This window comes from Meriones unguiculatus, chromosome 18, assembly GCF_030254825.1.
Source record: "Meriones unguiculatus strain TT.TT164.6M chromosome 18, Bangor_MerUng_6.1, whole genome shotgun sequence".
Classification (NCBI taxonomy): Eukaryota; Metazoa; Chordata; class Mammalia; order Rodentia; family Muridae; genus Meriones; species Meriones unguiculatus.
The window spans coordinates 10927016-10987963 of NC_083365.1; the positions used below are offsets into that span (position 1 = coordinate 10927016).

Here is a 60948-nt window from a genome sequence, read left to right on the forward strand (position 1 = left end):
GTAATGAAAAAGAGCAAGTAGGGCAAAAAGAAGTGTGCCAGATGGGGGTACCCATCTTTAATCCCAGCGCTTAGAAGGTAGAAGCAGGTGGATCTCTGAGGGACCTGGTCTACAAAGTAAGTTCCAGGACATCCAAGGCTACACAGAGAAACCCTGCTCAAAGAAAAAAAAGAAAAAGGAGACGGGCTGGAAAGATGGCTCAGAGGTTAAGAGCATTGGCTATTCTTTCAAAGGTCCTGAGTTCAATTGCCAACAACCACATGGTGGCTCACAACCATCTAAAATGAGATCTGGTGCCCTCTTCTAGTGTGCAGGTGTTCATGCGGGCAGAGCACTGTATACATGATAGATAGATAGATAGATAGATAGATCTTTAAAAAAAGAGAAAGAGAAAGAAAAGAGAAAAAGAAAGAGAGAGAGAAAAAAGAGATAAATAAAGAAAATGTACAGTTTGAAGTAGAAAAGGGCACTGACATACTAAAGCCAAGGTTTGTGCTGGAAGAGAGTCTACAACCATTCAAGATTTTAGTGCCATCAAGGAAGGTCTGAATCTGTACTGGAATACAGGGAGGGGTAACCCAAGTGAAAGAAAAAGGACTAAGGATTTCTCTTCTCCTAGACAGGAACAATAAACAAAAGCTACTGCAAATGTGGATCAAGGGGGTGAGAGCCCATCCCAAGCTGGGAGCTCAGTTTAGTACTCATCCACGTGGTTAAGGCTTTAGAGTCATGAAGGATAGAAGAGTAAAGAAGTTGTGGGACCTTTGTCTGTGGTCAAGGAAAGTCACTGAGATATTTGAGACCCCGAGATGTTGGGAGATGCCAGAACTGGGGAGCATCTGACAACAAAGCTACAGGCAGGGTATGGATGTGAGAGAAGGATGATGCAGGAGAGAAGGATGGTGCAGGCAGCAAGGCTGGAAGGACAGAGCCATCTCAACCCTTAACAGCAGACATGAAGCTCCTGGACTTTGAGTTTGCCCTGCTGGGTTTTGGTCTTATTTTAGTCCAGTGCTTCCTCAGTGTGTACTGTCCCTCCCTTTCGGAATGGTAATGCATATTCTGTGCCAATGGAAGTTGGAAGTTGGAAGTTGCTTTTTTATCTTACAGGGGGCTAAGAGACCGCCTTGAGTCTCAGAACATACTTTGAACTCTTACACAGTGTTGAGACTGTCAAAGACTGTGGGGCTTTTGAGGCTGGACTGAATGAATTTTGCATTATGGATGAAAGGGGGCTCCCACAGGCTCCTATGAATACTTGGTCCCCAGTTTATGTTGTGAAGGATGAGGAGGTGTGAGGGGGCACTTTGAGCTTTCAGAAGACGTCTGCCATGCCCGGTTCACGCTCTGCCTCTTGCTTGTAGCTAAGACGTGGGCTCCCAGCTGTTCCTGCTGCCATGCATTTGCTCTGTTCAGTCCTTGTAAACGCTGAAACCATAAGCCCAGCCGAACACTTTCTTTGACAAGTCATCTTGATCGTAGTGTTTTGTCACAGACATGGGGGAAAAAGCAAAACTAATACAAGTTACAACGGGACAATGAGAAAAACACCTCATGGTGTTTTAAATAACTTTATGAGTTTATATTGGGCACATTCATAGTTACCCCCTCTCCAGATGCGGCCTGCCACTCCAGGTTAGACACACATCAGAGGGAGGAAGAACACCTGAGGGGAAAAGGCATCTGGTAAGCTATGGGGAAGTTGCCACCCCGGGTCAGGTTTCGGAGTCACCCCCAGTTCTTTGAGTAAACCTCACCCACATTCCTTTAAGGGACTCCCTCCCTTTGTTCCTGTGACACCTCACCTGTGCCTCTGCGAGTAAACCCAACAAACTCACTGGTTCTAAAGTGTGTCTTGGGTGAAATTGCTGCGGTCTGAGGTCAGAGGAAGAAAAAAAAAAACGGAACACAGCCACTCCCTGTAATGTGTGTCCCTATGAGAGGCACCCTGATTTTTGAGGCCAAGAGGAAAATGAGCGAGGCTCAGCTGTTGGCCCCCGGGCGTCTGAGGCACCGGCCTGGGGTGACCGCAGGAACCTCTCCTGGCTGACTCTCCGGGCAGCCGGCGTGGAGTGTAACCAGCCCAGACAGCTGCCAGCCTGGCAGACAGCGCCTTGCAGCCAGGGTTATTTTAATTTTACAAAGCTAAGCCAAGTGGCTGTTTAATTTTTACAGCAGGGTATTGTGTGGTAATTCATACCTGTTGCGACAACCGCAGCTCTCGGCACCTGAGCCAAACAGAAAGTAGGGACCTAACTTATGGAGTAATTCACACCAGGGTCCCGCCGGGAGACCAGGGGACCAGCTCCGTGTACACGTGTCCATCAGTCATGGGCTGGGACGCAAAAGGCCAAGTGGGCATTTCTGGGCACCGGGAGAAGGGACAGCAGGAAGCTGCCAGCTCATCGACTGCCGCTGGGGTGGCGTGGAGGCACCTGCTGCGGGGAACACAGCCTAGCACCAGCTCATACTCTCGGTGCTTTGTGAGCAGCACTGGGTTCAAACCGTGGTTCTGCATCAGAATGAGGATCAGAGGGGTCCCGAGAGGCCCCTTAAAAACACACCCACTCCCCCAGCTGCAGGCCAGGAGTGAGGATTTCCCGCCACCCCCAAGGCAGACGCTGGTACTGCTGGTCGCGGCCACACAGGCAGCTGGTGATTGCAGGCTGAGTTAGGAGCATAGGTGATGAAACGCGAGGTGCTGAGCTCCTGCTGCACACGCAGGAGCAGGCTTAGGGAGAAGGCGGGGAGGAGAAAGCCAGGGCACAGAAGTCTGGGTCGTGTCCCAGGCTGCAAATGAAGAAAGGGCAGTAGGTGCGCCTGCTCCACTTCCTGGAGCAAAAATTTCTTACACGTTGAGAGCCAGCTTGCAGGGAGCTGTGTTTCTGCCCCACGCCCCACCAGAGACTCTAGGGAATGGTGCAAACAGCCAGAACCATTTGTTGGCAGAGCAGAGAAAGGCTGTCTGTGAGAGAGAGGTAGTCCTAGCAGCCTAAAGGACGCGTTTGTGGACTCAACTCACTTAAAATAAACTCTGGTTGAAGCCCAGCATCCCAAGTGAGCAGTTTTCCAGGAAGATGTTCCCAAGCTAGGAAAGGCCTCAGACTCTCAGAGCAGCCAGGGGGGCGAAGTTACAGCAGCTCCCCTGCCAGCCAGAACACTCCCCCTGGGGAGGAATGAATGCAGTGACCTGGCTTATGCAAACACAGCGTCCCCTGGTTCCTGTAAGTGAACATGGTATGGATTCGGGAGCGGCTTGCTCAGGGCTCAAGAAACTTTTCCCTGTTTCTCCCCTGCCTTCTTCTGGGTTGGTCACAGCAGAGGTGACCACCTCACAGCAGGTCCTGCAGAGAAGCCCCCTCTTAATAGTTACTCAAGTCCCAAGAGCAGTTTTGCCTTAAGTCTGGTTGGTTGATTAGCTCAGGCCTAAGAACAAGGTGGACAAAGATATAAACTCTGAGGCAGCAAACGTTCCCTCAGACAGAGCTGTATCCCTGTCTGGCTGCCAAGCTGTTCGGGGCCTGTTGTCTGGCTTTGGGCTGCCTAGCTATCTAATTATCCAGTTGTCAGTGTACCCGGCAACCTCATCAAAGACGACCTTCCTGGAGGTGGGACTCCAATTCTGAGAACCATTTTGTTTTTATCAGACCCTGAAGCTAAAGGAGGAAAAGATTTAATTTCTCAGTCTTTGATCCTCAATGAACTGATTTTAAAAGTCTGGTAGATACTGTTGAGGAAATAGATGTTGGTATAATGTTCTTGTGGAATGTATACAATTTACCCTTGTTCATTCACATGCTGATTTCTCTGTCCTACTATCTGGTTTCAATCCAGACATTGCATTGTGATGCTTATTCTAAGCATCACCTGTCTCAAGTTTGTTTAAACATGCCACCATTTTGTTCTCTGTATTGTCAATAAAATAACCAGCCAATGCTGAGCAATGGAGAGAATAGGGTAGGAACATTCTGGTCCAGAGGGGAGGAAAAGGAAGCGAATGGGAGAAGACAGACAGGAGAGAGCCACAAGAGAGGACTTAGAACCATGAGGAGAGATGAACTGGACCTAAGATATAACTAAAAGCAAGTATAATGCGGGAAATCTGAATGAGAGGAAACTATGCAGGCTTGGAGATTTAGGATGGAGTAACTATTGCCCAGCATTGTGCTCTAGGTTAATTAAATAAATCCTAGTCTCTGTGTGGTGTTTTGGGTATACAGCTGGTTTAGGAATAACCACTGTTTAACTAAAAGATAAATCTATAAAAAATAGTAATAACCAACAACAAATAGAGAAAGGTGGGTGGCCTCTAAGAAACCAGGGAATGGGCCCTGGCCTGAGTTTCTGGCTATCACTGGGATGGAGGCTATGAAGAGATTCTATGCTATAGCATAAAACAATGAGCCTTGTCTTACAGGGTGTCTTAGTCAGTGTTCTACTGCTGTGAAGAGACATGATAACCAAGGCAATTCTTGTAAAAGAAAGCATTTAATAAGGGCTTGCTTACAGTCCTGGTAGGAAGCATGGCAGCATGCAGACAGACACTGTACCAGTAAATGAGAACTACATACTGATTCCCAGGCAGAGAAAGAGAGATGGACCTAGCATGGGCTTTTGAAACTGAAAAGTCCACTCCCAGTGACACACTTCCTCCAATAAGGCCATACCTCCTAATCCTTTTAATCATTTCAAATGGTGCCACTCCGTGGTGACTAAGCATCCAAATATATGAGCCTATGGGGACCATTCTTATTCACAACAGGGACCTAGAAGAAGACATGCAAATTCAAATCAGAGTATTTCTGGGTGCTTAATAAAGGCATCTAACAGGAGATGCCCCAGGGTTCTCACTCCTAAGTTCCTTGCCTTACAGCCTGCTTCTGTATATGGCCTCAGAGCTAAGTGTGGTGCACTCCAGTGACTCTTGTAAAAACTTAGCAAAGAAGGTCATGGAAGACCAGCTTCATATCTGTAGAGTTCTGAGCAAGGTGCCCACTGAATCTGGGTGTGCCAGCCCTGCCTGCAGGGGCTAAGGTAGCAAGAATGAGACCAGGCTAAGCTGTATAGCAAGACTCTGTATGAAGAGGGGGCCGGATTTCTGGTTCTAAAACTAAGAATTTTACAGATGGGGAGTTAGCTGTCATTAAAGTATTTGCCACATAAGCAAGAGGGCCTGAGTTTGGGTCTCTAGGGCCTACCTAAAAATCCAGGAAGAGGGCTAGAAAGATGACTCAGAGGGTAAAGGCACTTCCAGAGAACACCATTCCTGGAACTCGTGTCCAGCAGCTCACAGCCACCTGTGACTGAGCTCCAGAGGGATCTGATGCCTTCAGTCCACTCTTTCAGGAGCCTGCACTTGCAAGCACACACACAATTTAAAACAAAAGAAATATTTTGCTGTTGTTTTTGAGCAAGATGCACTAGCCTGCACCTCAAATCTCATGACTGTGAAAGCAGAGATAGGCAGGTCTCTGGCATTTCCTAGCCACCCAGCCCACCTGAAATTCTGAGCTTCAGAGAGACCCTGCCTCAAAAATTAAAGTGGCTAGCCATTGAGGAAGACACTCAGCAACAACCTCTGACCTTCACAAACACACATGCATATACACAGCAACACACACACACAAGAAATTTAAGATAGCAACAGTAGAATATCATACTAAGTGCCATGTGCTAGGTCCAGCATGGTTGCACACTCATAATTGCACAAAGGAGATCTCACAGAGAAGGAATAGTGCAACAGCTGGATTCTGAGACCACCCGTGGCTGAGGGTAGAGCCAAGGGGAGGATAATGTTATCAAGGAGGGCAGATTGAAACCCAGAGGCAGAGACAGCTGTAAGATGAGTGCTCTGGACAGGAAGCTACAACTGTGACAGGGTCACAGCAATGGCCACCTGAAAGAAACAAGAGGTCAGACTCCTCTTTTCTGCTTCCTACTTTCTTCAGTTTCCAGCTGTTCCTTCTATGGGCCAAGAAAACAGATGCCACAGAGCCACTAGGGCAGCCCTGGCTTGGAGAAACCTTCCCCCAACAGATCTGGTGATAACTTGGGCCAGCCCTTAGCTGAGGGGCAAAGTATAGGCTGACAAGTCTTAAATCCAAAGGGCCGCTAGTGTCCAGGGAACCAGGAAGGGCCCAGAGGATCAGGCCCTTACGCCAAAGAGGGTGCATGCTAAGTAGGATGGCAAGCACAGCCATAACAGTGGCCAGTTAGGACAAGGACTGGCAGGCCCCAGAAAGTGCTGAGGCTTCAGGGACCTGGGAGCTCAGAGGAATACTGAAGAGGATCTCAAGAGAAGCCATGCTGAATAGTTTTATGTTAACTTGAAACAAGCTGATGCCACTTGAGAGAACAAAACCTCAGTTAAGAAAATGACTGTGAAGATGGAGCTGTAGACAAAATTGTAGGTCATCTTCTTAATTAGTGATTGATGGGGGAGGGCCCAGGCATTGTAGGTAGTGTCAACCCTGGGCTGATGGTCCTGGGTTCTATAAGAAAGCAGGCTGATGGGCACGGTGGCACACGCTATAATCCCAACACTGGGAAAGGCAGAGGCAGGCAGATCTCTGTGAGTTCGAGGCCAGCATGGCCTACAAAGCAAGTCCAGGACAGCCAAGGTTACACAGAGAAACCTTGTCTCAAAAAAAACAAAACAAAAAGAAAAAGAAGAAGAAGAAGAAGAAGAAGAAGAAGAAGAAGAAGAAGAAGAGAAAGAAAGAAAGAAAGAAAGAAAGAAAGAAAGAAAGAAAGAAAGAAAGAAAGAAAGAAAGAAAGAAAGAAAGAAAGCTGACCCAGGCAGTGGTGACACTTCCCAACACTCAGAAGGCAGAGGCAAGCCTCTCTGTGAATTTAAGGCCAGCCTGGTCTACAGAGCAAGTTCCAGGTCAGTCAGGGCCACACACACACACACACACACACACACACACACCTGTTGTTTTTGGTCATAGTGTTTCATCACAGCAATATCAACCCTAAGATGGAGGCCTAAGCAGAATGGCTTCACTTATCTCCAGAACAATGATGTTTGAAATTGAATGAATAAGCACATTTTGTCTCTGAGATGGCTCGGAGGTTAAGAGTACTGGCTATTCTTCCAAAGGTCCTGAGTTCAGTTCCCAGCAACCACATGGTGGCTTACAATCATCTATAATGAGATTGTGTGCCTTCTTCTGGCGTTCAGGCAGAACACTGTGTACATAATAAATAATAAATAAATCTTTAAAACAAAACTAAACAGCAACAACAAAACCTCCACACTATCATTTTGCACAAATTATATAGCAGGTCGTGATTGCAATTAACTGTTTTTGAAAGTTCACGAGAGGGCGATTTTTAGCAAGGATGTCTTTTAACAATGATGGGGAGGTATTACGGGCAAGCAGGGAAAGAGTGAATATTTGGAGCCCTTTACAGCTGATCACATAGATGAATGTCTGCTGCATCCAAGGCAAGCTTAGCCCCTGGAAGATCATGAACTTTCTTATGCTGTGGTGACCTCTCCAACTATAAAATATTTCATTCATAACTGTAATTTTGCTACTGTTGTGAATTACAATGTAAATATTTGCTATGCAGGATGTATGATAGCAAAGGGTTGTTTGACCCTCCAAAGGGATCAAGACCCAGAGTCTGCCCCATGGGAACCAAACCCCTTGGGATGTCCTAAGTCCCCATCAAGGGGCCAATATGCCTGAACTGGTCACTCGTTGTGCACAGAAAAGTCACAGAGATGGCAAGTGCTGGGCTACCGCAATGGCAAAACTGGCCTCTCTCGTGCCAGACACCACCAGGCCCTCCCAACAGTACCACAAAAGCAGGTCCCCATGGCAGTGTTACGGCCTTGGCTCCAAGGTGGTTGCTGGAATCTGACGAAGCCCCAAGCCCATCTCTGCATGTTCCGCAGGTGGAAGTCAGGATGCCGGAGCTGTGGGTTCTCCCACCCCTCGAAGAAGCTCCCTGACTGGAGCTGTACCTGGCGGCGCACCGTGGGAACCCTACTGAGCACCTCCCATTTGCCAACCCCTCTGCTAAAATTTCTACTTAAATAGAGTCTCTATCTCTCTCAACAGCCCCCGAGTTTTACTCATTGCTCTCATTGCACAGATGAGGAAACAGGCTCCAGCTGACGTGCCTTACCCAAGTCACACCCAGATGGCTCAGGACAGATGAAATTTGAACCCGGATTGTTCTGACTCCAACTAAAGTACAAAGAGATGAGGGACCATTGCGATGCAGCTGGCAGAGCTGTGGCTGGGAGATTAGGGGCCCTGCATGTCAAAAGGGACGGAGAGAAAACTCTGGCCCTGGGATATATTGGAGTTTGGGGTTGCCAAAGGTCACTCTAGCTATGTGGGGAGATCTGCAAGACTTGGGGCAAGACTGGAGGCATCTGCCATCATGGGTGCAGTCAACTGGCCCAGACTTCCTTGTGGTCCTCTGCTGCTCACAGCAGAAGCCATCAGGATTGATCCCATCACAATCATGGGTCTCAGTCACCTGTAGGGTTGATTAACACACCAAGATTTCTGTAGATCTGAGGCAGCCTGAGAATGTCCTTTTCTCTGAGTCCAGTGACTTTACTTGGAGGGCCCATGAGTCCTAATCAGATGTCTGCAGTTTCCAGAAAGCCCTGGCCTTTAGGAGCTGTAAGTAGAGAGATACCTGTGAGAGAGGGTTTCTCGGAAATGGGATCTAAGAACCTTAAGGACTCAATCCTTCCAGAAGAGGCAGGGCTTTGGGACATCAGTGTGGCAGCTGCCTTCATGCTGCTTCTGCATTTTAATAATAGAAAGTGTTTTGTACCACTGATTTAAGCCCTCCCAACTTAATTCAGTTACTTCTCTTGTAACCCTAAAGTAGTAAATCCTGGTGGTGTTTCCTCTTAGAGATGTGCTCTATGTCCCAAAATCCTAACCCCAATTACTCAGGACAGGAACTCTTTGGGAGACAGGGTGTAGAGGTGGTTCAGTTAAAAATGATGGGTAGGAGCGGGCCCTGAGACAGTGTGGCTGGTGTCCACAAAGAAGACATCTGGAAGTGGACATGCAGAGAGAGCATGTGAAGTCACAGGAGGGAAGAAAGCGGCCGTCCACAAACCAAAACAGGGTTCCAGACAAGCCAACCCCACAGCAATGTGAGCTCTTGCTTTCGACTCCCAGAATTCCAAGAAAACAAATCTCCATTGTTAAGCCCCCTGTGCTGCACAGTGTTTGGTCAACTGGAGGAAATGTCCGTGGAGGAACTCTCTCCATCAGAGCAGTCTGTAGGCAAGTCTATAGGGCATTTTCTTGATGAGTGACTAGGGTAGCAGGGCCTCACCTACTGTGGGTAGTACCATCCCTGGGCAGGTCGTCCTAGCTTGTCTAAGAGAGCGGGCTGAGCAAACCATGAAGAACAACAGTAAGCAGTGTTCCTCCACGGTCTCTGCTTCAGTTTCTGCCTCCAGGGTCCTACCCTGGCTTCCCTCAGTGATGGACTCTGACCAGTAAGGCCAAATAAACGCTTTCCTTCCCAAGTTGCTTCTGCCTGTGTTGTTTATTAGAAGGGACACGACCCATGTGTGGTCTTCGTTACGGTCACCCTAGTGAACTAGTGTGCCCTCATTTTACAGATACGGAACCTGAGGCACAGAGACTGAATACTGTGCCTGCTTGGTAACCAAGTGCTCTAGCTCCACACGATGTTTTGTTGGGGGCTGTTTGGTGTTTGCTTGCTTGCTTGCTTGCTTGAGATAGGGTCTAGCACTCACGCGCCTTAGAGGTGGGGATTACAGGGGTTTGCATCAGCACATTGACATTGCTTTGGCTTTTGAACCAGCAGTCACAGCGCCCTAGTGATGAGCAGCCTTCACCCGCTTCTCACTCCTGCTTCCCCTCCTGCCACCACACACGGAGAGCTTGATTCTCCTGAACTGTGCATATGGCTAACTAAAACCCATCTTCTTTCACCATGGCCTTCCCACTGCCATCCCCTGCGCCCCACTGCCGCCTCCGACAGCTTTGCCCCTCAGTACGCGCCGTCACCCCAGCAGTGGTTCAGGAAGCGGGGCGTCTTGCTGCTGTCCAGCATGGATGGGGCTCTCTTTCCTGGCTCTGGCTGGCTGGCTGACTCCGTTGCCCTCTGCAAGCATGAGCTCGTCAGCCACAGCCCTGCCTTCTACTCCACTTGCTCAGTCCTCCTGAGTGTAACACGCTACTGACCTGAGTAGACAGTTTCAGAACTGCAATTTAGGACCAGACGGCTAGAACTGGAACCCCTTCCTGGTTGTCCTTATAAAAATAAATGCGGGGTGGATGTACCTTGGCCTACCCTTGTCTGGATCTCTCCTTGAATCATGGGTCCCAATTCCAGCATAAGCTGTGGCTGATTATGACCTGGGGGATGACTCACACCACTGCCTCAGCAAGGCCCAGGCCCCTAGTTTATATAATGCTTTGGAGATCAAGGCATCTAGTGCAGCAGCCAGGTGGTCGCTTGTGTGGAGAAAGAGGACTCACACTGCTAAAGTCTACCGCAGGGAATTCACAAAGTGCCGCCTGCCACCACTGTTGACACCATTGCCTGTGCCTTTGGCACAACAAAGATCCCCAAACACACAGGAGTACAAGAAAATCGCGCCCATGCAAACTCAGCCCATGGATTCCTTCAGAAAGTAGTCTGAAGGCTCCATCCTTGACTCTGGTCAAAAGGGGTCATGACCCAACTAAACCACCATTTGATACACTAACAAATCCTTTGGGATCAATTGCTTGTTTTGGTTTGTTTTAGCAGTTTCTCCTGAGGTTGAAACATTGCCTTGCTCAGGGAAGCCCCTTAACACAGAAAGTAAACAACCGTAAATGGTTTTAGGAAGTCCCTGAAACTGACGAGATTCCTGGGCTGCTTCCTCCCACGACTAAACACCACAGACTGAGGAGTCACTCTCCCACAAACCAAGCTGCCAAGAAGATTCTCAGGAGAGATAGACCAGCTGCCTGAAGAAGCAGAGAGCAGCTGAGCCGCCTTGAAGAAGCGGAGATGAGCCGAGGCGTTTGGGAAGTGCACACTTCAGCCTGCTGTGCCCCCGCAGGCAGCACAGTGTGCTCCAGATGTTCAGCTGGTGTGAGCTGATGATGGTCCGTGCTGGGGTGGGTTTCAGCGCTGCACGTGCTGCATCTATCTTTGAGTCATTTCCGCTCCTGTGGGTAATCCCAGTCAAACTCATTGGTTCACCAAGCTGGACTTCCGTGGTATGCATACGTTAGTCTGCTATGACCTCTCTGTCAGGAGTCAGGTGTGTGGGCCATCTCCACCCAGAGATTTATTTGCCCCAGAGGAGCAGAGGGCAGGGAATAAGAGACAAAGACAGGAGCTAGAGAACAGAGGAGAAGGGAGAGGAGGAAGGGACATTTGTCCTGGAAAACCAAAGAACTGCCTCTGATTAGAGAGGAGACGGACACGGTCTATAGGCAAACAGTGGTTTATACAGGTAAAACGGGAAATCCTGTTTCAAGATGATGTGCTTAATTTTAACTGGACATGGTAATTAGGGCAGAGTAAGGGGGCTTTTGACAGCTGGACTTTAACACTTTGGTAGCTGGACCTTGGTAGTCACCTTCAGGAGAAGGAAGTGGCCAAATGAGAGAATGGACTTTTTTTGGCTAGCTTTAAGAATATAATCTGATGGTTTTTAGCAAGGCAGAGGGAATGAGGTCTGCCAGAGCCATGCTTGCCATGCTCAGGCTAGAGTCCCTTCAGGGACAGCAGCGTGTAGGCCGCCACTTCTCCGTGTCTCTGCTCCTTGCTTAGGTGGTTTTCCCCTTCAGCCAAGAAGGTGACGGGTGTCATGGAGGAGGCCCCATACTGGGTATACCTTCTGAAGGATGAGCAGAGGTGCACGCCCCCGGGGTATAATCATAACCACAGACCTCTAAGCCAAGGAAGAAAACACAAAGAGCAGAGGCCTAAATGGAAGTCCCAAGTGGAAATACAAAATTGGCTAAATTGCTTCAGAACAACAAAAAGTCAAAGGTATCAGTTGGTGTTTCCCCCTCTTATAGTAAAGATTCTGAGGTAATTTTAATGCCTGTGGAAATGCACTCTTGACAAGCTTTTCTGACCTTAACCAAGCCTGGGGGGGGGGGGGAGTAAAGATCAGCAAGATGGCAAAGTGCCGTTCAGGCTCCGCTTCCCTGCTCTTCTCAGTGAAATAGGCCAGCAATCATGACAGGTGGATTGTGAGAGAGGACAGCAAGAAGAAGGGACCAGCAGGGAATGGCTGTAAGCATGAGAAGAGACTCTCAGGAGACAGGCGTCAGTGAAACATATGGTTTAAAGGGGGAAAGCAAAGGCTACTTTAACTTTGGGGTGAGCAGGAGCTTTGGGGCCAGGGCCCTGAGGATGTCTCATTTGCATTAGGAGGAATTCCAGGTGCTGCTGGACATGGCCTTATAAGGGAGAGAAAGTTTAACCTGGCAATCTGGCTGCCTGACTCCTAGGGAGGGGGCACAAAGCTGAGGTCACATGGCAACATGCACCAGGACACACAGGCCCTGGGACAGGAGGGACAGTCCTACTCCTGCTGGTTTCAGGGTGGAATTTCCAGGGTTTGGACATACCTCAACCCAGCCCTTGCTCTAGGCTGCCTTCCCTCAGTCCCACGCTCTCCAGCCCCACAGCCCCTCCCCCTTTTGTTTTATTTTTTAATTTAAATTTATTTTTTATAATTTATTCACTTCACATCCCAATTATATCCCCCTTCCTCATCTCCTCCCAATTTCAACCTCCCTCTTCCCCCCATTCCTCTCCCCTATTTCTCAGAAAGGGGGAGCCTCCTCCCCTACCATTTGACCTCAGACTATCAAGTCTCATTAGGACTGCTTGCATCCTCTTCCTCTGTGACCTGGCAATGCCCCCTCTCCACCCCCAATCACACACACCCCAGGGGGAAGCCCTTTTGTTGTATAAAGGGGAGGTATCATCATAGTCATCAGCCTCTAAGTTGGGAGAGGTTTGATATTGACCCAGAACCTGGTTGGAAGTGACTTTGACAATGCTGCGTACTTGCTGTTTTAGAAATTGGATGGGGGTTGGAGAGATGGCTCAGAGGTTAAGAGCGTTGGCTGCTCTTCCAGAGGTCGTGAGTTCAATTCCCAGAAACCTCGTGTTGGCTCACAAGCACTTAAAATGAAAGCTGGTGCCCTCTTCTGGCGTGCAGGTGTACATGCAGACACACAATGTATACATAATAAATAAAGAAATGTTAGAGAGAGGGAGAAAGTGGATGAAACAGAGGGCCAGGAGGAGGAAGGTCCCAGTGGCCAGTGTGGGGACAAAGAGGGGGAAGAAGCCAAGCTACCAGTGGTTTTGAGTATCATGGCGGGGAAGATACCTGGCCAGAGGTCCCTGTCTGTTTTGTTCTGCTATCCCATACTCATTAACATAGGATCGGTGTTTTCCTCCCCCAGCACAACACAAGCCCTCCCCGCTCAGCTGTCAGCAGGTTTAGAGCTCTCCTGTTTTGTAAGGCAACCCCTTGAGGGAGGTTATCTGCGGCAGGAGAGACTCCAGGCTGTCTGAGGTGGAGACCACGGCCTAGCCAAGCTTCTCCTGGAAGTTCTCAGCCAGCTGTTGTGTCTGTACCATGGCTGTCTCCAGAGGCCCTTGTTGCTCCTGCTGGTATGGCCAGGCTGAGTCCGACAAAGGGGATGAAGATCGCTCTCTTTTTCTGGTCTCCTCCTAGATGCCAGGCAATTTCTCAGACTCATGCAGGTAGACCTGTGGAGTAGTCATTACGGGGGTGCAAAAACCTTTGGAGGGAGGAGCTGGCTCAGGGATGGATGATGCTACTGCAGCAGAGAAGGGAAGGGCATGGTTAACACATACTGGCTTGGTGACAGTGATGTGTCAGGAAAAGGCAGGGTGGGACCTGGGAGAGGACCCTGGGAGGCAAAGGGAGAAGGACAGATCAAAAGGAGAAATGTTTTGTAACTTTCATATGGGCAAGGGCTCACGGGGTTCATGAAGTGAGATGTTAATGGAAACAGCTGCCAAAAGCTGCCTTGAAAATGAGGTACAGAAAAAGCCCTGGGGGCGGTGGGGGGAGCTGTTAGGGGGAGGTCGGCCATGTACTGGATGTATTGTAACCAGGAAAGGGTGTCTCAGATTTTTTTTTATTATTATTACTTTGATTTTCTGGTCCATGATGCAGCAGCAGACTGGGGCTGGTTGTCGAGCAGGAACAAATTGTATCGAGCATGAGGTTTATAGTCCAGGAAACAAGGAAGATCCTGCAGGCAGGCACAGGAGTGCTTGCACAAGGGAAGTTGTAGGAAGCAAGGAGTAGAGAGTTTTATCTCTGTGGTGGCTTGAATAGGTCTGGCCCCCACAGACTCCTGTGTGTGAATGGTTGGCCCATGGGGAGTGGCACTACTGGGAAGTGTGGCCTTGTTGGAGGAAGTGTGTCACTGTGGGGGCGGGCTTTGAGGGCTCCTATGTTCATGCTATGCCCAGTGTGGAACACAGTCTCCTCCTTGCTGCCTGCAGATCAAGATGTGGAACTCCCAGCTCCTTCTCCAGTATCATGTATGTCTGCCTGCACACTGCATACTGCCATATTTCCTGCCATGACGATAATGGACTAAACCGCCGAAGCTATATGCTAGCCCCAATTAAATGTTTTCTTTTATAAGATTTGCCGTGGTCACAGTGTCTCTTCACAGCAATGAAACCCCAAGACAATCTCTCTCCAAGGGTAGGAAATCCATGTCCTACCACAGGATGATAAAGGAAATCCAACTGTAACTGGGGACACCAAAAGCTGTCACCTGGACCTCCTTTCATATTCCCTTGGATCCCTAGTCCTTGGTTCTAAAAGTTGATGGTGGGAGCAGAAGCCCATCAAAGACCCAGGAGGGATGAGAACGTTCCCAGTGTGTTTCTGTACTGCAGTTTTGGGAGCATATGGAGGAAGTAGAAGGGAGACCATTACCCCATGGCATAGAGAGGAAGGGGCAATTCCAGTTCATGTTTAAAAAAAGAGCATTTGTCATACTGTCACATTTTTGTTTTTAAAGGTTTTTAAAGTCAAAAGTATCATTCTCAGGACATGGGCTGTCATCAAGTTGTTATTTTGTCCAAACAGAATTACAAAAAAAGAATAATTTTTCTTTCATTTGCTCTCATCCCCCAAATAGATATGTTTAAGATTTTGAACTAGACAGCCAAGGAGGGGACCTTTAGGGCAGCAAGAATGAGCAGTGCTCATTAGAGAGGGAGTGTTTGCTTGTTAAGTCAAGAGGCAGTCAAGTCTGGAAAAGGAGAATAGATAAAACATCCGATTCTGGAAATGGATAAAGTCAGCATGCACTGCTGAGATCCTACTGTCTCAGGAAGTCAGTGGATCAGGGCAATAGACTCAGACCTACACCCTGTAGAAAGCTATTATGCCCTTTAAAAAACTATTTTATTTATGTTTCTTAACCCTCTCTTTCTCCCTACTCCACCCCAATCCCTTCCAACACCCCAATATCAGATAGGAGAGAAAGGAAGTTAGTGGGAGATGGGGCAGAGTTCTCTTTTCTACTTCCTGCTGGTTAGGGTTGTTGTTCTACTTCCTGCTGGTTAGGGTTCCTTGTGGGAAGTCCAATCTTAGTTTCAGGATATCAACAACTTCTTCTCATCAAACTGCATCAACAGCAACCAGGAGCAGCAGGGGAGAGCACCAGCAGCCTTCTTTCTCCAAGCTCCCGTTTCTCTCTCTGGACCCTGGCATTTATTCCCTCTTCAGAGTCCTCAGATTTAAACTATCCACAGCTGGCCAAGGACCCCTCTCAGAGCCTGCACCAGGCAAAGAGTTTGCTGCTGTGGACAGTCTAAATCAATCCCATATCCTACACAAAAACATGTTTACATCCACAGTGGTGGAAATCTAGGCAGTTTACAGTAATCAAGGGTCCCCAGGAACCCAGAAACTTTGCAGTGTGCATAGGAGGAACAAAAGTTCTGGTAAGGGCAGGACCTCAGAAAGAATGTTCTAGAGCCTGAAGGAGGGCCAACAAAGAAAGAGGAGGGGCCAGCAGTGCCTCTGCCCCAGGGGAGAGACCTGGTCAAAAGAGGGGAGGCAGGTATAAGCTAGCAAGATGGCTCCGGAGGAAAAGACACTTCATCTTTAAGCCTAATGATCTTCAACTCCAGCACCCATATGTTTCTTGTCCTCTGACCTACACACAGAGAGAATAAATAAACAAATAGATGATTTTATAGAGTGTTGGGAGGTGCCGCGTGGCTAGTACCCCCACACAAAGACGTCCATGTCCGATACCTCTCAAGCGCTGGGATTTCGCACCATGTGTTCCAAATAATGAAGATGTCGGGTGAAATTATGTTGAGTGAGGCCAGCCACGCACAGGGAAAGCTGGGCAAGAAACCCATCAGCTCCCCTCAGAACGAGGAGCGCTCCTTATTTTACAGACTTTATCGGGGAAGGGTCCTGGGCTTAGCAGGCTCAGGAGGTACCAGACAGGATACAAAGTTGTCATTTAGGAAGCTGGCCCTATTGCCTCACTTTGGGGCTGCCACCTAGGAGCTTAGCAGCATGGGGCCCTTGAGGGCAGAGGGCTGCTCCCTCTGCAAGGACAGCGTCTGGGACCAGGAGTGTCCCAGACTCCTGACGGAAGTGTAGATGCGCGTGCTGTAAAGGTGTAAAGGGGGTTTACTAACATAGCAGACATCTGGTAAGGCATGGGGCATCAACAGGACATCTGCCTGCCAGAGAGACTGAGGATCTAGAAGCCGCTCCATCCACAAAGCTGTGTGCCTCAGCAGTTCCAGTCAGTGCTCTAGGCCAGGAGTATCCCTTCCTCCCCCAGTCACGGGTCTTCAGGCCACACTAGACCTCAGAGGAACTTGATTCTAATGTCCCAACAGAGAAAGAAGCACTCGTCGCTGGCAGTGAGGACAGGTAGGCCCAACCGCTTTTCCTCAGTCCTCCTAGTGTCTGAGCCCTGGTGGGGAGGGGGCCACCACCCCGAGGGGGCATCTCCTCTCAGTTACTCCTTCCTAAAATGCCCTCGCAGCCCTGCCCAGAGATGTGTCTCCATACTGGAGAATGGCTGAGGTAGGAGGGAGACAAGACAGGCAGGGGTGGGGTGAGAGACAACAAAATTCATCATGTGTGGAAGTTAATCGGTAAACATGATTAGCCATCTGAGCAGATTACAAAAAGGTTTACATTAAAGTAAATTACAACAAGATAAAAAGTGATGATTGTAGGGCTGGTGAGCTGGCTCAGAGGTTAAGAGCACTGGCTGTTCCTCCTGAGGTCCTGAGTTCAATTCCCAGCAACCACATGGTGGCTCACAACCATCTACAGTGAGATCTGATGCCCTCGTCTGGTGTGCAAGTGTACATGTAACTAGAACACTGTATATATAGTAAATAAATTAATCTTTTTTTTTAAGCCATGATGTATGTTTGTAATTCCAGTGCTTAGAAGATCAAGGCTTAGGAGATCAAGAACAGCCTCAGTTATATAGTGAGTGCTGGGCTAGCCTTGGCTACAAGAGGCCATGGCAAAAACAACAGAATAAAACAAAAACATCTTTTGAATCGATGATATATGTATGATTAAGGTCACTGTAGATAAGGGTTATTTAATCTTCTCAGATTAGAACTCCATTTGTTAGAAGAAAACCACACCAAACAGCAAAACTTCAGACACTCTAAATTAACTTTTATTATTTGGGTTTTGAAGGGATTTTTATCAACAAGAATAAAAGACAGTGTAAAGGCCTCGGAGGAAATTATTATAGACACAAGAACAAACCTGACTGATAACTTTCAACCTAGAAAATCATATATTCCTCCAGGAAGATAATAAATGCCTCCTCAATGAAATCCCAGGACTCTAATGTTGCCTGCTGAGGATATGAGAAACCAGGGCAGTGAAAAGTAACTGCTCAAGAACAGAGGGGAGGGGAGGAGGAAGGAGGAAAGCCGGTGGTGGTGGCACACGCCTTTGGTCCCAGCACTCAGGGAGGCAGAAGCAGGCAGATCACTGTGAATTCAAGGCCAGCCTGGTCTACAAATCAAGTCCAGGACAGCCAAGGCTACAGAGAAACCATGTCTCAAGGGGGGGGGGGAAGGAGGATTTTGTTCCCATCTAGAATGAGGAAAATATAGTCTAAGGAATGATATTTTACCCTCTGAAGACGGGATGGGCCCCTAGCTCCAGGGAGAGCTGCCCTTAGAGACCAGAAATGTTCCATGGTCCCTAGTGGAAACTCCACTCACTTCAGTGCCCTGGGGAAGTCTTAGCATGGCAAATAAAAATGTTAATTTCTTTTCAATATAGGAGCTTTCTTCTCTGCCTTAATCAAGAATCTAGGGACCCTTTCTCAATAAATCTGTGTAGTAACCAGTGTTGGTAGGAATGTCCAAAAGGCAAAGGAGTTATTTATCACTGCCAACTCCAGCCTCAGGGTTTGCCTTAACAAAAAGATACAGCACAACACTGGGGGCCGTCCCAGAGACAGCCTCTCCTCTAGCCCTCCAGGGCAGTGCTGGAGGGCTGGCCCCGATGGCAAGAGTGCATGAGATCTGATCCCACTCATTGCTGGCTGCCAAAGGCATGAGAGCTGGCCTTGCCTAGGCAAAGCAGAGGATCTGGACGCTGGCCAACTTAGCTACTACCCAGGCCGAGATCCAGGGCTTTGAGCTGATCCACCCCAACATCTACCTTATCTATGAATTGCTGGAGCCCGTAAAAGGGCCGGTCCTGCAGAACCAAAGCTGCAGGATCTCCTTGACACAGGACACCAACAAGATGTCCAAGAAGAGCCCTGAGAATCCAGTACTGATGGTGTAGCAGAAGCCAGAGGCCTCAACCAGACCAATGACGCACTGCAGTGAACATTTGCAAGTAAAGTTATTTGAGCAAGATGGTATAGTGTGGGACATACTGTGACACACTGCGGCTTCCACAGTGAGATGTCTTGGGTTTTGTTTTGTTTTTGGAGGGAGAGGTTGCAAAAGCAGAGAGCAGATATGGAAGAACAAGAAGCTGAGTAGAAATGAGGTGCATGAAATTCGCAAAGAATCAACAAAACACACAGACACAGACACACAAAGCCCCAGCTAAATTCAAACTCTGTAACTAAGATAGCCAGGGTGTTTATAGACTGTTTATAGGCTCCAAAACCTCTTTCCCAAAATTAAGTGAAAGTTCATCTTATTAAAAAAGGGAGGAGGGGGAGAAAGAGAGAGAAAGAAAGAAAGAAATTGGCCATATAAACTAAGCATGGCTAGTGGAGTCAAGGGAAATAAAAGGTTCTGTTACCCCAAACAGTGACTCCATGAACACACTTCCCTTGTCCTGTCCAGAATTGTGTTGATGATTTTAGCTTCAAAAGAGGTTGGGGAAATGGAACATGTATTGAAAAAAAAGATCTGACTTGGTTTACTCATTTTCTTTATCTTAGAGCATTTCTTTGTGTAAAGGAAATGTAAGGTGTCATTGCTGCTGTTGTGACTTTTGCTATGGCCATGGAGCCCTGGCACCTCAAGAGACAGACATTAACCACAGTGGTTATTTGGTTATTTGTGTCTTCATAAATGAATAAAATAAATAAAGTCCACCATTCAGGAAGGTTACAGCGGACTATCAGCTCTATCTCTGTAATGACCCAACAGCCAGAACCAGGCTCCCCCTTCCCAGGGCCTAATGAAGACGGCAGGCACACAGGGAAAAGCTACCCATTAGATTGTACTCAGCTGGCTCAGCTCAGGAAACAATACGTTTTGATATCTGCCCACGCCCAATACAGGCCTTTCTGACCCTAACTAAAAGAACTTTATGGGAGTATCCTCTAAAATAATAGTCCTCTCTGAGCCTTCGCAGCCTCACGAACGTCTTTGGAGACGAGCAGAGTTGATTGGTTCCTATCAGCTTGTCACAAATCCTCACTGAGAAACTGCCTCCATCAGCTGGCCCTCCGGCAAATCTGCGGGGTCTTCTTTTTTGATTGTTTTTGTTTTTCAAGGTTTTGTCTTCATAATCCTGGCTGTCCTGGAACTCATTCTGTAGCCCAGGCTGGCCTCAAACCCAGAGATCACCTGCCTCTGCCTCCCAAGTGCTGGGATTAAAGTCGTGTGCCACCATCACCCGCCCTCTCAGAATTCTCTTAATTAAAGATTGATGTGGAAGGTGCTGGCACTATAGATGGTTGTGAGCCACCATATGGTTGCTGGGAATTGAAATCAGGTTATGAGCCCCATGTGCTGGCTGGGAATTGAATTCAATTCCTCTGGAAGAGCAGCCAGTGTTCTTAACCTCTGAGCCATCTCTCCAGTCCCCCAACTCACGTTTTTTTACAGGGTCCTTTCTCCAACCGCCTTTGACGCCAAAACCACTGGCACAATTCTTGATAAGGCACAAGGGGAAGTGCCTTAAGCAACTCCTGAGAAACTTCTTTCTCCTGGAGAAGACAGGATGGACAGCACTCTTCTTTGCTTCTCCAGTTTTCCTGTGGACATAATGCCTGTATCTGGAGTAGTGATGCTATGGCCATGAGAAAACAAATGTGGAGAAAAACATCAACGTACCAGGATAATGAAACAGAAACATGGAGATAAGCTGGCAGCCTGAAGGCACTGCGGCCCTCCCTAAAACCACAGGCCGGCAGTTGTTAACTGCTGGGTTCCTTCAGGCAGCAAAAAAGCAACCTTGTGTTTTTCATTCCCATCACATCAGCTGTTTCTGTGGCTTGCAGCTAAATATACTCCTAACTGAAACAAACCAGCTAGAGGAATAACTCATACTTCAGACGTCACAGGTTACAACTATGAATATTGCCTTCAGCAAGTCTGTTAGTCAGCCCTCTGCTTCAATAACCAATACCTGAGAGAAATCACTCAAAAGGAAGAAATCGGTTTTTTGTTTCATGACTCGGGCAATTTCAGTCCACGGTTGCTTAACTCTGCTGCTTTGGGTGAGTCAGTTCAGTGCGTCAATGCAGGAGGACATCCTAGATGAGGCTTGTTTATTACATGGCATCCAGGAAATAGAAACAGGAAGGTCAGAGTCTTAAACCCCCTACCAGGGCATGTCCCCGGTGACCTAATTTCTTTCACTCAGGTCCAACCTCCCAAAGGTCCGATGCTTTTAGAACCAAGCGTTTAACACAAGGGCCTTTGGAAGACATCTCATACAGAACTCTGTGAAGAGACCCATATTCTAGGGAGATGCAGAGGGAACATATAAACAAGATTAAACTTAGAACTATGGTAAATGAAGAAAAGAAATAGAAGGAAAATAGATCATCACAACTAGCCTCTACTGTGAAATAATGGAGGGGGGGCACAAGGTAGAAAATGCAAAATCACAAAGGTTCTCAGGAGGTCCGCTGGGAGGCAGAGGAGCCTCCTTTCTGGTTATGCTCGTCGGGTTCCCAAATGTGAAAGACGGAGGTGAGCAAGGAGAAAGGGGGCCCCCCAGAACAAGTCAAATGCTCCTGGCATCCTCATCATTGCAAGCAAGGGTTTGGCTGCTCAAGGAAACAAAAAGAGAAGGTGGAATAGGGAGGGAAGGGACACGCACCGGGTGAGGCTGGAGGATCAGGAAGGTGACAGACGGTGAAGGGCTGGGGGTGTGGGGCTGGGCCTGTAAGTGCTGTGAAAATGTTCACACGGTTTTCAGTGTCACCTCCAGACTCTGTGGGTCGGAGACTTCAAGTTGCAAGGCACAGCTTGGAAGCAGACAGTCGGTGGGAGAGGGCTGTGGTACCCACAAGAAAGGCAATAAAAGACTAAATTAAAGTTATGTATTAAAACGCATACAAAGGAAATCATGACGTCTGAAAGAAAGTCGGTGGGTCGTGCTGGTGGCACAGGCCTTTAACCTCAGCACTTGGAACTCTGAGTTCGAGGCCAGCCTGGTCTACACTGTGAGTTCCAGGGCAGCCAGAGTTACATAGTGAGACCCTGTCTCAAAAATTGAGACGGGGGGGGGGGGGACAGGGAGGGGAGAAATCCTGGTGTTGTTAAAAAAACATAATCTAAACTTAAACAAATTGTGGTGTGTGTGTGTGTGTTTGATGAAACTACAAAGGTGGTCAGGAGAGAAAAGAGACATTTAAGAAGGCGGGGAAACAGAAGGTAATGTGATGACAATGCAAAAGAGGGCCCATAAGTAAAGGAGGCCAGCCAGCCAGTGGGGGTGAGGGGATGGAGGGGAATGGATGAGACCGTAGTGCAAAATGCCACAGTGAAACCTGTTACTATTTATGCTGACCCAAAGGTTAATTCTAAAAGATAAAATGGAACGTGCAGTATGACGACAATGCAATAGGCAAAAAGACTCATGTGGCCTGAGGTGCCAGGGTTCTCTCAGGCCTGTAATTGCCCTGCAGTTAGCCCTGACCCCAGGTTATAGGGTCTGCTCCAATGCTAATCTCGGCTTGCCAAGGCTGCGATGTTGACCCAGCCCCACAGAAAAACCAGCCCTGTCACTCCGGCTTCCCAGCCTGGCCCTCAGAACCTACTTACGGATGCATTCCTCCCCTCAGCTCAGAAAGCGCCTCCAGCTCGTCATCTTTCAATTACTAGCCTGATGTCTTCTCCCACCTTTCCTGAGTCCCTTTATTTAAAGAGGCCGTGGGGCTCTCAACAAGCCTCTAGGGCAAAACCACTAGGGGCAGAAGAACCATATCCGGTGTTGCTTGCTCTGACCCTTACACGTGGGCAGAGCGCAGCTGAGCCCATGCTCCGGGCTTGAGTGTGTGAATGGTGCCCAAAGGAAAAGGAGGCCCGAGTACATGCCCCCTCCGAGCCCCCTCGCCTCTGCGGAGCAAGGACTCCGGCACCCTGCTCCTCATCGTGATTTCAGTAGAATTTAGTTTCAGTCTGACCGCACAGACACCCGGGACAGCCGCTCCTACCAGACGCACCCGGCGGGCCTACTAGCAGTCAGTCCACTGGCTGCGGGCTTCTGGCGTGGAGCATAGCCCAGCAGGTGAGGAAGTGATTTTCTGAGCAAGGAAGGCTGGAGCCTGGAGCAGACACCGGAGCCGATCAGTTCCTTGGGCATCCAGGGTATCCTTCTTCAGCTTCTCTCCCGCTCTTCCCTGGGTCAGGACACAGGATGCCTACACTCAGGGACCAAGACCCCGGAGAGGGATGTTCGGGCAGCTGGGACAGTCCGGAAGCTCGTGCAGCACGGATTCTCCCACCCACTCCTGCACGGGCCCAGCGATCTTCACGTCAGCGGCTCCTTGCCAAGTGCGGTGCGGTTTCTGAGAGGCAGCCCAGACTTGCTGTGCGGCCCAGAACTCCCAGTCCCCGGGCCCCAGCTTCCTGAATGCTGGCGTAACCTCTGTTTAACACTACCATCATTTGGCTTTTGACTGATTTCTTTTCCCCCAGAGACCCAGACGTTCTTTTTATGGCTTTGCAAAAAGCCAAAGGTCACATTCTCACCATCTTATCACTTTAACCAAAAAAGAGGCTATCATCTCTCCTTCTTTAAAATAATGGATATTAATTGTACAAAGCAATGGGCTGTACTGTGACTTTTTTTTTCCTATACACATAACCCGCTCTGAACATAGGCTCTCTGTTACCCTCTCTCCCCCCTTTCCCCTTCCCCCGCCACTCACATCCTTGAAGGCCTCTTTGTCCTTCCCCCTGCTCAGCCTCCTGTTTGAGAGCAAGCTTGCCATGTGTCTTTCTGAGTCTGGCTTTCACCTAACATAAAGAACCGGTTCCATCCGTTTTCTTGAAAAGGGCATTACGTTGCCCTTTTTACATATTCCTATTATTGTGTGTGAGAGAGTGTGCAACCTCACACAGGCTGTGCTGCGGAGGTCAGAAGACAACGCTGAGGGGTCAGTTCTGTCCTTCCAAGTGTGATCCAGGCGTGGAACTCCATTTGTTGGGCTTCCACGGCAAACGCTCTCTCCTGCCGAGCCATCTCCCTGGCCCTGTCTTGTTCTTTACAGCTCAGCAGAACTCACTGTGTATATCACCACATGCCCCAGGTCGCCTCCGGAACCTCGTCCTGTGAATAGTGCCTCATTAGTGTGCAGACATCTGTGCTGCAGACTGACCTTGATTCTTTGGGGTACACACCCAGAAATGGTACATCTAGGTCCTATGGTAGTCTGGAGGGGTTTTTGTTTTTGTTTTGTTTTGTTTTGTTTTGTTTTTGCTTTTGGAACTCCTGATTTCTATTTGTATTCCCACTAACTATATATAAGAATTACTTTCCCAGGGAGCTGGAGAGATGGCTCAGTGGTTAAGAGCACTAGCTGCTCTTCCAAAGGACCCAGGTTCAATTCCCAACATCCACATGGCAGCTCACAGCTGTCTGTAATGGTGTTTCCAAGGGATCTGACACCTTTACACTAATGCATATAAAATAAAATATTAAATCAATTATAATAAATAAATGAATAAATAAATAAAAAGAGAGGGGATAGTCAGTGGTTGAGTGCCTGCCTAGCATGCAGGAGGCCTCAGGACTCCTGGAGAAAAGGTGATCCCTGCGGTACCCCAGGCAAAGCAGCCTCGGGAACTGATAACCACAGGCAAGGTTAGGACTTCTGCATGGTGTCTTCCCCTCATAGGAATGGCGCTCTGGCGGAGTCAGCACAGAAACTAAATGACATTTTTTTTTAAAAAAGTTACTTCCAAAACTAGAGCTTATTGAGGCAGATGCTCCCACTTGGGTGTTTGAATCGTTACTGAGCTCTGCAAGGAAGCAGGGACCGCTGAGTGTTCTCTCCAGTCCGGGCAGCGCGCGCGCACACACGCGCGCGCGCACACACACACACACACACACACACACAGTAGCATACTTTGGCCAATGTGCCCAACTACGCACTCAGCTGCCCATGGGCCCTGTGTGACTCCTAGGGTTAGTTATCCAGTCATCCACCTGCTAACGCAGACCTTTTCAGTGGTTTCTGCCTTTACCATCGGCGCATCCTTTTTGGCCTGCTTACACGAGTGTGTTTGAAGGGTGCTTTCATGTACCTCAGAGATTAGGACGCCACTGCCTAGACGTGAGCTGTCAGATTGACAGATCCTGTGGAGCACATGGGACGAGGTGGTAGCAGTGGGGAGAGCATCTTTTGGGTGAAACCAAATTGACTTGGTAATGTAGGATATATTTGAGGTGTGTGTGTGTGTGTGTGTGTGTGTGTGTGTGTGTGTGTGTGTGTTAGACAGGGTCTCACTGATGGCCTCCCACCCAGAGCTCTACAGTCTCTGCCTAGGCTTGCACTTCTACACCTACCTTGGGGGCTTGGGTTTTTTATTTATAGGAGGCAGAAGGAGGTCTTCAGACAGTTCTCCAAGAAAAGGAATAGTTGGAGTCACAGATTTCTGCCTTTCACGGGCTTCTTGCACTAGGCCGATGGCAAAATGCCCCCACTTTTTCTTTCTTTGCAGTGTGGCTTTGAAGGCACTCCTCTCCTACTCCGTCCCCAACCTTGAATAACATCTTTTTTTCACATGATGTTCTCTGTAACCCCCTTTCTCTCCTCATGTTCATCTTTAAAAAAAAAAAGAGGCAACCAATAGATGACCATCTGTGAGTTATATCGTGTCATCTTGGATTCCGAACCACTGTCTCCTACACATAGTTGTTTATTTGATTGTTTTGATTTTGCATTGAGACTTGTAAACAAAACATTATTACCATGGTTTTTTGCTTCAGTGACTTCAGGACAAATTAGAACTCCTAAAACTTAAATATATATATTTTCTCTCTTTTATTTTAGCAAGCATTAAAAAAAAAAAATTAGGAAGTGAGGAGGCAAAAGCAGAAACTGAGTACCCACAGTGGAGGACAGGCCAGAGAGTGAAGATGATCTAAATAAATAAGAAGAAATGCCAATGCTGCCGCAGGAGCTCTCCCACCCAGATCAAGGTCGGAGGAGAGCAAAGGGGCTGGCCAGCCTAGGGATTTCCCTCCGTTTGCCGTGCTCGCCCACATGCGCCCCAGAAAAAGCCCTTCACTCTCCCCAACTTTGAAGATGGAGGTTTGAGACAGAAAGGCCCCCTTTCTCCTGAGGGCGCTTCCTTCTGCCTCCCGGGCTTCAGTGGAGTGGCAGGCAGTGCGAACCACACGTTCTAGCAACAGGACCACCCTGACCAACCTTCCAGAGCCCTCACTACTTGAACGTCTTGCCGCTCTCTGACAAGAAGAGAGTCCTTCGCTATGCCAGGCCTGGCTGCAGTACCCTTGTTCTGTCTGCTTATTGCTTTCTCCTGGGCATGCCAGCTGTCCCCCAAGCTAGTTTCTTCTGGCCTTGCTGTGCCTCAGAAGCCTGCTTTTCAGAGCCCCAGACCCAGCATCAGCCCCTGTTCCAGGTCTTTGGAATTTGCTCTGCTTACCTCCCAGTGCCTGGGTGCCCAGTCTAGGAAGAGACCAGGTCCCAGCACAGAGCATCTGAGAGGTCCCATACTCCTTTCTTCCACTCTCACAGCCTCACCGGTGCCCTTTGAGCCTCTGTGGTTTAAGGTTCCCCCTTCTCCTCCCTCTGAAAGGACTTCCCTCCCCTCCATATGCTAGGGTTTGAATGTGAAATGTCCTCCCACAAACTCACGCATTGGCACCCTGGGTGCCCAGATGGTAGAGCTGTTTAGTAGGCCCTAGAAGCGTTAATGGGTGAGGCATGACTGGGCACGTGTCTGCCTCTTGCCCTGGGCCCTGCTTCCTGTGTTCTCTCTGCTTCCCGAACACCGAGAGCTGAAGAACCCCATCTGTTGTGTGTTCCCGATGCCATCATGGTCTGCCCCAAGACCCTCTGAAGCAGTGAATCCTCCCTTAAGACCTTCACCCAGGCACTTGGGTCTCAGCTGTATGAAAGTAATTATTAGCAGGCCGTCCATACTCAATGCTGGACCTTGTGGAATGCTCATAGGAGTCCCCCAGAAGCAAAAATCATCTTTTCCCACCAAACCCAAGACTCCCAGGCAATGAAGACCAACGATGCCAGGCTAAGGACAGACCACTTTGTTTTGCCTCCTATAAACAAAGCCCAGAAGACAGTGAAATGCTGTCCTCTGGCAGACAACTCGGACACCTCTGCTGACAATCTTTCCTTGGCAGGCAAGAGATAAAGTAGAGATACCACTTTCTCTTTCTGTTAAGAACCTCTCTTTCAGATCTGAAGAGATGGCTGAGAGGTTAAGAACACTCAATGTTCTTCCAGAGGTCCTGAGTTCAATTCCCAGCAACCATATGGCGGCTCATAACCATCTATAGTGAGATCTGCCCTCTTCTGGTGTGCAGGCAGAATGCTGTATAAATAATGAATAAATCTTTAAAAAGAAAGAAAAGAAAAGAGAAGAAAAGAGAAGAACCTCTCTTTCAAAGGTGGTGGCGTCGGTGTTGGCAACGGTGGTGCACACCTTTGATCCCAGCACTTGGGAAGCAGAGTCAGGCAGATCTCTGTGAGTTTGAGGCCAGCCTGGTCTACAGAGCGAGTTCCAGGATAGGCAGGTCACGCGCAGGGTACAGGCAGGCAAGGTGGCCAGTGCTGAGGGTGGGGTGAGGTACAGCAGCCTGGAGCTCACGTGGGTCCTGCCCCCAGACTGGATGCCCAACTGCACACACCCCCGACTCTGAGCAACAAGATATGTCAGAGGAAGAATGGTTCATTTTCCGGATTGAGTCTCCTCAAAAGACGTCCACGGCTCACGCTGAGCTGGAGGCCATGCTGATGTCTGTAATCTGTGCTCCCACCACAAGCCGTGTTGATGTCTGTGGTCTGTGCTGCCACCGGAGGCCACGTCGATGTCCATGATCCCAGCCACGGCAGAAACCATGTGGAAGTCCACTTTTGGTGCTGCAGCCTGCTGCTACGGGCAAGGAAGCTTCTTTTTCAGAGTTGTCAATGACTGCAGGCTCATAGCTAAGAATGAGAGACATTGAAGGTTTCTGTGACAACCTCCCCCTCCACTCCCTCCTCCCACAAAAAGAAATGGTCCAGACAGGAAGCTATTAAAGAGAGTCCTTAAAAAACTATTGTAAAGATGCTCAAGTGTAGTTCTTCACAGTCGATGGCTTCTGGCGGGGGGGTGGGGGGCGGAGTGGGGAAGGACTCAGTTTTCTTTAAGGGACTGGCTGCGGGAAGTTTGACCATGCTCCAATGAGTATATGGACTACAAATTGGACTTGGTGGGGGTTTTTTTGGGGGGAGGTAGGGGGATGCAAGGGTGTGAGGATGAACCTGGGAGGAACGAGAAGTGAGTGTGGTCAAGGTGCATTGTAAGAAATTCCCAAATAATAAAAATATTCTGTTGGGGGTGGGGAGGGGAGAAGCTCTTTCCTAGAGTCAAACAGGACAAGACGAGCACATGGACCACATGGGGGAGAGAGGGAAGGAGCGTACAGTGAGGTGGGCCTTCTGTCATTGTGGCCAGATCATGTGGGCAATAAATCCTCGTCACTGGCCCACAATCTAAAGCACCTGATGACGGGTTCATGACCTGAAAGTCTTAGGTGGGCTGAGAGACGCTGGACAGCAATGACTTGACTGGTAACAGCTGTGGGAGCTTCTGGCAAGGAGATCCACACCCCAAACCCTGGAGGACCTGCCACTCCCAGACCACGGGGAGCTGGTCTGCAGATGGAATCTCCCATCCCCACAGTTCCCCTTTTCCATCCTCTAAAACCACGCAGCCCCGCCGTGTGAGCGCAGCCCCCACTTCCACAGACTGTGGCTCCTCAGTGCTGATGAAAGAGCAGTTCTTTTCCAGACAGTCACGCCTCCTTTTATTTTCAGGTCTCCTCCACCAATCCCGATCTGTATCCAGCCCTCTCAGGTGATGACATCTTCCCCAGGAATATACGCCAGCACCATCTACAGCCGCCCCAAGAAACGTTGTCTAAGGGGACGTCCTGAGGAAAGCTAGCTGAGGAGCTTGCAATCTTTCGGAAGGAGTTGAGGCGGTGGTGGCAAAGTGGTAGAGCTCGCTTCCTCTTCAAAGGCCACCGGGAAGGGCAGAACTTCCGGCACGGGCACACAACTGAATCCAGCAGGTAGCTGATCCCTGTGAAAGGATCCACAGTCTGGTAAACAGCATCCAGGAGAGAGGGGACAAGAGAGTGGGGTCATGTCAAGGCAGCCCAAGGGAGGCTATTCCATGACTGGTGCTTTTAGAATCTGTCCTGCACAGAGAAAGCAGCCCTGGAGATCAGGGATCTGGGAACCCGGCAAACCGCCACGGAAGGTGGAGAGACACACAGCTCATCTCTCCCTCCCCATCTCTCTCTCCCCATAGGAAGGAGAAAGAAAGGGAAGAAAAGAGGACCAGGCAGAGTGTGGTGTGAGCCCTCAGGCCCTGGCGTCCTGCGTAGACCTGATGAGTCTAAGATGTCACAACAGTGAGCTGCAGAGGCTGCAGTTGCCACAAGGGGGCACCCTTGAATCTAGGATCAGGCACCTGCACACTCCTCCCCTTCAAAGAAAACAGCCTGGTCCTGACTGAGTTTGCTCTGGGGATCTCAGCCAAGGGCTGTTCTCTCTGTTCAGGAAGGGATCCTTGGGTTGAGAGGGCCACAATGCCTTCAGCTAACTCAACCAAGCTTAACTACCAAGACTGGTGGCCCTCATAGCCTGATCTGAAGACCTGACCTTCATGTCCCCCTAACCATGGCCTCAGGCTGCCCTGCCTACCCCACTGTAGCTGTCACTTATTCAGTGTTTGCAGAGCACCCGCCATGTGCCAGATGTTTTGCTAGATAAAAGGATCATTCAGTAAGCACATTAGAACAGCGCCTTCCCTCCAAGCCAGCTGTGGTGGTGCATGTCTATAACCCTGGCAATCAGGAGGCTGGGCAGCAAGTCGAGCAAGTGTGACTAGCAAGCCATTCTAGGCTAGGCAGCAGACTTTGTCTTAAACAAACAAACAAAAACCCGAAAACCAAGCGTAGAGTCACATGCCATAATCCCTAGCATTCAGGGGGGGAAATAAGAGGCCAGCTAGACAGGCCAAATCAGTGAGTTAGACCTACCTCCACATATAACGTGGAAAGTGGCTGAGGAGAGGCCCCTCTGACCTCCATAGGCGTGTGCTCACTCGTGTCCTCCTGCACCCCAGGACAATGATGCTCTGGGAACCTGGAAGAAAGAGCCTGGCCTATAAACACAGCTATTAAATATGCCTTCATGTCGGCTACCACCACACCGATGGTGTTGTCTTCCCTGGGACTGGACAGGCCCTGAGGAAGAACATGGTGTGGATAATGTCCAAGCTGTGGAACCCCAAGCACCTCCCTGAAGATGTGGAAGACGTAGGAGCTGTACTCCAGAGGACAATGACCGGTCTCCAGCCGGAGCTTCTGGATCTGTTTCTCATGTCTTCAAGGAGGAAGACAATTCCTTTTTCCCACTATATATGAAGACTGAAAAGGCTCTAAAGGAATTAGCAGCAAAGGGGCTGGTATGAGCACTAGGCTGGCCCAACTTCAGCAGTGGCTAAATTGCTCATCTACTCCATGTGGTCTCCCTGTGCCCAGATATCTTAGAGGTAGAATGGCACCTATGCCTGACTCAGGGCGACCTCATTGACTCCTGCCAAGCAGATGGCTTGGGGGGATGAATGGCAACTTTTGGGTTCTCCTGATGGTGCTTGGTACCACCGTAATGAGCCTGACCTGCTAAAGGAACCAGTCATCCTGGCACTCGCTGAAAGTGTGCTCCAGCTAAGATCTTGCTCAGGTGCCAGGTTCAGCAGAAAGTAATCTGAATTCCCCATTCCAGGCACTTTCTAGAGACTCAAGAAACTAGTCTGTGTCTTCATTGACGAGTCTCTCAGCCAACTCCTTTGTTGACCCTCAGACACAGAAGCAACAACTTCCCCAGTGCCACACGCTCTGTTACTACATGGAAGTAGGGACATGAATAGCCCCGACTTCTATGTGGAGAGTGGCATGGGGTCACAGAGCTATATGTGAGACTGCAGGAAGCCAGCCTGAGCAAGAGTGGGGTGGAGATGTACCCAACCTGAGGTAGTCAGGACTAGGATCTCTACCCCTGCCCTGGGCCTGGTGTCCTGGCACACGCAGCCCTGCACACACACACACACACACACACACACACACACACAGCTTTCAGGTAGCCACGTTAAGCCTCCTCTCCCCTTAGAAGGCTGTATCTGGCAAACACCTGAAATTCTCCTTATGCAAATGAGGCATCCCCAGTGCCCTGGCCCTGGCCAATGATGTACACTCACCCCGAAAGCCCCTACCCCCAAATGCTTAAGTAACCTTTGTTGCCCCTGTTAAATGAGTTGTCTCACTGAGGCTGTCTCCCCAGGGTCTGTTCTCATTGTGCTCACAGCCTCCTGAGATCTCTGCAGAGCCTGGCCGTTCTGCCTTGCTTCCCCTCTCAGGATCTACAATAGAACCATAGTGGGTGGGGAAGTGGAGCTTGAGTGGCAAACTGGAAGAACTGAGAGGCTGGGTGTTGGAGAGCAGCCTGAGTTACTGAAATAAAGAAGACATCAAACAAGGGCATGTTATCCAAGAAGGCCTCGGCCTTCTGGGTTTGTCTAGCTGGATGGGGCCACCTGTTTATTGTGGTTGGGTTCATGGCAAGAACTGGGTTTGGAGTGTGATGGCTAGTCTTAACGTCAACTTGACTTACAAGCTAGTGTTATCTGAAAGGAAGGAACCTTAATTGAGAAAAAGCCTCCATAAGCTCCAGCAGTGAGGTATTTTTTTTAACTAGTTATTGATGAAGAAGGGCCTAGCTCGTTCTGGGTCATTTCATCCCTGGGCTGGTAGTCTTGAGTTCTGTAAGAAAGCCTGCTGAGCAAGCCAGCGGAAGCAAACCAGTAAGCAGCACCCGTCTATGGCCTCTGCATTAGCTCCTGCCTCCAGGTTACCACCCTGTTTGGTTTGACTTCCTATCCCAACTTCCTTTAATGATGAACAGCGCTATAGAGGGTAAGCCTAATGTCCACCACCCGCCATTTGCCTTTATGGTGTTTTTGTCTCAGCAATGGAAACCCTAACTAAGACAGGGGAACCATGTGTTCAGTGTCAGATCTGTCAGCCCTGGGAAACAGGCGACTTGTTTGGCAGATCCCGCACTACTTTCCAGAATGAGGTCTGCATTAGGCTTTGGAGTAACCTTTAGGCCAGGCAGGTTCACAAAAAGAATCTAGATCGCCCAGGCACAAGAACAGCCGGATCAGCTTACAGATGATGGAGTCAGAAGGGAGAGTCGAATGACCGGGCAGCGGGGTTAAAGGGACTCAATTCCTGCTGTCACACAGATGGACCTCAGTTACAAAACAGTCAAGGCCACCGTCCAACGGCCACACCGAGTGCTGCTTCCGGGTTTGATGCGGAGGCTCTCTGCAGCTCTGCGCCTTCCCAGTTCCTCCTCCATAGAAATTCCAGGGCACCTCTTCTTACATGAGAGCCATGATGATCCAGGGCTGGGCAAACTGGCACAAAAACACTTTGGTTTGTCCAGATCCACTGGACCCAGGTCCCCAGCTCTCTTTTGTAGATTCATTTGCATGCAGTTTGCATTGCCCAGCAAGCCTTGGATTCCCTTCTAAAGTCCTAGTGCCCTTCTTCGTTCATATCCTTAAGATTCATATCCAAACTCCTTTACAGAATAAAGCATGGGACCAGCAAGATGGCGGCGGCGCTGACCTTCCGCCGGCTGCTAGCTCTCCCCAGGGCTGCACGAGGGTTCGGGGTGCAAGTGTCGCCGAGCGGGGAGAAGATCACGCACACCGGCCAGGTTTATGATGAAAAAGACTACAGGAGGATTCGGTTTGTAGATCGTCAGAAAGAGGTGAATGAGAACTTTGCCATTGATTTGATAGCAGAACAGCCAGTGAATGAGGTGGAGCATCGGATCATAGCCTGCGACGGAGGGGGTGGTGCCCTGGGCCACCCCAAGGTGTACATAAACTTGGACAAAGAAACAAAAACAGGCACCTGTGGCTACTGTGGCCTGCAATTCAAGCAGCACCATCACTAGTGTGGATTGTGTGTTGGTCCTCTGACACCTGTGGAGCATCTCCACGTTAGGTGTTTTGGTATGAGCTCACCACTCTGTGAATGGTGTCCCTTGTTATGAATAAAGGATGCTGCCACCATGGAAAAATAAAAAAATAAAAAAAAAAAAGCATGGGCTGCTTTCAAGAACTGAAGGACTTGCCTTGCTTCCCTGCTCCATCCCCTAGAACCTGGGAAGAGAGAGGACAAGACTCCCAGACTAAAAGAGGGCTGATGTGGTAGGGGAAACCCTAAGAAGGTAAATGTTAACCTCAAAGAGAAGAGGAGAAAGACCATGGACCCAAATCATCATGACCAAATTAAAGCAAGCTTTTTTTGTTGTGTACACTGGTTGTCTCCCTGTAAGGCAGGGTCTGAGAGGTCAGCATTGAATGTGAGGAAGACCAGGCTTTTATAGCTCAGGGCTAGGGGTTTCAAAATGGGGGGTTTGGTGGGCAAAACAGGAAGGAGCAGAACAGGTTAGTCCTGCACAGTCTCCCGAAGCAAAATCATGACTGCAAGGTGGGCATAAAAACAGTGTAGTCATAACAACAGGCAGTAATAACCAGGAAGTCATGAGTGGTGTGTAACCTTCTGGAACAAAGGTAGGGCTACAAGATGGTTATAGACAACTTTTTGAAACAAAGAGATGGTTGCTATTCCTGGAAAACTGGGTACAGAACCATTTGTAGTTAAGGTTACAGGTGGGGCACAGCCTAATCCTTGAGAGACAGAGGTTTAATGATGAACAGGAATGAGCCTAGTTTGTCTTTACTATAAGCTGGCTTTTAAGCCTAAGATGGAGGCAGGCTGGCTCTTCAAGAGGTAACTAGATCACACTCTTTGCTAAGTCACTTGCTCCAGAAGCCTCACCACTGGAAGAAGACACCTTCCAACGTTGTTTCCAAACCCTGTGTCAATCTCCCCAGGAGATCAGAAATATCCTCATGAAATCAACTTAATTTAATAAGTTCAACTTTGTAAAAAACTGCCCAAAAGTTTTCCTAAGTGGTTGCACCATTTTCCACAGCATATGTAATTGCTGGTTTTTGTTTTGTTTTGTTTTGTTTTGTTTTTCACCAAAGGCAAATAACATTTCCTTGACTGCCTGGGTGCAGGACCCTGGCTACATTCAGCCTGCATTCTTTCCTAACTGACTCCTCTCTCCTCTCCCACTCCTTCTCTCCTCATTTTGAAACAGTCTGGCTGCAAATCTCAAACTGGCCTTGAATGTCCTCAGCCTCCTGAACGCTGGGATTACAGGTACATGGCATGAATGGCCAGCTTCCTCTTCTTTTGTGAATCACAGCCCTAACCAGAGTAAGCCTTTGGTCCTCGCACAGCACAGCTAGCTGCTTCCCAGCTGATGCTGATTGCATGCAGAGTCATCCTTGGAAGTCACCCTGCATTTCAGAGCTGACAAAGCCCTTTCCCAGGCCTGCCTTTGTCTCCCCTAGGCAGAGACAACCCATGTCCATGTTTCCTTCTGAGGAAACACACGCTTCATAGTCATTTGCTCCCTCTGCAGACTGCAAGTGCTCTAGTGCCATTTAATTTCTCCCAGCTATTTTCACAAGTCCCCAACTTGTCTCACATGGGCTCAGCACAGGTTCTCTCCTAGGAAACCAAGGTCTTACAAGGCATGCAGAGGCGGCACCACACCAAGGACCCTGGCGGTTTAGCCTGAGCCATTTATCTTCCTGAAGTCACCAACCCCAGGCCACAGTAAGTCTGTTTCTCCTACATAAACAGAGGAGGGCTGTAACTGAGTGTGTAAAGTTGCTGCAAATGCCTTTCCTTTCTCCCGAGACTTGCCCTAGGCTGACAGATGACCCTGGGAGGCTGTCCTTCCCAACTTATCCCTAACAAGTTACTGATTGAGATAGGGGTATAATGAGGACAGCAATGTGGCCTGTTCACACTTTCAAGTTCCTCATGAGACTGAGCTAACATTAGAGTTCAGCTGGGATCCCAGCCTGGCCTGCTCCATTCTTCCCTTCTGGGCGCCCCTAAACACTGCTTTGGCAAGTCATTTGTCCCAGAAGGCTCCTCACAGCCTCTTATTCTGGAAAAAAACATACCTTCCTGCTTTGTTCCCAAACTCTGTGTCAACTTTGCTTTGTCCCCAGAAGATCATAAAGATCCCCATGAAATTGGCTTCTGCCTACAGCCCCTGTCTGCAAGACTGGGGTACTGAGGGTTCATGGGACCAGGTTGGAACCTGGACAGCCCCTCCTTAACCCTTCGCTACTCTCTTCTTGTCTTACTTTATCTCTCTCCCAGGAACATACCCATCAGCTACCACATTTCCCTTTTCCCCATGCAGATCTGCCTTCCTACTGTAACCATATTCTGTTTAGCAGATTCACCTGACCCTTGAAACAGTCCTGCTGTATCAGTGTCTCTGTTCCCCTACATCAGTGTTCTTGCCCTGATACATCAGTGCTCCTGCCCCACTGCACCGGTGCTCCTGTCTGCTGTATCAGTGTCCCTCCTCTAATGAGAAAGCCAGTTTACCTAAACTGCTAAAGCTTAAGCTGCTTGCAAGGCCTGTCCAACCACAGGTTGTTTTGTTCTGTTCAGTTGTTTGTTGGAAACAGAATCTTACTCTGTAGCCTTGACTGGCCCAGAAATCTCTATAAACCAGGCTAGACTCAAACTCACAGAGATCCAAGTGCCTCAGTCTCCCGGTGCTGGGATTAGGACCTGTGTGACCACACCCAGCCTCAATCACAGCTTTTATTCTGAGGGGAGTTCCCAGCATCAACTCAGGCCTCACAGACTCTAACTCTGCCCTTGGAGAAACTGCGTCTCTGAGCGGGAAGACAGTTTGCCCAGGACACAGGCCCCGTGGCAACAGAAGCAGGATATGACCTGCATTTGCTGCTTCCCAAGTTCTTTGCCCAGTCTACATCCTGTGATCATCCCCGAAACTCCTCTAGGCTTACAGCGGCAGGCTCTGGGAGGGACCAATCCCTTTGGTCCTCAAGTCCACAGATTACAGATTTCCTGGCTGCCAGCCATTAGTTCCTTCCTCTGCTCTGGCACGTGATTGTGGGATCTTGTCCAGTTAGAATGAGCTTGGGCAGAGGTATATTTAAATCCCAGTCGGACCTACACATGTGTCATCAATGCATATATACACACAGAGCCTTATTAGAACCTGTTTGCCTGTGTCTTCTTAAACAACTAACATGGCAGGCTCGTGGGGCACCATGGAAGTTGAACTTGTATGAGTTAGCACTTCAATTCCCCCAACACACAGAAGCCTAGGACAACAACTATTTAGCCCCCTAGTTATGCAGGCCAGCAGTCAGGGCTGGGCAGTTGGTCTCAGCTGGATTTTCTTATATATATATATATGCAATCAGCAGCATACAGATTAACCTCTCTGGTGTACCTGACGGCCTGAATACAATAAAGACCTACCTCTCCCCCAGCGACAGGGGGTTCTCCAGTATAATGAAGGTCTTCAGACAGAACTTGAAGCTCTTTCTTAGTCTCCAGATGGTCCGCTTATTTTGCACATTGTGTGTGTGTGTGTGTGTGTGTGTATGATTTTTGTGAGCCAGTTGCTTAAAATAGTTCTCGTTCACCTGCAAATCCTGTTGGTTCTGTTTCTCCGGTGCACCCTGCCCTAGCCCAGATCCAAGGGGTGGATACAGTCTACCTCCTTGATGAGGCAGTTGGCAAAGTCACATTGCAAAGGGCAGGGACATACCTTCGCCAGGGATGGAGCCAACACGAGCTGGAGAATGGAGAGGGTGTGAGCAGAGTTTGGAACCTGGAACCTCTGGCATCTGATTTTGAGCATTAGTGCTCTGCTGTCTGGTCAAGGGAATTTTTAGCAATGCCTGTTCTCCACTGGGTTCCCACGCTTCTGTGAAAAGGAAGGGACTCTCCAGCTGGATTTGGGAGGACAGGGCTCTCCTCCCCACCTATCTACCCCGCCCCCCTCTGCCTTAGATTCCCGAGATCTCTGCCATCTTCTACCACTCATCTCAAATCCCAGTGGAGAATTTCTAAAAGCTGCACTAATTCTCTTGAAAAAAATCTTATGCATTCTGAGAGAGGTTTAGGCTGATCCTTCATGAATCCCCAAAATAGTTGGCAAAATGGGTGGGGCATCCTAGGCCTCCCAGAAGTGAGCTCTGAATTCACAACAGTGGAGTGGCTTGTGCCTGATACAGAACACACAGAACCTTCAGTGCTGAGACCTGTGATGTCTGTATCCGGCTATATAGTTTGGTCCGGGTCCCAAATAAGCTAGATGAGGGGTACAACTCAGACCTGCACGGCATCCTGGGTCCTCCATGCTCCCTCTATTAGCGCTGCTTTTGCCCACCATACCCTCCTCCGGTTGTTTAACCAGCTGGCTACCTCCAAGATCCCGGCTCTGCTTGGGCTCCTCATTACCCTCCTGTCTGGGCTCTATGAGTCTGACAGGAGCAGTTGTCCTTGCCCTGGTTCAAAAGCTGCAGGCTTCCCCTCCCCCGCCTGTTGGCCTCTGAGAAGCTGTAGTGACTGGATGGTGGTTAGCAGTACATCGGAAACCTGAGGCAAGTGTGAGTAGAGTCAACCTACAAGACAGCAAGAGCAGATTCCAGAAGACTCACAGCCAGTCTAATGCGTAGTAAAGGCCCCGGGACCCACAGACTTCAAGTTTCATCTCTCCATATATCACAAACCCACCCCGAGTGGCTAACTCAGTTTCGCTTCTCACTTTCCTCCTGTGTTGTCTATGAAAAAGATCTAGAAGAGGTTCCATACCCTGCCCCCATCTCTTTGGTACCTTATAACTTCAGGGAGCCCCAGCTGTCTTCTATTTACAAATCTCCAAGTCCCCACTTGGAGGGTTTTTCCCCTGAGTTTCAGAAGGCTACAAAGCAGGCTTGAAGAACCAGAGGATGAACGGCGCCTTGAATGAGCCTCCATCTATAGCGCAAACCCTTTGTCTAACAAGATTACCCTGGTGCAGTCCAGTTTCTTAAGTCATCCACGATAAAAGCTGGCTTGGCAAGGCACCCTGTATGGGCTCTTTCCTCCATCTTACAAAACTAGCACTTAGAGCCTTATTTGAGTGTCTGCTTCTAGTGGTTCATAAAGATGATACCCAGCCCTGTCAGACACAAGCAGCCTGTGTTCAGGTCAGTTGCTGGGGCTACCAGCAGGTGTCAGAGCCCAGGGCTAGGAGAGAGGCTGCCAAACCCCATAAGGGAAAATGAGAGGGCCAGGCAGAAGTGGCACACGCCTTTAATCCCAGCAGAGACGAGACGGATCTATGAGTTCAAGGTCAGCCTGGTCTGTAGAGTGAGTTCCAGGACTGCCAGGCTACAAAGAAAAACCCTGTCTTGAAAAACCAAAAAAAAAAAAAAATAGAAAAAGAAAGAAGGAAGGAAGGGAGGGAGGGAGGGAGGGAGGGAGGGAGGATAAAAACACGAGAAGCCTCTGGCAGGGCTTCTCCTGCTGCTCCAGAACAGCAGCCAAGGCCTGAAAATGAGGACAGAGAGGTATGATTCCCGAATTCTCGAACGAGCAGTAAGCGAGTCACTGACAGCCTGGCGGCTGACTGTTCACTTCCGGAAAGCATGGAGACCTGTTCCTCCACCCATTCTGCCTGAAGAGAGGTCAGAGATAGGGTGAGGGCGGCTGTCTGTAATGAAGATGTCACCTGGACTGGTGGGACTTCCCTTTCTGAGCAAGGGACTGACTGGGAGTTCGAAGCTCACTGCAGGACTGTTTAATGTGTTTGCTTGGAGATCCCCCCTATATCTACTTTAGGCGTCATGTCTGACGTACGTGGTTATCTTTGTCCAGCCCATTTTATCTCTCTGACTCATCCCTTACTCTCCAGGAGGACAATCAGCAGAACTCCATTCCAGCTTTTGGAGCTCCTCCCTCAGTCCCCTGCCTACTCCAGTGCTTAGGCAGGTCTTAGGGGGGTATGGTCTAGTGGCAGAGTGCTTGCCTAGGCTGAGCAAGGCAGTGGGTTTGAACCCCAGCACCACCCCAAGAAAAGTAAAACTGAGAAGGAATGATAGGCAACTGCCATCCCAGGTGCTTGGGAAGCTGAGGCAGGGGGCTTGCTTACCTCAGGAGTTCAAGACCAGTCTGGGCAACGTAGAGAGACCCTGTCTCAAATAAGTAAGTATTTCAAATTCAGCTTGGCAAACTCGAGCTCACGGATCAGCTGTTGCTGCCTGTGGCTTGTTTTGTGTGATTTCTGAGCTAAGAATGGTTTTGACTTTTTATTTTTAGACAAACCAAAACTACCTACGTGGCAGATACTCGCCAAAGCCAGTTATAAAGTCTATTTCACATCTGACTGAAGGGGACATCCTCCCTACCCCCTACACTGTTCAGACCTGATACCTTAAGCCTGTGCCCAGAACAGCTCCACACTCCTACCTCTGCCAGTCAGTGATCTAACATTCCAGACCTCGATTCGGATAGCGTGCGCACAGCTGAGCCGAAGCCCGCTTGCTTTTCCCTGCTCAACTGGCGCTGCAGGGGCTGGCCGCCACTCGCCCTCACCAGATCGCAGCGGGGTGGGCAGTAAGTGGCAGAGACAAGGGCAAGAGCAGGAAGATTGCACATGTCCCCAGGCACTTGCACTGAAGTTGGGTCTTATGGCACCCAGCCGCTCTGTGGTCCCAGTCCTTCCTTGACCGGCACCCATCTCCAAAGGATTAGCAACAACTTCCAAGCCGTCGTAACTTCCAGGCTGCCCTTGGCTAACTTTTCAGTGCCTCGTCACCCTTAGTATAACTCCTTGCACTTAATTGCCTCTGTTGAGATGGTTTTTGTTTCCCTGCTGGAACTCTGACTAACACACCATTCTCCCAAGCCTTCACGCACTCAGTCTGCTCAGCCCTCTGCCTCTGACGTCTTTTACTCAAATACTACGTTTTTACTTGCAACTTCAGAAGATGATTGGATGTCGATGGTGCTCATTCAAGGCCAAAGGTCAACAAACTACAATTAAACCCAACTGTCTGCCTATTTTGTTTAAAAAAAAATTCTCTGGAACACAGTCACACCTACTCATTTACATACTTCCTGGCTGCTTTTGGTTTTAATTTTTCCTAGCAATAACCAGTGGCCATTTTTATGGGCTTGACTCTGTGTGTGTGTGTGTGTGTGTGTGTGTGTGTGTGTGTGTGTGTGTGCTGCAGATCAAACCCAGGGCTTCCGCAGGCCAGCCCTCTCCAGCTGCTTTCAAACCCAAGCATGGTGAAAGGGGAGAACCAACTCCCACAAATCGTCGCCTGAACACCACACATTCACTGTAGCGTTGCACATACATGATACATGCACGGGCGCACATACACCCAGTTTTTAACGTAATTTTTAAAAACTTTTATTATAGATTCCAAGATTTCCAAGACCCCATCCCGGAGGTACCCAGTCAGAGTCTGCATCTTAACAAGAGCACGAGAGAAGCACGTGTCTGCTCGAGACACGCCTGCTCAGGCCTCAGAGAACTGCCGCCCCGCCGTCCCACCTGGTTTTGGTGGCCCGTGGCTTTTGCTCATAACAGGGGCTTCAACCCTGTAAGACACAGGGGCCCAGGCTGCTCCCCTTAGGGGAGGCTCTCAGCAGCTGGCCGCGTGCCGGGTCCCCTGGCAGGTCCTTAGCACAGGAGACAGCTCACTTCCTGCTCTCGGAGTGGCTAGGCCTGCTCACAGCAGAAACATCCAAGAGTTCTCCGCCGCCCCAGAAGTAAATTCTTTCCACCATGAGTAAAGACGTGTCTTTCCAGCTCAGGTTTCCTTGGAATTGGTATTTATTTATCCATCCCCCGGGGGACTTCTGGGTCCCTGATATACTGGCCTAGTGACAGAAGGTGGGGTGAGGGGGGGCCACTGAAGAGAGAGCTGGGTGGAGGCCAGGAGCTTAGCTGTTGCTGCCTCTACATCCTTGGTCCTTCTGGAAATGTTCCAGGCTACATCTGGAAGCCACATCTGGAAGCCATGATGTTGCTGGACTTTTCGGAGCAGCAAAGAAAGAGGGGGGTGGGGACTGCAGTGACGTCAGTACAGACCACCCAGGAGCCTGTAGCCAGGAAGGCTGGTTTCCCACCATAATCCTGCCCCCCCCCCAACTCTGACTCTAACACCTGAGGAGGCCGAAGCCAGCTACAGCCCAGCCCTGGACACTGATGCCATCTTGAGCCTTCTTCCACCCTAAACTATAAGGACTCTGTTGAAGCTGAGACATCTTCATCGTGGGTCCTCCCCTTGTCCCTGACTCCCAACAACAGCCCTCCCACAAACAGACCCCTCCCCCTTCCCTGTTCTCTCCTAAGTCCCGCCTCTGTGTGACTAATGTCTCTTAAATTAAAAACCAAACCATAAACTCATAAATAAATGTGCAGTCCAAATGATTTACAAGATGCCCGCCTCCCCTGCCCCATAAACCTTCACTGCAAACTTAGAATTCCTACCCTTATCCTGCTGCAATCAACAAGCCTAAGAAAGAGGGGACAAGATCTGCCAGCCTGGGGCATTAGGGGCCTCAGGGCCCAAGAGCTCACCTAAACTGCCTTTCATCAGGGCCTCACATCTTCCCGGTGCTTGTTTCCAAATCACAGAAACCATCAGACAGGTCTTTTGTCCAGCAGTCACCTGCTGACAGCTCTAGTTTTGTGAATGGTTATAGCCCTTTACTGACCCAGAGGCTTTAGATTTGGAGACCTGTTTCCTCCCTATCCCCTAAGTCATCCTCTTTCCCTGGGCCACCTATCTTGGAATGCAGGCAAATGCTATTCTCCTCTTTCCAGTCACTACTGAGATTCACTCCCAACCAGGCCTCAGATCTCTTGGACTCTTCTAGTCTCCCTTCTACCAACTTCCCTTGAACGTCTGTGATAAACTAATTGCAAAAGTGACCAGTTATTCCCTTCCCTCTGCCCATGCCCTTTGCAATGTGACTTTGTATTATCATCCCCCATTAAGAGACAGAGAGGGAGCCTGGCATGGTGGCACAGGCCTGTGATCCCAGCACTCTGGGAAGCAAAGGCAGGAGGCTCTCTGTGAGTTCAAGGTCAGTCTGGTCTACAAAGTGAGTCCAGGACAGCCAAGGCTACACAGGAAAACCCTGTCTCAGAAAACAAAACAAAACAAAACAAAATAAAAACAAGGCAACAAAGCAAAATGAAACAAACCAAAAAGAGACAGAGAGAGAGATCCTTCTCTTGTGTCTTTGATTTGGACTGTCCCTGTGGGTGGCTTTGGTCACTACAACCTGGCAAGAATGATTATGTGGCAAAGCCAAGCCACGTGAATCTCTGCTTCTCTAGGAAATCTGTGTAGCTACTATGAAAGAAAGCCTTCGTTTGACATCCTTCTGGAGGATGAGAAATCATGGGACCTAGGGACCCCACTGACCCAGGCAAGGGTCAGCTAGATGCCAACCACATGAACCACCCTCCAGGCAGCTGCCCATAGAGGTGTGAGAAAGTTACAAAGACTGAATTTCCAACCTAGATGGAAGAAGCATCCATACGTCGAGAAACTATAGATGATTAGGGTTTTAAACCAATACATTCTGTAGGGCTCACTGCACAAGCATGAGGACCTGAGTGCCTTGCCCAAACCACATAAAAAGCCAGGAGTGGAGGTACGCGCTTGTTATCACAGTGTGGAGAGCTGGAGATGGACAGATGTCTGGACCTTGAGAGCCAGCCAATCTAGCCTGATCAGTGAGTCTTGGGTTCCAAATCCTGTATCCAAAACCAAAGCAGGGCTGGGAGTGGCATGTGCCTTTCATCTGAGCACCCAGAAGGCAGGGGCAGGTGAGTTTAAGGCCAGCCTGGTCTAAGAGTCAGCCAAGGCTTTGTGGCGAAGCTGTCTCAAATAAATAAGCAAAGTAGGGGCTGGTAAGATGGCTTAGCCAGGAAAGGCACTTGCCACTGTAAGAAATAGCAACTAGGAGTCTTTTCAATGGTAAACTACGAATAGGACAAGGAGTTCAAATCTTTTTATATCACCTGAACCTTGTTAGATTTATGCAAATATTCTAATCACCACCCTCACCCAGTAAAACCTCTGTTTACAGAGAGGTCTACTGTATATTCCCTGAATTTGATGGCCTAGAGCAATGACTCTCCTTGGAGGAGTGACCCTTTCTCCTTTCCTTCATTTCCTGTGTGCCAACTCATTTCAGACTCGCCAATTAAATTAAGATTATGAGGTGGGATCTCACCAAATGGGGAAAAGACATAGTCACCGCCTGAGTTAGAATTAAAAAGCAAATGCACTTCCTGTGTCTGTGTGTTCGATCTTCCAAGCACACCCTCTTGATCTGAGTGAAAATTGCCTGCCCGATTTAGTTGGAATGGATCTTTCCCTGAGGAATAATACCTGGGATCAACCTCTGGCCTCAACAGGTATGTTCACACATGTACCTGCTCACATACATACACACTCACAGTTCACTCACATACACACGTATTCTCAGGTGGTTTGTTTGACAGCAAAAAACAAATTAATAAACCGTTTGTCCCCACACCAACTGTCAGAGACTTCCCAGAGCAAACTCAGCACTGTAAGTAATAACTTTTCCCAACAAATGCCATTTCCCCCAGTTTTCTACAAAACCTCATCTCTGCCACCTCCCAGCACAGTCTAGTTCTTCCCGTCATTCAAGTGTTTGCTCCTGGCCCCGCCTCTAGCCCCACCCTAAATGCCAACTTACCCTCCTTATCCCCTCTCTTTAAATCATGCTTCCTTCAGTTCCAGATCTCCATCACTCTGCAGTGGCCTGTTTTCTTTTATTCTGTTTCTTGACTGGAGACCCTGACCCTCGTTATCCAGGTGCAGAACTCCTCCCAGAGCAGGCAGGGTCTCTGTGAGGCGGAGGCCCATCTCTTCATGGGGGGAGATGACCAACAAGTGAAGAAAACCACTGGGTCAAAGCTGACCCTCCACGCAGAGCTGAGATGAGCTTTTCTGGGCAGGCTTCAGCCCGGCCTGGCACTTCCCGTCTTAGTTAGAGTTTCTATTACTGTGACCAAAAGCAACTTAGGGAAGAAAGGGTTTATTTCGTCCTTAGGGAAGAAAGGGTTTATTTCGTCCTATAGATTGTAGTCCACCATCCAGGAAAATCTGGCCAGGACCTCAAACAGGGTGGGGATGGGAAGTCAGAAACTCATGCAAGGCCACGGAGGAGTGTGCTTACTGGCTTGTCTCTTAGGGCTTGCTTGGCCGCTTTCTTATAGAACCATCTGCCCAGGAGCAAGGACCACTCACAATGACCAGGGCCTTTCACATCAATTAACCAAGAAAGTACCCCCATAGGCCTCCCCACAGGCTAATCTTATGAAGACATTTTCTCAATTGAGATTCCCTCTTCCAAATAACTCCAGGGTGTGTCAATGTGACAAAACAAAACAAAAACACAATTAGCCTGGGGCATGGTGGCACATGCCTTGGTCCCAGCACTTGGGAGATAGAAGCAGATGATTCTCTGAGTTCGAGGCCAGCCTGGTCTACCAAGCAAGTTCCAGAACAGCCAAAGCTATTGCACAGAGAAACCCTGTCAAACCAAACCGGCCAAGCTAAAGCTCAACTAGCCTTTCTAAACTTTTGAAACTTTCTAAACTTTTAAAACTTTCTAAACTTCTGAACAATTGACCCTTTCTAAACTTGACATATATATGCATCCCTATTCAACCAGGACCACTCCTTTCTTTTTTTGTCCCCCAAATGGTTTGTTAATATCAATAGTATGATGCTTTTGATATTAACATTAATGTAATATTAATATGAAACATTCCAGTTTTTTAAAATTCCAAAGTATTGTACAAATCAAGCATTTTAAAAGTTCAGTCTCTTTCAATGTTTAAAGGCCTTGTAAAATATGCAAAGTCTCTCTAAAGTTCCAGAGTCGAGAGAAGCTCAAGAAAGTGTGGGCTTCCATAAAATTGAAAATAAGTTAAACACTTTCTTGCTTCAAAAAGAAAAAAGCCAGAGCTAGGTGGTGGTGGCCCATGCCTTTAATCCCAGCACTCAGGGATCAAAGTTAGGCCAGCCTGGTCTAAAAACTGAGTCCAGGACAGCCCAGGCTACACAGAGAAACCCTGTCTCAAAAAAACCAAAAAAAGAAAATGCCAGGGCACATTTAAATAGGATCAAATTAAAACCAGAGTTTGGTGCTTGGCGTCTGGAATCCCCTCATGATCCTCTGGGCACCATCGGGTTCGAGCAGCTCTACTTCTCGGGCTCTGTGGTCCAAAGCCCCTGCAGCTTGTTATGTAGGCAAAGGCCAGCTACGTTCTATGGCTGCTGCTGTCCTTGGCAGTCAGTCCATGGGGTTAGCAGCCGTAAAATACCGAGTTCTCCACCAAAACTGGGCTGCACCGTCACCGATAACCTCTTGGGCTCTCTCCAGGAGCTCTGACCTTGCCATGTAAGTGCCAAGCCAAAACTTCTCTCCATGATCCCACCAGTCCTGATGTGGGTATACCATCAGGTCCCAGAATCTCTGAGGGAAAACCTCAGACTCAGGTAGTATGCAAAAGCAAGGAGCTTTTATTCTGCAGAAATTGCCAGCATGCCGGGACCACCATTCCATTGAATGGCGACCCTGACCCCTGACGTGAGCGCCCAGGCTCAATTTAAAGACAGTTAGGGGACTTCCCTAGTGTGATCAGGTAATCTTTTCATTGATTGGTTGGTGCTGATCTAGGAGATATGAGAGCGGTGGACCTTCATAGAGTGTACAAAAAGTGCTGACAAATGTGCCCAGGTAAAAATATCATTTTGACTAGCTAAACAAAGCGTTTCTAACTAACCTTTAATTTGATTGGTCCAGTGCTTGGGGACTTTTCAAGGTGGTTACTAAATTATTGTTTATGATTTTTCAGGAAGGTCATTAAGTTATTGTTTCTTGTTTCCATGGACTGTAGTTTTGTTTTCTGAGAAATAGAAACTCAGGCCTGTTCAGTCTGAAGCCAGTTTTGAAGCCTGTCATAGAGTTAGACTGGCTCATTAAAAATCAGTCCCCTCAACACATTCACCAGTGGCATCTCCTCACCTCTCGAGGTGCCAAGCTTCAGCTGCTCTCCGTGGCCTGGTCATGCCTTCAAAGCCAGTACCACATCGGAGACTCTTACACAATACCAAGTTCCGTTGCCAGCACACGGTACAACCTTAGCTGCCTCTGAACCACACATTCTCTGTGTTTACCCCATTTGCCTTGACAACGTTGGTCTCTTCTTTATTAATACTAATTCCTCAGCCCTAGAAAACTGGCATGGACTGTCCTAGCAAAGCAAAGTTTTCACCTTAACCTCAGATTCTCAATTCAAAATATCACTCAAATAACCCTGTTAGTCTTTTAACTTCAAGACGAAACGTCCCACGCCAGGCCTCTCCCATCTGCACTGCTGTCAGCATTATCATCTAAGTTCCCCCAGCAACTCACTAGGCTCTGAACACTCGGTGGCTTTTCTGTCCCACAATCCTCCCTGAGACAGAATCAGTTCTGTCACAGCAATACCCAACTCTTGGTACCAATTTCTGTCTTAGTCTGGGTTTCTATTGCTGTGATAGAACACCATGACCAAAAGCAACATGAAGAAGAAAGGATTTATTTCATCTTATTGATTGTGATTCATCATCCAAGGAAGTCAGGACAGGAACTCAAGCAGGGCAGGAACCTGGAGGCAGGAGCTGATGCAGAGGCCATGGAGGAGAGCTGCTTCCTGGCCCGCTCTCCGTGGTTTGCTCAGCTCCCTTTCTTATACTATCTAGGACCATGCAGTCAGGGATGGTGCCACCCACGATGGACTAGGCTCTCCTATATTAACCAGTAATCAAAAGTGTCCCACAAACTTGCCTACAGGCCAGTCTTAGAGTTACTTTCTCAATTGTGGTTCCTTCTTCTCCAGTGACTCTAGACTGTGTCAAGTTGACAAAAACCTAGTAAACACATTCTTAAATACATGTAGGTAGGGTAACCAAGGGGGCACATGTATCTCATAAATATGGGGAACTCACAGTCTGTGGGTCCTCCTTGACCAACAGGAGATAGGAACCAGTGCCTAAATGCTTGTCCTCCAGAAGGAAATTCTTGGATATTTTAGGTTTCCTGGGGAAGGTCATAATGGCACAGAGCCCTAGATACCCACAGTGTTAGCTAGCTTGGTGACCCACCTTAAAACCCACTTGAGCTTTCTTCTCGGACTCAGTCCCCTGTCCATCTTTCCTGCTTCCTGGAGTCACATTCTCAAACAAACGACTTCTTCACAAATCTTTTCTCACACTCTAACCCTCCAAAGATCCAGGCCAAGAAAATAGACAAATGTCAGGGAGGTTAAGTCATTTGTTCAAGATCACACAACTTCAACATATTCCAATTATACTAATAGAAAAAGTGGGAATCTCTACAAGGCCTGGTCACTTAGGACATGACAACCATCACTAATCATGTACAGTCATATGACTACAACGGAGAAAATGATAGCGCCATTTGTAAGAGGCCAAACCAGAGAAGTTGGATTAAGTCACAGCCAATATTGCTCTGTTAGTTGAGCAATGCCTCTCCCGGGGAGACTCCGAGGACATAAAAGCAGAGAGTATGCACAAGTAGATCAGATTGCTTAGATTTATTTGTTTTATTTTAGGTGTAGGAGTGTTATGCCTACAGTATGTATGTGCACCTGGTAGGCGTGTGTGCCTGGTGCCCACAGAAGTCAGAAGAGGGCATTGGATCCCTGGAACTGAGTTACAGATATTTATGCAGTGCCAGTGGGTGCTGGGGACTGGACCTCTGGAAGAGCAGCCAGTGCTCTTAACCACAGAGCCATCACTCCAGCCCCTCATATTTTATTTTTAATGATTCAACTTATGAAGGCAATCATGGTGGCACACAGCTTTAATTACAGCACTTGGGAGGCAAAGGCTGGTAGATCTCTATGCGTTCAAGGCCAGCCTGGTCTACAAAGTGAGTTCCAGGACAGCCACATCTATGTCTCAAAAAACAAAACAAAACAAACAAACAAACAAACCAAAAAAACCCCTCAAGTTCTGATAGAAGACTTTCCATAAAAAAAAAAAAAAAAAAAAAAGAGCTAGAATATATATTACAAATAAGGCTCTAGTCCCTTTGCCTGTGTCCCTTTTTCTCCTAAGGCAATCACTTCTTCTATGCACTTACAGCTACACTGGATATTGTCTTATATACATGAGATCATTTTCCAGAAGTGTGTTTTGCAACATGCATTTCCATTTACCAGCCTCTCTTGGAGCTTTCTTTCATACCACATGAAGTATCCTAAAATGCGAGCAAACGTTATTTTAGCCACTTTCCTCTTAGTAGACACTTAGGCCGTTGTTAATCTAGTTTCTGCTAGTCCTAACACTGATGCAATCCCGAACAGAGTTTTCTATGCTTCCATTGACTGTTTGCCTGATCTGCATACCTTCACCACCACCGCCCCCGCCCTGCCTGACAGTTCACTTTGAACTCTAAATCAAGAGTTAGAACATAGGCAGTGAAGAAAGGGCAAGAGCAGTCAGGGCCGATGAAGAGGAGGTTTCAGGGTGTACTATTGAGTTGTTTACCAGCTTGACACAGCTGGAATCATCTGGGGAGAGGAAACCTCCGGAGAAAACACCTCCGTCAGATTGGCTTTAGGCAAGTCCAGGGGTCATTTTCTCAGTCCATGAGGAGCAAGCCAGCAAGCAGTGCTCTTCCACGGCCCCTGCTTCAGCAATGACCACGGCTAAGCCAGCTTTCCTGGTGTCTCCTTCTCTTCACATTAATGGCTGGTGATGGCACACACCTTTAATCCTAACACTCAATCGGCAAAGGCAGGGAGATACATGTGAGTTCGAGGCCCTGGCCTCCACAGAAAGCTCCAGGACAGCCATGAACATATAAAGTGATTTTGTCCCAAATAAACAAACAAACAAACAAACAAAAAAACTGTCCTTCCAAAAGACCTGGGTTAAATCCAAGAACATACGTGGCAGCTCACAACTGTCTGTAACTCCAATTCCAAGGGATCTGATACCTTCACACTAAAGCACATAAAGTAAAGTTACATAAATTTTAAAAACAAAAACAAAAAGAGGCTGTGATCAGAAGAAGCGTTTCCTCTGAAGGGAGAGATGGGTCTAACAAGGAGGGCAGAAACAACTTTTGGGGATGCTGGTGCTATGTATGCTTTACGTCAGTGTGGGTGGTAGTTATACAAGTGCATAAATGAATAACAACAAAAAAAAGGCCCCAGATCTAATCATTCAGACGAAGAGATTTTACAATATGTGGAGTCAAATGTAATCCTTTTAAAACTGGCACAATGAAGACAGCCTTTGGGACAAAATGAACTCAATGGTTTGTACAGGTTTTTGTCTCATTTTTGTTTGAGCATTTTTTTTTTTTTTTTGTCTTACTGGTCTTTTGCTTGTTTATTTTTATTTCTGTTTCTGTGGTGTTCTTGCACATCTTGTTTTTTGGGTTTTTCTGTTTTGATTTTTTTAAGAAAGAGAAAGAACATGAAGGGTTAGCAGAGAGGCAGGAAGATCTGGAAGGAACTAGGGGACGGGAAAACACAAACAAAATATATTGTGTGGAAAAAAATCTTTTCAATTAAAAAGAAAGAAAGAAAGAGAAGGTAGCTGTTGGGGGTAGATTCTTCTCGGACCACCCAGCTGCTCCTGACATTTTAAAGGTGGAGTGCTGTGGTGGGCGGGAGGGAGAGGGACTGCCATCCTTTCTTCCTCTGAACAACTCAAGTCCTTCCCAGCATAATGATTTGTTGTCACTGGTGCGGAGGGCACAGGCCCAGAGCCAAGCTCAGCCTCCTCTCAGCCGTGCCTCCCAGAGCTCAGAGCCTGGCGTTACAGAAAGGAAGGGACAGTGAGAACACAGCCACAAGGACAGTGGTTCCGATGGCAGCTTGTAGGCACACTCCTCTCATGCCCAGTCCTTCTGACGACTCTCAAGGTACTCTGTGGTCAACTAATAAACTCCTCTCCTCTTAGGCCAGAATCAGTGTCTATGGTTGGAGACCACAGACAGTCAGTAAATGCTGTGTTGAAGAGACCAGAGATCTGGGTGGTGTCCTCAGTTGTTCTGGTTCATCAGGTTCTAGATAGTGAGAGAGATGTGGTCCCATGACCAGCCCAAGTCACAAGGGAGAACCATTGAGTAAGGAGGGGCCCTACAAGGGTAGGAAAACTGACCTAGTCAAGGATACGAACTTCAGGTCTGGGTGTTGGGGGCTGGGGCTCTCCATTCTTGTTCTATTCAGCGGTAAGGCAGGGCCAGTCCGTGGCATTTAACCAAATGTACGGCGCTGTAGTCTCATAACCTAGAATGCACATTAGGAAAGAACAGCTTTCAAGGAAAGGGGGGCAGGCAATGAAGCGCAGTAAAGGGAATGAAGTGCAATCTGGGTTTCCGGGTAGCCTTAACGAGAGCAGACTGACCTTCTGATATGAGACACAAGCTGACGACATGGTTCAACAGAGGAACACTTGCCCAGCATTGCAGGGCCGGGGACTTGTCCCCAACACTGCACAAAACACAAAGGGAAAAAAGGGGAACAGTGTAATCATACTTCAGAGGTCATGTGTGTATGGGTGAATGTCTGTACAGGAACAGAGAGAGAGACAGAGATCTCCTCAAAGAAGATGAGAGAGATCCCAGGGAGCCCCTTCAGTAAGGAAGAAGCCTATATGCAAGCTGGCAAAGCTCACAAGACACCTTTTGTGGAAGCCTTGGGTAGGGCTGGAAGATGCTTCTAGTATTGGGCCAGACTGGTGTCCAGCCTAGTGTAAAGGAAGGTTTAAATGTATTGGTTAGTTAGCACAGCAAAAACGAATCCTCCCGAGGGGCATAGGAGAAGAGGGAGGGAGGGTAGGATTGGGAGGGGGTGGGGCTGGGGGCTACAGCTGGGATACAAAATGAATAAAATGTAATTAAGAAAAATAAAATAAAAGTTAAAAAAACAAATCCTTTCAAAATAAAGAGGCTTGAAATGTCACGAATTTATAAGTCTAGATCAGGGAAGCAGCCTTTTGTTGTCCGGGGCCATGTATGTGTCTGTGGTAGGCTGTGGGATGAGGAGGCATCTGCTAATATTGCCTGGGCTCTCTGGCATTTTTCTCAGCGCCTGCTTGTGGCTGGGCTAATAAGGCCTGAGCTAGAAAAGCTGCCTCTAACTCGCCAAGGTCTCTTACCCTTCCACAGGCTCGCTTGTTCACATGGCAATGTCTAAGGGTCCAGGCACAAGCAGGCAGGGCTCTTTAAGCCTAAGCTCACAAAGGACTCGCCGTTACTTCCAGCACTTTCCATTGGCCGAAGCAAGTGACAGACTCAAACCAGACCCCACCTCTCATTAGAAAACGCTATGAAAACCACCAGGTACAGGGTGTCTGTTCAGATTGGGGCAGTGAGAGAGAGGGGACCACTTTATAATCATGGGCTACGTGACAGTGACGAGCTGGGCATAGCCAAACTCTGGAATTTCAAGAAACCACCCACTTGTTGCTTAGAAGACAGCCTATGGCCCAAGTCTCCAACAGAAACCCTCCCTCCTTCTCCTGAGGTCCTCATGAGCACAAGTATCGAGTACTGCTTTCCGCTCTTACTACTCCCCCCAGCACCTGTAATTCTCTGACCCTGTTCTCCTCCACCCTCTTGACCTCATGCTGTCCATCTGTAGTCAGGAGTTAACATCCTACCCCAGGGCCTCAGCACTCAGGGAGGCAGAGGCAGGCAGATCTCTTTGAGTTCGAGGCCAGCCTGGTCTACAAAGCGAGTCCAGGACAGCCAGGGCTAAACAGAGAAACCCTGTCTCAAAAAACCAAGCCAAACCAAAACCAAAACCAAACCAAACAAGCAAAAAACACCCTACCCCACCAGAGCCAATTCAATGACTGATAGTTGTCACATTTGTAAAATGACTCCAAGGCCCATGTGTTAAAGGTTTGCTCCTTATGTGGGTTCTGTAATAATGTAACAAAACCTTTAAACAGAGAGGCTTAATAAGAATCCTCATCACCAGGATGTGCCCTGAGGGGGATTGTGGGATATGATCTCTTCCTCCTTTCTAACTCCCAACCACCATGAAGTGAGCTGGTAGCTCCTACCACACATTTCTGCCATGACATAACCTCCTGCCCAGGCCCGAAGCAATTGGAGCCAAGTGACTATAGACTGAAAGCTCAAAAACACCTTTCACCTTTTTACTCTTATTTATTCATGTACTGATTTGTTATAGTAACCCAGCTCGCTGGCTGCTTTCTTACATGGTGTTCCCTCATGTCCCTACCGAAGCTCCTAAGATCTCTTTAAAATTTAGCTACTTGTTCTGGAATCTTTATCTTCTGGTCTGCTCCTGCCTACCTTGTAACCAACCCACCAAGGTAAATGCCCAAGGCACTTCCAAGCCAAACCTGCTCTTGTTCAGTCATTCAAGTAACCACATCACAACGGAGCCTTTGGCTGCTGATTCAGAAATCACCTCCATCCTCAGCCATTTAAACTAGAAACACCTAAAAAGCGGTCTCTTTCTCGGAAATCTTCCTTACCTGCCTAAGGAGTCTTGTACAAGACTATCAAGGCCTTTTGGCTAGAGAGAGGAATGGCAGACAGTCTCTTTCATGTGCTACTTCTGATCATTTAATGAGAACCAGCTGGAGGTTCCATGCAGACTTCGGATTGGGGGCATAAAAAGTAAAAGTCATCTTGAGCATTAGTGTGAGTTGCAATGGCCCTAAATCTACCACTGTGGCTCTAGCAGCGAACCTCTCCAATTTTGGTGAAGTTGGCCTTTTCCCCAGTACTCATGCCCACTGAGCCTTTTTCTGCCCCTGGCTGCCTCCTTGCCTCGTTCCAGAGAACATGTACAGTGGGCGTGATTATCCACAGAAGAGGAAGTGGGTTCTAAGCTGGGAGTAGCTTTCCCAGCATCACAGAATGCATAAGAACAGAACAAGCTTTTCAGTCTGGCCTCTCTGAGATCAAAAACCCTGTCCTAAGTCCTTCTTAGAGAAACAGTCATGAACAGTTCTCCTAAGGGAAACTCCGAATCCTGTCAACGATGACTTTCAATAAAAAACTTTAGTTGGCTAGGTGGTGGTGGTGGTGGTGGTGGTGGTGTTAGCGGTGGCGCACGCCTTTAGTCCCAGCACTCAGGAGGCAGAAGCAGGCATATCTCTGAGTTCAAGGCCAGCCTGGTCTACAGAGGTAGGTGGGATAGAAGGTTCTTTGAGAGCAACCAGGAGCGGGCCTTCACCCCACAGTTCCTCTGCTAGGCCTTGTCCCTAGCCCTTCTCACCACACCTTGGTCCTGGGCTTTCACTCATGTTCTGTCTGTGAGCGGCTGTTTCTCAGAGAGGGCTGAAAGCCTCTGGGAAAGCAGATGAAACTCTAACTAGAGCCAGAGAGACTGGGGCGCTTCCAAACCTCAAAGTTATGGAAAAACCCCATCGAGGTCTTCCAGGGTGGTGACTCAGCAATCCACAGGCACAGGCTGCAGAGGGGACTTCAGACCACAGCCTAGGCTTGGTGCCTGCTCACCAGGCAGCCAGCTTGCTTTCAGTTTGGCTCTTACACTCTCCCAGGGGACAGCTTAGGATGTACAGTGCATTCTCATCAGGACATATCTGGCTTCAGAAAGTGGCAATTTCCTATTCTGAGACACTTTGGGGTGGGACTTGTAGACCAGCCCCAGGTCTCTCTTCCCAAGGAGGGTAGCCCTCAACTTCTCCCCTCTAGGACTCCATAGAGCTGGTAATGCCATTCTTTGGGGGATGGGGTGAAGCAGGAGTGAGGGGTGAGACTGGAAAAGAGGGCTTAAGAGATGCACAAAAACCTTCCTGAGGGCAGATGAGGAACCCTCCCCTCCTCCAATAAAGGCGCTCACCTCTGACACTCAACAGGCTGCCTTGGACACCAGACAGGAATCTGGACATTTGCGCCGGTCAGGAGGACGGGGAGCTCAGGATGCAGGGAGGAGATCCAAGTTCCTAGGTTTAGAATGAAGACTATCTGCTACTAGGGACAGTCTCACAGAGTCACAGCCCTGGCAGCAGCTGAGGAGGAGCACGGTGGTTAGGAAAAGGGTGTGTAAGTGAGCCACTGCCTTTACCAATTACACTGGACAAGACCCAGTCGCCCCTCTGCGAAACGAGCATGCAGCTGTGCTGGGGTGGTGTTGGGAAGGTGTGGGTTAGGTCACTGCACTAAGAATGGTGTCCAACACAAGAGGCCCCAGTACCTGGATCTGCCACCACTCTTGAAGTCATTTCAGCTGGGTTCATTTTATGTGTCAATTTGGCTGGCCCATGGCGCCCAGATATTTGATCAAACAGTATCCTGAGTGGTTCTGTGAGGTTTGTTCTTGTTTGTTTGGGTTTTGTCTTGGTTTGTTTTGGTTTGGTTTTTTGAGACAGGGTTTCTCTGGGTAGCCTTGGCTGTCCTGGAACTCACCATGTAGACCAAACTGACCTCAGACTCACAGAGTCTGCCTGAGTCTGCCTCCAGAGTGCTGGGATTAAAGGCACGTGCTACCACTGCCCAGCATCTGGGAGAATTTTTGTAGGATTAATATTTAAATCAGTAGACTTGGAGTAAAACAGATTGTCTTCCTTTATAGTTTGGATATAAAATTCCTTGCCTCCACTCAATACTCAAATGTTAAAAACTTGTCTTCAACCATTAGATCTAAACACTGAGAGGTAATTCAATCATTAGGGCTCTTGGCCTATGGATGGATTAATCCACAGTTGGGTTCATAATTTAGTGGGATTGTTAGGAAGTCGGGGGAGGTGGGACATAGCTGGAGAAAGTGGCTCGTTGTGGATTAGTCTGTATCTTATCCCTAGCCTTTCCTCTCTGCTGTCTTCTGTTCCTGTCTGTGGTGAGGTGAGAGCGGTTTGCTCCTGCACCTCCTTTGCGCCATCATCCACTGCCTGACACTACCCAGGAGCAGGGGAGTCAAATGACCACCGGCTGTCAGAAACTGTGAGCCAAAATATATCTTTCTTTCTCTTAAGTTGTCTCTGCCGAGTACTTTATCACAAAAAAAAAAAAAAAAAAAACAACTCAGACTCACTAATACTAATACTAATACTGGAAATCATCCAGTCCGATAAAGGCCTGACTAGAATGTGCTTGACCTTGAGAGGATAGACAGACACAGACAGTGCTGACGGAGACAGAGAGCTATGTGTCCTTTCAAAGCCAGGGTTTCCATATACTACCTCTGTGGCTCCTGCTCCTCTGGGGAGCCCTGATCAGTACTGAAGGAGAGAAAGTGAGGCTGTAACCTCGGGCTAGCTGGACCAAAGGCTTGCTCTGGCGTAGTCGGTAATTATGTTTCAAGGACATTTGGGACCTCCCACTAGGGCTGGAGAATTAGCCTGGCTTAAGCTGAGTCAGCTCTGTCAGCCCCTTCTGGGTGTTACTCCGTTCTCCAGTGTCTCCTGCCTTTTCCACAGGATAAGATCCAACCTCTCCTCCCCTTTCCACCCAGGGAGAGGAACATGGGTTGAGGGTCATAAGTACACAGAACAACAACAGACCCCCAAATGGGCAGTGATTGTCAGAGCCCACAGGTCCTGTAACCTAGTTGGAGTGGGCCTGTGGCGATCTGAGAGCCCTGGGCCATCTCAACAGGAGATATGCAGTCCCGGTAATCTTCTCCAACTCTGAGGGTACCCAGCCTCACACCCCCCATCAGGATTCACATATCTTCTCTGATGCTTTTCACACTACTCTTCTGTGGTTTGTTTTGGTTTGGGCTTTTGGTTTTTCCGGACACAGTTTCTCTGTGTAGCCCTGGCTGTTGCGGAACTTGCTCCATAGACCAGGCTGGCCTCCAACTCACAGAGATCTGCCTGCCTCTGCCTCCTGAGTGCTGAGATTAAAGGCGTGCATCACCATTGTCTGGCTTTTCACACTGCTCTTGCAGTGTGCACACCCATGTTAGAGATGAGGAAATGAGAGCACAGAGCACCCAGGCGTTTCTCCGGGATAAACAGAGCACTAGAGTGAAGTCAGAATCACTCGGTTATGTGAAATCCTGTCCAAGGAGAGCACAGAAGGACCTCCCTGGACAGTACTATCTATGCTATGCAGGCCCTGGGCCTCTAACTCAGCAGGTCCTTATGAAAGGACTTGTTCTCACACACCAAGATCCAACAAAACAAGTGGAAACTAAGCTGTAGAAGCCTGTTGTTTCCCGTGTGTGTGTGTGTGTGTGTGTGTGTGTGTGTGTGTGTGTATGTGTCTGCGTGTCTGTGTGTGTGTGGTATATTGGCATGTGGTGTGTGTGTGTGTTATTGCTGTGTGTATATGGAGTATGTATGTGCATTGTGTGCTGTGTGTATGTGGTATATGGCGCATGTATTGTGTGATGTGTGTGGTGTATGGTATTAGTGTGTATGTGGTGTATGTATGGTATGTCGTATGTGCGTGTGTGGTATATGGTTGTGTGATGTATGCTGTGTCTGTGGTGTGTGTTCGGGTAAGTGCACTTGTGTGTGTGTTGGTGGCCAGAACAGGACCTTAGGTATCTCCCTCTACAGCTTTTCTCCCATTGCCCTGAGACAGGGCCACTCACAGAACTAGAGCTTGTTATTTTGGCCAAGCTCTAGTGAGTGAGCTCTCAGGATCTGCCTGTCTCCTCATCCCAGCACTAGGGTTACAGGCATGTGCAGCCATGAGCGCTGGGATCTGAACTCGACTCCTTGTGTTTGCAGAGCAACTGCCCTTCCCCACTGAGCCACCTCCCCGGCCCATTCCTAATGTTATGTGTCCATTACAGCTTATAGAACACACGCAGTTTATAGGGACTCAGCTGATCTCAGATGCGGCACTCTCCCAAAGCACCCTCACACAGTCCCCCTTGTCCCTTTCATGCCTTGCTTGGCATTCCAAGGCCTATTAACCTGGCTCACCCCTTCTTGAACCTCACACAAACGGAATTACTGGGTGCAATCATTTATGTCTTGGCTCATATCAGCTGTCTGTTTATTGCTGAGTGCTAGTCTGTGCGTGAATAAAATCCAGCTGGAAAGGGACTTACTTGATAGACCTTTGACTTGTGTTCAGTTTGGGGCTATAACAAACGAAGCTACTTGGAAAGTTCTGTTATATACTTTTGTGGGGACCAAGAATTTTTTTTGTCGTTGTTGTTGTTATAGTCCTAAAAGTGGAATTACTGAGTCATGAGCAAAGCATGATGGTGTCAATTATGTCCCTAAAAGAAACCTTACACTCTCAATCCCATCAAATTAAGAGTAGCTGTTGTGTGGGTCCTAAGATGACCCATTTCTTTCTTAAAGGGAAACTTGGGTGCATCTACACACAAAGAGCCGTAGGAGGAGAGTCGCTCAGACAAATGTCACATGACAGCAGTGGCCCAGGTTGGAGTGGCACAGCTGCAAGACAGGCGCTGCTGCAGACTGCTGGTGGCACCCAGAAAGGGGCCTGGGATGGATTCCCTCTCAGAGCCCAGGAGAAAGCAGTACCCACCTCCAGAGGGGACCGTCCTCCAGAGGGGACGAAGGTAAATGTCTGCGACTGACAGCCGCCATGCTTCTTCACAGCACTAAGGAACTAACGGCGTGACATCAGCAGCTCTGCCCTACAGTGTACCAGGGTGCCGAGTAAGACGTTCCTGAGGGAAATCTGAGGATTTGTCTCTGAGGTTGGTGACCACACTGTTCTCCTCCAGACAACTGTTGGACAGTCAGGTCATCTTCCAGAAGATCTCCCTAAGCCACCACCTCTGGCCTAAGATGGAAATGAAGGCTTAGGGAGGGCTAGTAGCCAGCCCAAGGTCAAATAGATGGCAAGGGATGGGACCAAGCCTGAGCACAAACACTGACTTTTGTAAGAGCCCCAAAGAGCATCCCCACCTGACACGACCTAGTCAAATAGCTACAGACACCTCCTTGGAGCGCCTGCCTTGTGACTCACCTCGTCTTATTTCGTTTCGTGCTATGAGTCAGAAGCCAGACTTTGAGCCTTCTAAAGGGCCAGATACCCAATAACTTGATGATATCAAAATGACACATGTGAAATTCCTGCCCATCCTTTCATGATATTTGTGTGTGTGTGTGTGTGTGTGTGTGTGTGCATCTGTGCACAGGTGCCTGTGCATATATGTGCATGAGTGTGGAGGCAAAGATCAACCTTTGGTACCGATCCTCAGGAGACATCCACCTTGGTTATTTTGAAAAAGGGTCTCTCACTGGGCCCTGGAGCTCACCAAGTGGACTAGAGTGGCTGCCTAGCTAGGTCCAGGAATCCTTTGTCATGTTCTCCCTAGTTCTGGGATTGTGAGGGCACCACAGGCTAGCTTTTCACATAGGTGATGGGGACCTAAGTTTGTGTCTTTTGTTATTGGGATATGTAGCTCTGGCTATCCTAGAACTAGCTGTGTAGATCAAGCCGGCCTCGAACTCACAGAAATCTGCTTGCTTCTGTCTCCCCAGTGCTGGAGACAGCACACCTGGTGTTGCGACTGGGCCCTTCACTGACTGAGCTGTCTCCCAGCAATAATTACATCACTGATTAAAAAAAAAAAAAAAAAAAAAAAAGTGGCTCTATCTTCTTCTGGATCTTTGGCTCAGGCCAAAGAGAGGCTCCACCCTGCCTCCTAATGAGAGAGAGCTCTGGCCAACTCCATTTTGGCTTCTGAACATTTCCAACCAAAGGGAGAAAGTAAGGGGTGAGATAGAGACAGACCAGAAGGACAGCAGTATTTGCCTTGCTGCTAAGAAATTGGGCTTAAATAAAACCCATAGAAAACAGGAAATTTGCCCCCTTTGTCCTAGGACACCTAACCCAGATGGCAAGGCCGTCACCCACTCTATGGCTATGGCAAGACTGTACCCACTCTAGCCAATGCAGCCTTTGAACAATCTCACTGGCTTTTAGGATGAGCACTCCTCCTTTTTCTCTAATTCTCGCAGACCCCTGTCCCCATCACTGCTTCTTTCTTCTTTCCTTCCCTGCACCCTTTGGAACCCTTACCATGTGGCAGCCCTGGTGCTAATGAGACAGAAGTGAGTGATACACAGTCCTGCCTCTTGGGGCTCACAAGATTCTTCCATTGTACTTGGCATTTTGGGCTAAGGCCACAGTCTCTGTCTCTTCGGTCTCTGTCTCTCCCTCTCCCTCTCTCTGCCTGTCTCTCCATCTCCTTCTTCTCCTCTTTTTAGTGCTGGAACTCGACCCAAGGCCTCCTACATGTTCAGCAACTACTCTGATGCTGAGCTGCACTCCCAGCTCTCCCATAGTGGTTTCATTTGCTTCCAAGACTGTGTTTCTTTCTCCCCCGCCATCACTCCGCCTCCAGGTCAACCCAGTTCTTACCTATTGCAAAATCCATCTCCTGATAACGAATAAATACCTTCCTTCTTTTTCTTTTTATGACTTTTAAGGGAAAGGGGTAAAGTTAATGCTTAAGGTAAACCTTCTCTCTTTCTCTCTCAGAGTTCACTGTACTCCTGAACAAGAGCATAGCAGCACCTGCTATACGCCAGGATCTGCTCTAAGTCCTAACATATATTATTTATTCATAGAATTTCTCCAACAGCCCTCGGAGGTCAGCATTGTCACGTCGGTATTTTCTCCAGGTGCTTCTTTCTTCCCCTGCTGTAATCCTGCTTCACTCTTGGTGGGGACCCCTCCCCAGCGCCACTGACTCGCTCTGCACGGAATGTGAGTGGGAACAATGCACGCAGTGAGCTGCTTCGGACCGCAAGCCTTTTGTTGTTGGTTTTGGGGTTTTGGTTTTTGTTTGTTTTTCGAGACAGGGTTTCTCTGTGTAGCCCTGGCTGCCCTGTAACTACCACAACAGAGTTGCCAACCAGGCTGGCTTCCAACTCACAAAGATCTGCCTGCCTCTGCCTCCCAAGTACTGGGTTAAAGGCATCTTCCATCACTACTTGGCCTGAGCCCAAGTCATAAGAGATTACTATGTGTTTCTACTCGCCACTTTAACGTGTGTCGCCTCTGGCATGAGTAGAATATGCCCCTGAGAGTTGCTGATAGACAGATGGAACAGACCTAAATCAAACTCACAGCCTGGAGCCCAGCCCAACAGAACCACAGCTAACCCATGGCCTTTGGAATGAAAGCTAAGGGCTTATAGGTTAGAAACCAAAGAGCCCAGGGGTTGCTTGTTACACAGAGTTTGGACAACAATCACTGACTGACGTGTTGCTATTCCACATCTGACACAGGAAAATCGGGGCCTTTGGAGGCTAGGTAGAGTTTCAGGATTCTGGAAATGATAAGAGGTGGAACTAGGGTGAAAATCCATACAACCTGGCTGCAGTTAACTATCCCACATGACTCTCGCCTAGAGAATTAGCACTCTCAAGCACGCTTACTGCTTATTATATGTATGTGATGGTTGATCTCAGTTGTCAACCCGATGGGATTCAGAATCACCTAGGAGGCAAGCCTTGGGACATGCCTATGAAGGGTTATCTGAATTAGATTAATTGACAGAAGACCCCCCCTAGATGTAGTGGCACCATCTCCTGAGCTGGGGTCCCGGGTCTTCATAAAAAGGAGAAAGCTAGCTAAGAACCAGCATTCATTACTCTCTGCCTTGACTGCGGCAATGGCAATGTGATCAGTCGCCTCCTCAACCTCCTGCTTCCATGACTCCTCAGTATTGGTACAATATTTCTTCAATGTGTCCCCACTCCTCCCTTTTGGAATGGTAATGTATATCCTCTGCCATAATGGACTGTACCCTTGAACTGTGAGCCAAAATAAATGCTTTCTCCCTTGTCCTAGTTACCATGAACAAGGTAACTTTTTTTAACTGCTGTTTTACCCGCGTGTATGTCTATATGAGGATGTCGGATCCCCTGGAACTGGAATTATAGATAGTTGTGAGCTACCATGCAGGTACTGGAAATTGAACCCAGTTCCTCTGGAAGAGCCTCCAG

General features: G+C 48.5%; 1 protein-coding gene and 1 long non-coding RNA gene across 2 annotated transcripts; one reads left to right on the plus strand and one right to left on the minus strand.

The window, feature by feature from the left end:
- Positions 1 to 28723: 28723 nt before the first annotated feature.
- LOC132649089 (uncharacterized) lies at positions 28724 to 39222 on the minus strand. Its single transcript, XR_009587520.1, has 3 exons — positions 39102 to 39222; positions 30005 to 30110; positions 28724 to 29040 (listed from the first exon to the last, which is right to left on the minus strand). It is a non-coding gene; the product is annotated as an uncharacterized LOC132649089 (long non-coding RNA).
- On the plus strand, positions 32633 to 33137 carry LOC110559628 (NADH dehydrogenase [ubiquinone] iron-sulfur protein 6, mitochondrial). The gene has a single exon (XM_021655152.2). It carries the CDS (start codon positions 32643 to 32645, stop codon positions 32991 to 32993), a length of 351 nt encoding a protein of 116 aa, XP_021510827.1. The 5' UTR covers positions 32633 to 32642; the 3' UTR covers positions 32994 to 33137.
- Positions 39223 to 60948: the final 21726 nt, after the last annotated feature.

Excerpts from the sequence above, each read along its gene's own strand:
- LOC110559628 (XM_021655152.2), top strand. The coding sequence starts at position 32,643 with ATGGCGGCGGCGCTGACCTTCCGCCGGCTGCTAGCTCTCCCCAGGGCT.